This window comes from Eumetopias jubatus, unplaced genomic scaffold (genome assembly GCF_037043125.1).
Source record: "Eumetopias jubatus isolate StellerSeaLion01/CBP00866 unplaced genomic scaffold, mEumJub1_p1.0 scaffold_94, whole genome shotgun sequence".
Classification (NCBI taxonomy): domain Eukaryota; kingdom Metazoa; phylum Chordata; class Mammalia; order Carnivora; family Otariidae; genus Eumetopias; species Eumetopias jubatus.
This window is the reverse complement of record NW_028274900.1, coordinates 604,181-675,991: the sequence shown is the minus strand read 5'-3', so window position 1 is coordinate 675,991 and position 71,811 is coordinate 604,181. Positions and strand designations below refer to the sequence as shown.

Here is a 71,811-nt window from a genome sequence, read left to right as displayed (position 1 = left end):
ATTAAGTTTAGTTGAGGTCATGAGTGTGATGGGATTAGTACTTTATTAGAAGAGACCAGAGAACTTGCTCGTTTTCTCTTTCTTGCCATGTGAGGGTACAGCAGGAAGACAACTATCCACAAGCCAGGAAGAGGCCCCTGACCAGAGCTCTCCCATGCTGGCATTCTGTCTGATCTCAGACTTCCCAGCCCCCAGAACTGTGAGAAATAAATGTCCATTGTTTAAGCCCCTCAGTCTATGGTGTTTTGGTACAGCAGCCCAAGAAGACTAAGGCAGTTATATTTTCTAATTTCCAGTATGATTTTTTAAATTTATAGGTCGTTTAGAAGAATATTTAAAATTTTCCAAACATATGCATATTTTCTTATTCTTTTCCAGCACAATTTCATTGCCCCCAAATCTTGCTCTTTATGATTTTAATTCTTTGAAATTTGCTGATGTGCCTCATGGCCCAGAATATGGACTATAAGTTTTCTCACACATTCCTGTGTGCTTGAAAAGAATTAGGTTCAATGTTCTATACATTCCATTCAGCTAACTTATAACATACTATTCACATCTTCTGTTTTCTTAGTATTTTTTTTGTCTGGTGGTTATATCCATTACTAAGATAATTACCCAGTTTCATTATGATTATGGATTTGTCTTATTTCTCTTTGAAGTTCTGTCAATTTTTATCTATATACTTTGAGTCCCTGCTATTAGGGGCATGCAAATATAAAATTGTTATGTCTTCCTGAAGAACTGAGACTTTAATTATTAACAGTGGTTTTCTTTATCTCTAGTAATGAATCTTTGCCTATGGTATCATATGCCAGTATGAAAATGGCCATAACAGATTGCTTTAGGCTCATATTTGCATAATATCTTTGTTTTTTTATCATTTTACTTTCAAAACTGTTTTCTTAAGCTTTAAGTATGTATCTTGCAAAATAATCAAACAGTTAGATTGTTTTTCATCCAGTCTGATAATTTTTGTCTTTTAACTAGAACATTCAACTCATTTATGTTGAATATAATTAGTAATCTATTTAAGTCTATACTCTTATTATTTATTTCTCTTGTCCCACATGTTCTGTGTTTATTTTTCTATCTTATTTTAAAACAGTATTATGATTTTTAAAAATCATTCAACTTATACTCTCTTCACTTTTTTTGGAGGTTATATTTTATTTTTGTTTCTTTTCGTGGTTACTATGTAAATTAAATAATGTGTTATTAACTTATCCAGATAATGCAGTTATACCTGCCTTCTGGACCATGCAGAGATTATAGTGTCATAGAGCACTTGAACTCCATTCACCCTCTCCAGATTTATATGTGCTTATTATCGTGTGTCTTAATTCTGTAAGCTCTTTTTAAACTCTATGAAATACTAATATTAACAGTGTTGTTATTTAATGTACCATCAGTGTTCATTTACATTTATTCACAACTTTGTCCATTTTTTGCTTTTCATTGTTCTCTGACATTTCTGACCTTCATTCTGGGGTTGCTTCCCTTCTGCCTGAAGAGTGAGCCTTCTTTAGAAATTTCTTTATTGCAGGTCAGGTGGTAGTAGATACGCTCCCTGTTTTTTTCTTTCTAAAACTATTTTGATTTCACTTTTATTTAAAAAATTTTTTTAATTTATTTTTTTGTGGGGGGGGATATAATTTGCATGCTATAAAATTCACCCTTTTAAAGTTTCTGATTCGGGTGCCTGGGTGGCTCAGTTCGTTAAACAACTGCCTTCAGCTTGGGTCATGATCTCGGGTTCCTGGGATCAAGTCCCACATCTGGCTCCCCCTGCTCTGCGGGGAGCCTGCTTCTCCCTCTCCCTCTGCTGCTCCTCCTGCTTGTGTGCTCTCCCTCTCTCTCTCTGTCAAATAAATAAAATCTTAAAAAAATATAAAGTTTCTGATTCATTGGATTTTGGTATATTTACAAGGTTGTGCAACCACTAGTGCTACATAATTCCAGAACATTTTCATCACCTTAAAAAGAAACCTCATACCTGTTAACAGTAACTCCCCATTCTTCCCTGTCCCAGTCCCTGGCAACCATTAATCTACTTTCTGTCTCTAAGGATTTGCCTATTAGGAACATGTCATATAAATGGAATCATAAATATGTGGCCTTTCATGTCTGGTTTCTTTTACTTAGTATACTATTTTCAAGGTTCATCCATGTTCTATTGTGTATCAGTACTTCATTTTTATGGCTGAATGGTATCACATTGTATGGATATATCACATTTTAGTTCTCCATTCATCAGTACCGTACAGGTAGACATTTGGGTTCTTTCTACTTTTTTGGCTGTTAGGAATAATGTGCTATGAAAAGTCACGTGTAAGTTTTTGTATACATACATATTTTCAGTTCCTTTGTGTATATACTTAGGAGTGGAATTGCTGGGTCATATAGTAATTGTATGTTTAACTTTTTGAGTAATTGTCAAGCTGTTTTCCAAAGATGTTGCACCTTTTTATATTCTCACCAGCAATGTATGAGGGTCCCAATTTCTTCACACCTTCACTAACACTTGTCATTTTCCAGTTTTTTGATTATAGCCATCCTAGTGGGCGTGAAGTGGTATCTCATTGTGGTATTGATTAGCATTTCCTTAATCACGGATGCTGTTGGTAACCTTTTTGTGTGCTTACTGGCTGTTTGCATGTCTTCTTTGGAGAAATGTCTGTTCAAATCTTTTGACCATTTTTTTATTGGATTGTTTGTCTTATTGTTGAATTGTAAGTTTTGAAATTGGGAAGTGTGAGTCCTCCAACTTTGTTCTTCTGTTGTTTTAGCTGTTCCTGGTTCCTTGCATTTCCATATGATTTTTAGGATTAGCTTGTCAATTTCTGCATGAAAGGCAGCTAGAATTTTTATAGGGATTGCATTGAATGTGTAGAAAAATTTGAGAGTATTGCCATCTTAACAATATAAGTCTTCCAGTCCATAAGTATGGAATTTATTAGCTATAATAGTTTCTTAGTGGATTCCTGAGGAGTTTCTATATATGAGATTATATAATATGCATGTATAGATAATTTTACCTCTTCCTTTCTAATCTGGATGCCTTTTATTTCTGTTTCTTTTATAATTGCCTTGGTTATAGTACAGTGTTGCATTGTCCTGGGGAGGGTGAACATCTTAATCTTGTTCCTGATCTTAGGGGGAGAGCTTTCAGTATTTCACCATTCAGTATGTTGTCAGCTGTGGGCTTTTGAGATGTCCCTTGTTAGTTTGGGAGGTTTCCTTCTATTTTTATTCTGTTAAGTGTTTTTGTCATAAAAGAGTGGTATTGTTGTCAGATGCTTTTTCTGCATCTAAGATGATCATACTTTTTTTGTCCTTCATTTTCTTAATTTTGTGCATTATACCAATTGATATTTGTATGTTGAACCAACCTTGCATTTCCTGGATAAATTCCAGTTGGTCATGGTAGATAATCCTTTTTATATATTGCTGGATTCAGTTTGTTAGTATTTTGTTGAGGATTTTTACATTTAAAATTTTTAAAGAAGTTTTTATTTAAATTCTGGTTACCTTACATACAGTATAATATCAGTTTCAGGTGTACTGTGTGGCAATTCAATACTTCCATACCTCACCTGGTAGTCACCACCACAAGTGCACTCCTAATCTCCATCACCCACCCACCTCCCCTCTGGTCACTATCAGTTTGTTCTCTATAGTTAAGAGTCTGTTTCTTGGTTTGCCTCTCTCTCTCTTTTTTTGTCCCTTTGCTTGTTTTGTTTCTTAAATTCCACATGAGTGAAGTCATATGGTATTTGTTTTTCTCTGACTTATTTTGCTTAGTATTATACTCTTTAGCTCCATCTGTGTCATTGCAAATGGCAAGATTTCATTCTTTTTTATGGCTGAGTAATATTCCATTGTATATATATCACATCTTCTTGATGCATCATCAGTCAGTGGCCACGTGAGCAGTTTCCATAATTTGTCTATTGTAGATAACGCTGCTGTAAACATTGGTGTGCATCTACCCCTTTGAATTAGTATTTTTTTTTATTCTTTGGGTAAATACCTAGTAGTGCTATTGCTGGATCATAAGGTAGTTCTATTTTTAACTTTTTGAGGAACTTCCATCATACTGTGTTTTCCACAGTGGCTGCACATTTTCATTCTCATCAACAGTGTAACAGGGTTCCCCTTTCGCCACATCTTGCCAACACCTGTTTCTTGTGTTGTTGATTTTATGCATTCTGACAGGTGTGAGGTGATATCTCATTGTAGTTTTGATTTGCATTTCCCTTATGATGAGTGATGTTGATCATTTTTTGATGTGTCTGTTGGCCGTCTGTATGTCTTCTTTATCCAAAGCAGTTTACACATTTAATGCAGTCCCTATAAAAATACCAATAGCATTTTTACAGAGCTAGAACAAACAATCCTAAAATTTGTATAGAACCCACAGAAGAACAGACACTTCTCCAAAGAAGACATACGAATGGCTAACAGACACATGAAAAAATGTTCAACATCATTAGCTGTCAGGGAAATTCAAATCAAAACCACATTGAGATAGAACCTTATACCAGTTAAAATGGCAAAAATTAACAAGGCAGGAAACAACAAATGTTGGAGAGGTTGTGGAGAAAGGGGAACCCTCTTACACTGTTGGTGGGAATGCAAGTTTGTACAGCCACTTTGGAAAACAGTATGGAGGTTCCTCAAAAAGTTAAAAATAGAGCTACCCTATGACCCAGCAATTGTATTACTGGGTATTTACCCCAAAGATACAGAGGTAGTGAAAAGAAGGGACACCTGCACCCCAGTGTTCATAGCAGCAACGTCCACAATAGCCAAACTGTGGAAAGAGCCGAGATGCCCTTCAACAGATGAATGGATAAGGAAGATGTGGTCCATATATACAATGGAATATTACTCAGCCATCAGAAAGGATGAATACCCAACTTGTACATCCACATGGATGGGACTGGAGGAGATTATGCCAAGTGAAATAAGCAGAGAAAGTCAATTATCATATGGTTTTATTCATGGTTTCAGGGATTGGTGTTAATTCTTCTTAAATGTTTGGTAGAATTCACTGTTGGAACCATCTGGTCCTGCACTTTTCTTTATGGGAAGTTTCCAATTACTAACTCAACGTCTTTACTTGTTTAGGTCTATTCAGATTTTCTGTTTCTTGTTGAATCAGTTTTGATAGTTTGTGTCTTTTCAGGAATTTGTCCACTTTACCTGGGTTATCTAATTTGATAGCAAATAATTATTCATAATATTTCTCTGTAATCCATTTTTATTTCTGTAAGGTTGGTAGTTTCATTTCTGATTTTTGCTAATTTAAGTCTTCTCTTTCTTTTCCTTAATTCAGATAAAGATTTGTCAGTTTCATTGATCTTTTTGAAGAATCATCTTTTGGTTTCATTATTTTTTCTCCATTGCTTTGTATTTTCTATTTCATTTCTTTTTGTTCTAATCTTTGTTTTTTCCTTTCTTCTGTTTGCTTTGGGTTTAGTTTGCTCTAATTCCTTAAGGTGGAAGGTTAAGTTATTGATTTGAGATAGTTCTTCCTTTTTAACATAGGTGTTCATGGCTATACACTCCTAATCATTGCTTTTACTGCCTCTCATAAGTTTTGAATATGTTGTGTTTTAATTTTCAGTCAACTCAATGTATTTCCCATTTCCCTTGTGATTTCTTCTTTGATTCCTTGCTTATTTAGAAGTATGTTCTTTAATTTCCACAAATTCGTGAATTTCTTAAGTTTCTACTATTGGCTTCTAATTTCTTTTCCTTGCTGTCAGACAACATACTTATATAGATTTCAATTCTTTTAAATTTTGATGTGATTAAACATCTGATCTGTCCTAAATAATGTTCCATGTGTAGTTTAAAATAATGTATCTTCTGGTTTTTTAATGGAGTGCCTTATAGCTATCTGTTAGATCTAATTGTTTTATAGTGCTGTTAAAATCTTCTCTTTCCTTGCTAATCTTCTGTCTTGTTGTTCCATCCTGTATTGAACATGGGATATTGAAATCTCCAACCATTATTGTGAATTGTATAATTCTCCTTCAGTTTCTATTAATTTTTTGTTGCATACATTCTGGGGCTCAGTTTTTAGATACATATATATATATAATTGTTATACTTCTTGATAAATCAACCCTTTTGTCATTATAAAATGTCCTTTGTCTCTAGTCACAATTTTTGTCTTAAAGACCATTTTGTCTGATGTTAGTATAGTCACCCCATCTCTCTTTTGGTTATTGTTTAGATGGTATACATGTTTTCATCCTTTCACTTTTAACTTGTTTGTGTCTTTGAATTTAAGAGTGTCTCTTGTATACTGCCTATGTATAACTGGATCATGTTTTTGTTTTTGTTTTAAGCAGCATAATAGCCAAAGTATGGGAAACATCTCAAGTGACCATTGACTGATGAATAGATAAAGAAGATGTGATATATATATATATATATATATACAATGGAATATTACTCAGCCATAAAAAAGAATGACATTGGGGCACCTGGGTGGCTCAGTCGTTTAAGCTTCTGCCTTTGGCTCAGGTCATGGTCTCAGGGTCCTGGGATAGAGCCCCACATTGGGCTCCCTGCTCAGTGGGGAGCCTGCTTCTCCCTCTGCCACTCCCCCTGCTTGTGCTCTCTCTCTGTCAAATAAATAAATAAAATCTAAAAAAAAAGAAATTAAAAAAAAAAGAATGACATCTGGCATTTGCAACAATATGGATGGAGCTAGAGAGTATTATGCTAATGAAATAACTCAGTCAGGAAAGACAAATACTCTATGATTTCACTCATATGTGGAATTTAATAAACAAAACAAATGAGCAAACCAAGAAATGGACTCTTAACTATAGAGAATAAACTGATGGTGACCGGAGGGGAGAGGGGTGGGGGTATGGGAGAAATAGGTGATGGGGATTAAGGAGGGTACTTGTGATGAATTCCGGGTATTGTAAGGAAGTGTTGAATCACTACATTGTACACCTGAAACTAATATTATACTATATGTTGACTAACTGGAATTCAAATAAAAACTTAAAAAAACCCATCAGTACAATTTCTGCCTTTAAGTTGGAATGTTTAATCCATTTACATTTAATGCAATTCTGATAGGATTTATTCCTGCCATTTTGCTATTTTTTTCTATATGTCATGTCTCTTTGTTTTCTGTCCTTCATTACTACTTTTTGTATTAAATAGATATTTTTTTAGTGTGCAATTTTAATTTGTTATTTATTTTGCTATTTTTTGTTAGTTATTTTCTTTGGGGTTACATGGGGCTTCTTAGTATTAGCAACTTGTAACAGTTTAGTTTGGATTCATACTGATTTAATATCAGTGGTACATCAAAACTTTGCTTCTGTATATCTCCATTCCTCCCCCACTTTGTGCTATATTTGTGTTGTCATACAAAGTATATCTTTATACATTCTGTGCACATCAACACAGATTTATAATTATTGCCCTGTGTAGTTTTCTTTTGTTTAAGATAGGAGAAAACTTACAAATATTATATTTATGCTGTCTTTTCTACTTACTTCTGTATTTACCTTTACTGGTGTTCTTTATTTCTTCACCTGGATTTGAGGTACTGTCTAGGATCCTGTCATGTTAGCCTGGAGTCCATTTCGTATTTCCTGTAGGGCAGATTTTCTAGAAGCTTATTCTGTCAGTTTTTGTTGTCTGAAGATGTCTTAATTTCTCCTTTGCTCTTGAAGGGTAATTTTGCTGGATGTAGAATTCTTGTTTGACAGTCTTTGTCTTTTATAATTTTGAATATGTCATCCCACAACCTTCTAGTTACCACAGTTTCTGATGAGAAATCAGCTATTACTTTTATTGAGGATTTCTTTCAAATGATGAGCTGCTTTTCTTGCTGCTGTCAAGATTTTCTCTTTGTCTCTGTGTTTGAATAGCTTGATTATGATGTGTCTAGGTATGGTCATCTTGGAGTTTATTCTTAGAGTTCATTGAGTTTCTTGGATGTGTAATTTTTTTTCCCCCCAAAATCTGGGAAGTTTTTTTTAGCTGTTATCTCTTCAAATATATCTCCTTCTCTCTCTTTTCTCCTTCTGAAATTTATACCCCTTTCTTTTTTCTCCTTCTGAAACTTTTGTTATACAAATTTAGTATGCTTGATGGTGTCCCACAGGTCTCTGAGGCTCTGTTCTTTTCTCCTTTTTGTAAGGAAGACTTTATTCACTTTATACAATGGGCTGTATTATAGGGGAGAGATATTGGGCTCAATACCTGCTCTGTTCATTTTTCTTCTTACTTTTTACTTTCTGTTCCTTAGACTGGAAAATTTCAGTTGACCTATCTTCAAGTTCTCCAGTTTGTTCTTGACTGCTCAAATATGCTGTTTAATATTTCCAGTGAATTTGTCATTTCAGTTACTATACTTTTTAGTTTGGAATTTTTATTTAGCTCCTTTTTATATCCTGTCTCTTTATTAGTAGTCTCTACTTGATGAGACACCATTGTCATACTTAATCTTTTAGATGTGGTTTCCTTTAATTCTTTGAACATATTTAAAATAGGTTATATATAGTCTTTCTCTTGTAAGTCCAATGTCAGTGCTTCCTTAGGGGCAGTTTCTATTGATTGCTTTTTCCCTGTTTATGGGCCATATTGCCTGTCTCTTTCTCTGTCTCTCTGTCTCTGTCTGTCTGTCTCTGTCTTGTGTGTCTCATAATGACTTGTCAAAAACTAAACATTTTAAATAATACATGTGGCAACTCTGAAAATTTGATTCTCCTTTCTCCCCTGGGATTTTTGGTGCCTCTGCTTGTTGTAGTAGTTTTTGTTGTTTTGTTTAGTGACTTTCCTGAACTAACTCTGCAAAGTCTGTATTCTGTGACATGTATTTCCACTCATTTGTGATCAGCTAAGGATTGGACAGAGATTTCCTTAAATGCCAGGAATCAGTAAGTCTCCTGGACTTTCCCAAGGAGCTCTGTGTGTATATTGGGGTATGCTTCAACATTTAATCAGGCACTTTACAGCTCTGCCTGAGTCTTTTACTTCCCACTTGTACAGAGCCTCAAAGTCAGCCCAGTGTGTGTGCTTATAGTTGTCTCAGGTCTTTCCTGGGCATTCATATAACCTTGAGTATGTGCACAGCTCTACGTATACATGTGACCTTCTAGATTTCCAGGAATATGTTGGAGTTCTTCAAATTCCCTATAGACATCTCATTTTCCACCTTTTTCTATTATGCTCTGGGTTTATGTATTATTTGCCGCACCTGTTGTCTACTGTCTCAGGTAGTTATAAAATGAAACAATTGATTCTAATTGTTTTAACATACACCTCTGAGGAAAATGCTTTTCACACTGGTCTTACTCTGATTCAGGTCAAATAAAGACGTCCTTGCAAGTGGAACTTAATAGCCATGTCAAGTAATGACAGTTCTCCAGGAATAAGGCTTTTGAAAGAGTTCTAGTCCTGTTCCGGCCCTTTCTGTGACTGCCAGACTGCTGGTTTTCACTATAATTGCAAGCTGTTGGGTTTTAAGACAACTATAGAACTGAGGTGGCATTGGGGGAAAATGAGAATAGGGAAAGTTAAAACACTATAAATGTGCTGTTCCTATGGAGATTCAACCGTTTTCCTTTAACAAATGCTCCCCAGATTGCTGTAAGCCTTTGGTTAAATTCCCAGATTTCTGACAAAGTTGAATCTGACAATTTTTGCTATTTTTTTTTCATTGCTTTTATGGAAGAGGGGATTTTTGGAGGTCCTTACTTTGCTGTTGTCACTGACATCACCCTCTCACCTTTATTCTTGAAAGACTAATTCCTGTATATTGAATTTCCTGTTGGCGTTATTTTCTTTCAGCCTGTTGGAGTGTCTAGCTTTTGTTTTTTCTGTTCAGATGTCAGTAGTCATTATAACTGCTGTGCCTCTGGGGTAATTTGTGCATTTCCTATTGCTTCTTTAGGATTTTCTTACAGACCTTAGGTTTCTGTAGTTTCACTGAGTTCCATATATTCCTGCCTATGGTATGTTGGCTTCTTGTATCTGTGGTATGAGGTCTTTCATAAGTCTAGAAAATTCACTGTCATTCTCTTCAGATAATTATTTCCGCTCATCTTCTCTATTCTTTCCTGCTAGGACTCTAATGAAATGTTTATTAGATTTTTCATGATGTATTCTCATGCCCTCTCTTTTGTGTTTCCCAGATTTTGATCTCTCCATGCTTTAGTTTGAGTATTTTCTTCTGACCTAGTTTCCAGTTCATCAGTTCTCCCTTCAGTAGCACCTACTCTGCTAAAAAACCCATTCGGGATTTTTTTACTTTTTAGTTCTAGATTTTCCTTAACAAATTTAAAACTGTGTTACTTTTTGTAGCTTCTTAGCTCTCATTTATGTTTTTGGCCATAGTAAGTGTCATTTTTTTTGCTTATTTGTTGTTTTTTCCAATTTTTTAATTGTAGTAAAATATGCATAACAAAATTTAACATCTTAACCATTTTTGAATGTACAGTTTAGTGGCAATGGTATTACATATATTCATAATGTTCATCCATCACCACCATCTATCTCTTTTCTTCTTGTAAAACTCAAATTCTATTCCTATTAAATACTAACTCCCCATTCTCTCCTCCCCCTTGGCACCCACCACTCTACTTTCTGTCCCTATGATTTTGACTGAGTACTTCATATAAGTGAAATCATATAATATTTGTCTTTTTGTGACTGGCTTATTTCATTTAGTATAATGTCATCAAGGTTCATACATGTCATAACATGTGTTAGAATTTCTTCCCTTTTTAATTCTGAATAATATTCCATTTATGTGTATACCACAATTTTCTTATTCATTCATCTGTCAGTGGACACTGGGGTTGCTTCCATGCTTTAGCCATTTTGAAATAATGCTGTTATAAATATGGGTGTACAAATATCTCTTTGAGACCCTGTTTTTAAATCTTTTGAGTTATAACCAGAAGCAGAATTGCTGGATGATATGGTAATCCTATGTTTAATTTTTTGAGGAACCACCATGGTGTTGTCTACGGTAGTGGCACCATTTTACTTACCCATCAACAGTGCACAAGGGAACCAACTTTCTCTACACCCTCGTCAGCACTTGCTAATTTCTGTTTCTTTGATACCAGCCATCCTAATGGGTATGAAGTGATATTCATTATCGTTTGGATTAGCATTTCCTTTATGATTAGTAATGTTGAGCATCTCTGTATGTACTTATTGTCCATTGATATATTTTCTTGAGAGAAACATCTATTAACGTCTTTTGCCCATTTTTTAAAGGGGTTGTTTGTTTTTGTGTTATTGCAGGTGTAGTTTTTTTAATAGTCTATATTAGGTAATTCTAACTTCTCATGTCTTTGTGGATCTGTTTTTTCTTTTTTTATTTTTTCTGTGACTTCTTTTATTTCTTACTTGTGGTGTCTTACTTCTTTGCGTGTGCTAGACATTGTATTTGCAGAGTTATTTTGAGGGATAATTTGAGACCTAGGATGATTGTATCATTTTTGGGGAGCTTTTAACTTGTTACCTCTAGGGTTCTTCAGTCTTAAAGGAGCCATCTTAATTCTAAGGCCAACCTTAGATCAGTCTGTGGTTCTTGGGAGGGCTGGTTTGCTTTTCAGGACATCTTACCATTAGGGTTTAGATCTTTGTGGTTCTAACACAAGTTGAGGGCTGGTTTCTGAGAGTCCAATTCATGCTTTTACTCTGTGCCTTTAGCCCCCAATTTCTGGATTATTAAGGGTAATTTCAGCATCTCCCAAATGTTGGGACTTTGCACAGAAAATTTATTTCTCTTTAAAGTAGCAGCCCATTGTGGATGTTCCTCATCAGTGATCAGCTTTCCTCTGCATGATGATTCGGCTCTGGCTCCATATAGTTCTGGTTCTGCCATCCGCTAGGTTGGTAGCATCCTCTAGGGCCTGAACTTCCTTTGTCCAGCTGGCAGATGGGGAGTACAGCGTGGAGGAGACACACAGTTCTTACCCATGTTAGCCTGGACATGATATGTATCATAACTGTGTATATTCCACTGGTGAGATCTGGTCACATGGCCCCACCTAAATGCAAGTGTGAAATTGGCCAAGTGTAGTCAATGGCTGGCAGCTGTTTGGTGGACAGTCATTTTTGTCTCAGTCTTCTCCTTGGCCACGAAAACACCCATGCACATCCTACTTTTGTAACCATTATACACTCTCCCAGGGAGACAGTCAAGTCCAGATGTGACTCATGAGGTTTGGTGACTGAACTAACACACATATTACCTGCTGCTAACCCTGTACAGTAGTGGAGCTGAGCTGGAACAAGTGCAATTAAAACAACCTTCCATTTTGACAGGGAGGGAATAGAAGATAAATTAGTCCTTAGTCCAGAGCAAGAGTGACACCCCGTGAGCAAGTATTATGAAAGTGTCTGTCATGGGACACCTGGGTGGCTTTAGTCAGTTAAGCATCTGCTTTTGGCTCAGGTTGTGATCTCAGGGTCCTAGGAGTGAGCCCTGCGTCGGGCTCCCTGCTCAGCGGGAGTCTGCTTCTCCCTCTCCCTCTGCTCCTCCCTGCAGCTTGTGCTCTCTCTCTCTCTCTCTCTCTCTCTCGCTATCTCAAATAAATAAAATCTTAAAAAGAAAGAAAGGAAGAAAGGAAGAAAGGAAAGAAAGAAAGAAAGAAAGAGAGGAGAGAGAGAGAGAGAGAGAGAGAGAGAGAAAGAAAGAAAGAAAGAAAGAAAGAAAGAAAGAAAGAAAGAAAGAAAAGAAAGAAAGAAAAGAAGAAAGAAAGAAAAGAAAGAAAGAAAGTGCTTGTCAGTGACTGGTAATCAAAGGCCACCAGGAACTCACCTTGAGCCTATGATGGGGCAGGTTGGGACCACACACCACGGGGAACCATGGGGCTTTGAGGTCAGACAGTGCTAGAAAGAACCTGTTACGGACTTTGGGTTTTGGTTGAGTGATTTGAGGGAAGGGCCAAGAAAGGTCAGTAAGTGGGAGCATTTTATGAGTATCTCAATGACTCTTATCTAGGGAGGTTGGGCTAGAATGCGGATAATTGTGATTGGTAAGAAAGCAGCTGTCACTCACACTAGCCAAGAGAGGGCCATGCCTGGTGTTTTTCGGCTTGGACAACGTTCATGCTTCGTCTGTGTTCTAATGTGATGATGGCAAGGTCTTGTCATGATCCATCTTGGTCCCACTATGTTCTGTGTCAGATTCACTCACTTCTGCTCTGGGAGTGTGGCAGGAAGAACTTCTGGCTGTTGTGTCCTTGTATTTGTCCTCCATGGACACATCTGCTGGGGCCTTGGGGAGAATGTCTAACTTGGGGGTTGGGGGCTGCACAGTAATCATAGCTTGCTTTCTGCTTGTGGAAGTTTGGAGACCTGAGGTTTGACAGTCATTGACTTTATTTTAGGCTCAATTTTCTTTGGCAGTACAATTCCCCCCAAATTCTCTTCTGTGCTTCTGAGAGTTCCATGTGTTAATAACTAGATCCAGAGTTCTGTTCAAGTCTTGATCCTCCAGCCTATTTCATATGTTTGTTTTCTTGTACCTGTGTCTCTTTCTACTTAGGGTTGTCTTGAAGGCATGGCTATGGGTGGGAAAGAAGCCCTGTAATCTGATCTGTGTATACAGCTGAGTCCTCTTTTAATTGAGGAGTCTTTGTGGGCCTTTGATTTTCAGGACATTTTCCACATTTTATCTTACACTTGGGGTGCAGAAAGGGTGGCTTTTCCCACTAAGTGACCCCATGTTTTTGGACTGTCTCTAGATGCTTTCCTGTCTCTCTCAAGTTGGCCAGTTTTTGCCTATGGTCATCTCTTTCTCCAATGTGACATTATGACATTATGTTACCCGTAAAGTGGGTAACAGTCACTCCAACTGCTGGCACCCTCTTTTTTCTTCTCCCTGAGCTGTGATCTGCTTTCAGGTGATCATAGGAAATGCTCTGCAATCCATGAAACAGGGCTTCTTTGTTACCAGCTGCCTGACAATGGTTTTTATTATGGTATCACCCCTCTTAAGAGAACCCATTTTGGTCTTAATTCATTTCTGTTGAAATATGTATTTAATGATAGAGAATTTAAAAGAGGAAGATTTCTGATCTAAACTCTTAGTTTGGGAATTATTTGACCCCTTTTCTATTTCTCTGTTTCTTGACCGCTTGGAAATAAAGCTGTACACTTTTGGCAGCTTTCTAGGCCGACATCCTCACAAGGGCATAGTGTGGTGGTCCATCTTTCCCATGTTTAACTGTATTCACGTTGGAAAATCAAGACTTTTCTGATTTCTTACAAGATGGAAAAATAGGACATTTCAATTTTGGGGGGAATAAGGTGGTATATAAATAAGGTAAATAAAATTGATGAAGGAATGATTTTGAATCCAAGTTGCAATGATGTGGAAGACTCACAAGGGCACCGCTCTTTGCCATGTGGTAGCTGGCACCCTGGGGCCCTCCTCTTGCTCTGAGTCTGTTTTTGCTTTGAAAGAAGGGGGATGTGAGGACCTGGCCTATATTTATTTTTCTTGGGGCCACTGTGGAAGTGAAATGAGATGATTGACATGCAGGCACATTTAATAGTAAAACTCTCTGGGTGGATAAGGCATTATTATTCTGAAGTACTTTGATGGGATTAATAATTTATGTAGCACACTAAGTTCATCCTTTGAGGCCAAGTGCTCCTAATATAACGTACCTAAGCCAACCTTGAAAATTTACAGCATTGCAGAGAGAAGAGGGTCAGTGAGCATGTTGCTGTGTGATTTTTACTGAGTTGGGTTTTTCCAGAGAGTTCTGAGCTCTTCATAATTATCCTTAAGTGATTAAGAAACAGTCCAAAGGTGCCATACTTCATAGAGAGTGCAGTTTATAGTTATCTGTAGTATGACACAGGTAATAATCATCCATAATACAATTAACTCTGAACAGCATGGGAGTTAGGGGCGCTGACTGACCTCCCTAGCAGTTGAAAATCTCTGTATAACTTTTGACTCCCCCAAAACTTAACTCCTAATAGCTCACTGGTGGCTGGAAGCCTGACCAATAACATTGCAGTCGATTTTTTTAAAAAGATTTTATTTATTTATTTGTCAGAGAGAGAGCACACAAGCAGGGAGAGGGGCAGAGGCAGAAGGAGAAGCAGGCTCCCTGCTGAACAAGGAGCCCAATATGGGACTCGATCCCAGGACACTGGGATCATGACCTGAGCCAAAGGCAGATACTTAACTGACTGAGCCACCCAGGCACTCCCAACATAGCAGTTGATTAACACATATTTTGTGTGTTATATGTATTATATGCTGCATTCTTACAGTAAGGTAATGTAGAGGAAAAAAATTATAAGATTAAGAAAATCATAAGGAAAAAGATCATAAAGAAGAGAAAATACATTTACAGTACTATATTGTATTTATAGAGAAAAATTATGTGTAAGTGGACCTGCGCAATTCAAATCCATGTTCAAGGAAAGGGTCAATAGTATTTAGTGTCCCAGACAGTTGTTTGAGTTTTCATGGAATTTTAAACATAGGATATTAAAAAAATAGGAGATTTTATAACAGAACTATGTTTCTTACCAATGTCTTTCATAACTCCTTTTGATTAAACTGTTGCTGCATTTTCTAGACTTTATTACCTCATTAATTACACAGATAATACTGAAGCAGATTGTTGTGCTAATTAAAAAATTGTTAATCTTGAGGTAGCCACACTTCTCTAGGTCCACTTAGGAATCTGAAAGTTTCGGTTTAATGGTCTTTTCAAATGCGGGTGTTAATCCATGTGGGTTAGCATGGAGGCTGATATTGAGAGAAGGTGTGTAAAGCTGCTTTTCATCTCAGGGCCTAGGAATGAGCGTCCATGTGAGCATCTGTGACCTTGTTTTGGCCACCTCCCTTCCCTACCTCCTGAAGCTCCCAAACCTGGGCTCCAGCCCCCATATGGCACTCCCCCTTTCCCCTGACACAGGTGGATCCCCAGGGGCCTCTTGCTCTTAGACACGTCCCACATGGCACCCATCATTTATTTCTCCTCCTCTGGACATGTATTTCTGGGCCAGCTTCTCCTAGGCCAACAGTGATGCCCTAGAGTTGGTAGAGTGTCCCTACTGCCTGGTGCTCTGTGCAGGGTCCCAAGAGATTCTCCCATGTTGACAACAGAGCATGGTTGAGGCGAGGCTCTATGCTTTACTGGATTTTGTGAGGCTAGCCTGGCTCTCAGGCCTCCCTTCCTTTAGGCTCAGAAGTAAGTGTGTGGGAGGAGTGGGATGTGGGGTCCGGTCAGTGGGCAGGCACTGTGGTGCCTCAGAATTCCCCCCACCTCCTCTCTGATGCTGGGGCTGAGGTGCTCGGTGGGGCCTGTCTGCCCAGTGTCAGATCGGATTCAGGTGGGCATAACCCCTCAGACAGGCCCCTGCTCTGCACTGTTCCTGCAGCACCCTCTAGACAGAACATCAGTTGGAATGTCCAGCTGTGAGGGAGTCACAGTCCCTGCTGAACAGAGGATTGAATTTTGCCCTGAAAGGGCAGGACTCTCTGATGAGTAGGCCTGGGGCTCTCGGTGATGAAGCCCCAGAATGGTCAGGCTCAGGGCCAGGTGTGGTAGATGCATTGCTTTGCCCCTGAAGGCCTGCCTGGGACTCCAGCTCAGGAATGTGTTATCCATGTAGCTCTGGAGCACTATGGGATGCCCCTGAGAGCTCTGTTCTGTGGGCCTTCGAGATGCTTGGAAGCCCTTTGAGGGGGTTGGTGAGGTCAAAACTGTTTTCATAAGGGTACTGAGCCATTATTTCCTTTCTCATTGTGTTGACATTTGAGCTGATGACACAAAGCATTAGAGGGTACAACTGCTGGCGCCTAAGCGCCATCGCGGCGGGGCTGCAAACTCTGCCAATAGTCCTAGTGTCCTTTACTGCCGCCACTAGCTCTAAAAAGCCAGCGTCATTTAACACTGTCCTGAGATCATGACCTGAGCTGAAACCAAGAGTTGGACACTTAACTGATGCTTAACTACCCCACCTAGGCGCCCCTGAAATGCAGCTGATATTTGTATGTTGACTGTGTGGCCTGCTGCTTTGCTGAATTCATTTGTTAGGTCAATCTTCTTGTGGAATCTTCAGTGTTTTTTACATACAAGATCATATCTGCAAACAAGTAATTTTACTTATTCCTTCCCAATAACGTGGCTTTTATTTCTTTTTCTTTCATAATTGCTGTAGCTAGAACTTCCAGTACTATGTTCTAAGCTGAATAGACATAGTGAAAGTGGGCATCCTGACCAAAAAAAAGGTTTCAGTCTTTCACCATCTGGTATGGTGCTCACTGTGGGCTTCTCATGTATGGCTTGTATTATGTTGATGTAGCTTCCCCCCCCCGCTTTTGTTTTTAAGGTTTTATTTAAATTATTTGACAGAGCGAGCATAAGCAGGGGGGAGGGGCAGTGGGAGAGGGAGCAGCAGGCTCCCCGCTGAGCAGGGAGCCCAATGTAGGACTCGATCCCAGGACCCTGGGATCATGACCTGAGCTGAAGGCAGGCGCTTAACCTACTGAGCCACCCAGGCATCCCTGCCTTCCACCTGTTCATCTGGTCTTTTTTAGCCTGGTTATAGCTTTCTTATGAATATTTTGACACAACCGCTACATGCTTAATTTGGGGTCTTATACACCTTTGCCATTCCTTTATTCTTAGACTACCAGAGACATTTCATTTTAAGGTGTATCAAATTGCATTTAATTAGTACTCTTATTTATGAACTACAGGAAGTGCTGGCCCTTTAATAGGAATATTTATCTCTTTCACGTATTGACACAAAATATTTGGCCTCACTCCTGCAGAAATATCTTTATGCTGTTGCTGTATGGTGTGTTTTACCTGTCAGTACACACACACACACACACACACACACACACACACACACACACACACACACACACACACCCTCTCTCGGCTCCAGCTGGCGCATAGTGTAGTTCATGTGGTCCCCCCACGTAAACACTGAAACAACTCTGAATGGTTGGGAAGGCTAAATTACCTGTTGCCATTCACCCTGATAATCTGAGCCTATGATTAATATTTGATTGTGGGGGATGTTGAGGAGCTGGGGCTGACATCACTCTGAACAGAAGGCGAAAAGGCGAGTCTCCCTGAAGACCGTCCTTACTGTGCCCCTGTCTCCCTAAGTGTGGCACGGAGCAAGGGTGTGTTCTCGGAGCCCTCCGGGGGGCCCCAGGTCCTGGCACACTCCCGGGCATCCCGCTGCCTCGTGTGCAGCTTCTGACTCTCCTTGTGGCTCTGGCATTTTTTGCTTCACTTGATCTGGAACCTCGATGCTCCGTTTATTTCTCCTATTTCATTTCCAATCTCTAATCTTCCCACACCCATTCAACAACTTAATAATGTGATGTAGAATTTGCATATGCCAATTTAAACTACTTTCATACCTTACCAGATTTTTTGTTTCTTAGGGCTGAAGGCTGTACGTTCTTTGTGTCTGTGTGTGTAGTTGATGCGGTTCAGGTGGACTCTCGGTGGATTTAGGTGTGTACCCACCTTTGTTCCACTTACGTGCCATCGGTACCTTCCAAGCTCAGGAGGTTTGCTGACGACCCGCCTTCCCCTAGTGGTGCGCAACATGCTGCCCGCCCGGGTCCGTTCCATTTTAGCTCAGGGCTCATCTTTTCTATAAAACCTTCTCCCGACTGTTGAGACAGTGATATTCTGCTCCAGTAACATAATTCAGTAACCTGCTTTTATGCATTAGTGCCGATACCGACAGTGACCTTCCCTGTAGATGGCATTTTAGAGGTACTATGACAGGCTCAGAAAGATCAAGTGTGTCATTTGTCCAAGATCATAGAACTGGTAAATTTGGAAATTAAAAAATCAGTACAAGTCGTACCTAGCCTTAACCCTGTAAAATTCAGTTGGCCATGCCTCTTCCTGATGGAGCATAGAAAGAGGGTTCGGAGAATTGGGGAGGTTGAGTGGGCCAGAGTTGATTATTGAGATAAGGGAAATGAAAGGGAAAAGGAACCTGGAGTCCTTCGGCAGTTCTGGCTCAGGTGACAGGTGGTCCCAAGGAGTGTTTCCTCCTCCTTGAGAAAGAGTAGATTTCTCTGTTTTGTTTTGTCTGGCACCGGAAGACGAGGAAGGGGGAATGTTACCCTCCCTTGTATATATTCATGTAGAGGGGATCTGTGATGAGTCTGAGGTAGGATCGTCTGCAGGCAACAGAATACACTGGTCTCAAGCCCAGGACAGAGGTCCAGATTCCTAGAAGAGACTTGAATGTTCCCCTCCACGTGCCCAGCGTTGGGAGAGTGCAGCCAGTGAGGATCTTGGTGCCATCCCTTGCCATCCACGGTGTGTCAGGAAGAGGTGGATGGGGCGCCTGGATGGCTTCCTCAGTGGGCATCCGACTCTTTGTCTCAGCTCGGGTCTTGATTTTGGGGTCATGGGTTTAGACCCCACATTGGGCTCCGCACCCCAAAAAAGAGGTTAAAGATGTCCCAAAATGAAAAATTTGCGGGGAGATTCAGATAAAACGGTATCTGTGCCATTTCCCACAGATGACAATTTACAGGAAAAAGCTTTGATTACTTTTGATAGAACTTCTCATTAAAATGACTTTTCTTTTGCTCAGATTAAGATCTACACATACGCCTCAGTCAGGCAGGAGTGTGTGAGCCCTTTTGGGCGGCTGCGTTCCCTGGGGAGCGCTGCAGGCGCAGGGCCTGGCTCAGCCGGGAGCCCGAGTGCCGCCCAGCGCCACTGCACCGTCGTATCACAGGACAGTCTGAATGCAGCAGGCAGCGGGTGGGCTGAGTGGGGTCCTGGCCCCACCGTGGCACTGAGGGAAATAGGCCTCCTGTTTCTCCAGGGCTCGGGTTCCCTCCTCCGACATTTCCCGGTGGTGAGGTGAGGCCAGGTGGGACTGTTTGGTCAGGAAGGAGCCCCCAGGAGGCGCCTGCTCCCCGGTCAGCCTTGTGCTCGGCTGCGGCGCCCCTTCTTGACACTCCTGACGCTGCGCAGAGTCCAGGGGCTCCGTTTCGGTGTGTGTGACAGCGAGGGCCACCGTGGCCTTCTTGTTCACGTGACTGTCTAAAATGGCAGACAGCTTTTCCACTTCATTTGAAATGGATCTCTTGATCACAAAATCACAGTTGGTCAGTTAGCAATAAAATGAGCTTAAGAGAACTGGTATCCATTACCTTTTGATCTATCTCTGTAATTCTCAAAATGGTAGGCTTAATGTTTTCTTGTTCATAGGTCATGTTACTGTAAAGTACTTTACTAGACGTGCGGAGGTCTAAATTTTAAAATTCTATAAATTAGCACATTACTAAGTATAGTGATGATAATTATACTTACTCTGTCAACTTAGTGTTTGAGGTTTGAGCTTCTAGAGATTTTTAACATTAAAAAGCAAACTATACGAACATTTGACCAAAATATACAATGCGTGTAAACTCAAGCTTCTGCTTCCTGTGTGGTATTTCAGTTTTAGTTGAAGATACATTTTCTATGATAGTTTTCACCTGTAAAGTGAACTTGTGTTTTATTTTTCCTTGAAGATTATCCGCATTCTCTGTTCACTGGCCTTGAGGGTGTGTGCCGTCAGCCAAAAATAGTCCACTGACGTTTATTTGTGACTCAGTATTTCGTGAAATAACAAATTCTTACAGCTATGTGACAATAGCAGTGGTTTTATTAAGCCCTAACCGTTCATGATTTGAAGAGAGCACCGCAGATGAACCCAGAAGGTGCTCCTTGGGTTTCCACTCCGCCCCAAGCCCAGCAGCACCCTGTGAACTCTTGAAAACTTCCCGCCTGCCTGTGGAAGTCTGTGTACTTGTCAATTAAAACTCTTCTTTCTGACCCTCAGAGTTCTTAGGATTTTTAAGATGTGAGCTTTATGGACAAATAGCTCATTATGATTATTTTAATTTTCTTTAACTTACCTACAAATTGGACTCTCTCCACTGACTCTGAGTCCTCCACGTTGCTTCTCAAGGGTGTGTTTCTTAGTAGGTAGATCTGTATGAATTGCCGTGTTGGTCATAATGAGTGACTGTCAACAGCTTCCCTGCATTGTGTAGGTATATCACATACCACATCTGCTCTTTTCTTGACAAAATCCAATCAGGCACAGATTTTTTTCTAGAATTGGAAGCATATCTGAATGGTCTTGAGTCTGAATGTGAACGAGAGCAAAGCTGGTTGTGTGTGAAGTTGGGAGCAGAGTGAGCACGTCAGTAAGCCCCGCAGGGAGCTGAGTGCCGCTGGGGTCACAGAGGAGCCCTTCATCCGTTGCCCTGACTGTGAAACCCACACTCTGCACCATGGTCTGGCCCCTGCCACGTCTGATCCCACCTCCTGCCACTCTCCCCCGCTGTGCTTCTGCTCAGGCCACACCACCGCCCCAGTCCTCAGGGAGGTCCCTGCTCGGGAGCCTGGTATTGTGAGGGGCCTAGTCTTCCCAGGATGTGTTCGGTCCGGCATTCATCGTCCCAGGAGAGCATCCTGTTTGTTCTTGTAAAATGAGCGGATCAAGGTCATGATGCATTTTGAATATCTGTTCCGAGTGGGATGCTGCCTAAACCCCTTACACACGCACCATCTCTCCTTTGTGTCTGAGCGGGGGTACTTAACGCACATCCACCTTCTCCTCCCACATCTGCCTCCGCACGCCCCACTGGAGGACCAGGATGAGGAGCCTGTTTACTGTCGCCTACAAACATGATAAGGGGCCTCAAAAGGTTTGTTGGCTTAAGTGTCAACAAATTCATTTATTTTAAAGTCTGAAATACAGTATTACCTACTTAGTTCCCGTGAGGTTAAAGATAATACGCCTGTATGGAAAACGTGAGTTTGAACATATCGTGTAGGTTTGGACCCTGCTAACGATTGTAATGAACCGGTTTTGTTTGGCAGTTTGCGTGTGAACTTGGACATGGGCAAAGCCGCATATGGATGGAAGATCATGAAGGACGAGAGCATCCCCGGCACGGTTGTGCGGACCAGCACCATCCCAGAGGAGCTGGGGCGCCTGGTGTACTTGCTCACGGACAAAACAGGTACTGCTCCTGGTTCATGTTTGCCTTTGCGTGCTCGCCGGCGTCCAGGGCAGGGTGACGATGGTGTGCATGTGCCTGTGTGCGCTCACCGGCATCCAGTGCAGGGTGACCCTGGCGCGTCTGTGTGTGCATGCATGTGTGCGTGCGTGCATGTGTAGCGGCGTATTGAAGTCATTCAAATTTAGGATTTTCCAGACTCCGCTGAACACTGGCACACAACTAACCTTCACCTTTGAATAAACACAGTATCATTAGAATTAGCAAAATGTTAAATCCTTAGAGATTTAAATGACATGTTTATATATTTTTGATTCTCTGCTGCCATAGCGTTCTTTGTTTTATTAGTGCGGCTTCTGGAGAGGAAATACTGCTTGCCTGTTTATTACAGGATGATACTTGTGAGCTGTTGGAAGAATGTAACACGATGTGTGTGGGTTTGGTCTTTTGACAGTAATGTTCTCCTGAAGAGCCTTCCAAGTGACTATCCCACCCTCAGGTCCCTGCCCCAAATTTTATTTGCCCTTATTCCATCAAAGAATCCTTGTCAATCCTTAACATAATAAATAAAACATAAACTGAATCCAGTGAAAATCCTAGCAACAGGTGAAATCCCTTCCTGATTTCTTCATTCATAGTTTAAATTCCTGGTAACTCTTGGGGCGCCTGGTGGCTCAGTCCCTTGCCCATTGACTCTTGATCTCAGCTCCGGTCATGGTCTTAGGGTCGTGAGATCAAGCCCCGTGTTGGGCTCTGTGCTCAGTGGGGGAATCTGCTTGAGATTCTCCCTCCCTCCGCCTCTCTCCTCAGTCACATATGCTCTCTCTTTAAAATAAATAAGTCTTAAAAAATATCTCATAGTAATTCTTAGTGAACTAGAACTAAGGATACTTGTATAATATGATAAAATGTGTCTCAAGTAAAATTCAACATTATTTTTAATAAAATACTAGAAAAAGCTTAGTCTGGAAAGAGAGAAATCTAACCGCCCTATTAACATGTTTCATTCTGGCCGTTGCAGTAAGACAAGAACTAGAAATAAGCTCTCTGCCTGAAAGATGGAGCAAATATTTGTAGATGAAATAATGAACCAAGGGAATCAACTGCTAAGAGTACGAACCAATGAAGTGTCAGGTCACAGGTCAGAATAATAAAGTAGCTCCCTGCGTGTCAAGCGGACGGAAGAGGGAAGGCCCCACTCGTGGTAGCGCAAGCACGTGTGAAACACGTGGGCATACCGACGTGAGGGGAGTGAAGGGCGTGTGTGAGGATGATCAGACCTTACAGAGAAACGTGAAGGAAGACGTAAACCAGTGAAGGGACAGACTGCAGTCTCCAGCGCAAGGTCCCCAGCGCGAAGATACGGGATTGCGTAGAGCCTGCCTTCACGATGAAGTGATAGGTTTACTGCAGTTCCAGTCAAAATCCAGTTGCCTGTGGCACGTGGTTTTGTTTTGTTTTTTAATTTAGAGTGGGTTTTTTTGTTTTTATTTAAGTAATCTCTATCCCCAGCGTGGGGCTCGAACCCACAACCCTGAGATCAGGCGTCACACACTCCACTGACTGAGCCAGCCGGGCACCCCAGCGGCATTTGGTTGTGGTCAGGGTTGGTCATTATGGCACGTCGGGGGCTGTCCCGTCAGGTGATGCTCGTAAGTCCGAAGAACTCCAAAGTAACGAGGAGCTCAGACTCAAGAAGGTAGGCAGCGAAAATGCCATCAGATTTCTCCCTTCCCATCCTCACTGAGCCGACAGGAAAAGATCCAGAGAATAAAGTGTGGGAGACACGCAGGCGTGCCTCCGCAGAGGTTGAGTTATTTCTGGGAGACAGGTGGGACTATTTTGATGGAGAAGCTGGAGTGAAGCAAACCCAAACTCAAAAAGATTCCTGAAGTGACCCCACAGAAGAGCGTCCTGGGGAATCTGTGAGTTTACAGCACACAGGTCTGTGGGGGGCAGCACGGGAGGCTGTCAGGCTGCCCACCGGCGGCAGGAAAAGCCCAGCTATGCTCAGCCCTGCACTCAGCAGCCTGGACCTTGTGCATAAATACAATCGGAAACCAGGAACAGCAGCATGCACTCGGAGTCCCGCACAAACAGGCACGCTGTGCCCCAAGTGCACAGATCTGTGCGTGTTCACAGAGAAGCCCAACGGAGCCCTGAGGCAAGGGTGCCGCATGACAGAAGGACTTAGTCACACCTGCAAATTCAGTGTCAGAATTAAACTACATTTCCACATACCAGCAACAGTGGGGGCACTTAATTCCAAAAAGGCCAATTAGAATAGCAGCAAAATGTATAAAGTAATTAGAAATAAATCCAAGCAGAACTTGTGTAAAGCCTGCATGGATATAAGTTTGAAGACCTGAGCAGGAGCTAAGCGAGAGGGTGGGCATCTCAGTGCCACACCCCGTGTGGAAAAGTCCGACCTGTCTGAGGCGCACACTGCCCCAGGACCTTGTCTGCACCATTGGTGGGAGCGTTACCTGGTGGCCACCGCTCTGTCCGAACGGACGAGCCCCGACAGCCTGCGCACCGCGGTGCCCCTCTGGCTCCTGCTCCCCAAGGAGACACGTGCGCACGCGCAGCAGGAGACAAGCCCAGGGATGTCCATGGCATCATCTTGGACAACAAAACCAGACTGAACATAACAAAAGCGGTTATCAGTACAATGCATAAATTGTGGAGTGTTTGCAGTTGAATGCTAACTAGCAATGACGGTGTCACGGTTTAATGTTGAACCCAGAAAGGTCTGGGGCCTTCCCCTCTCGGAATTCTGTGCTCCCCTCCTGCCCTGTGTGTGAGGTGCGCGGCGTGCTTATCCGGGGAGCAGGTGCGGGCTGGGCTGTCCTGTCTGCAGCCCACCTGCTCTCGTGGCCACTGAAATCTGCATGTAACACAGCTAAGTGTGGTGCCTGTGATTTCACGTCGGTTCGCAAACGAGAAGCATGTGTCAGCACACAGTATGCTTGAGAGTGACTGGTTCTCTCTCCTCTTCCCGTGTCTCTGGATGTGTGATATCAGCAAGGGAAGAAGGATTTTGTGACATCATTTCTTCTTAAAATGCTAACTTTTTAGTATGCATTTTAAATGGTGATGGGGTCATCATTCTCCTTTGTTTCATCATAGCTCCTCCATTTGTCTTTGAATTCTGAGTTCCATCCAGGATAAGGAAGAGTGGTTTTGCCCAGAGTCATAAAGTAAAACCCCATTTTCCTCATGTCTCACTCTGCTGCTTTCACAAAGCAAAAATAAATAATCTGGGCTTCTGAGATTTAAAAAGAATTACAGAACATTATATAAAATATGTGAGTGAGAGAATCTTACACATTTCATTTTCCAAAAGGCCTTTTTGTTCCAGAAGTCACTGAAGGGACCCTCTGTCACCACTTCCTAGTGTTGGAGCCACATGGAGTTTTAAACATTTTTAGTGTTTTTAAAAATTTTTGGTCTTGAGCTTTTTCAGACCCTTTCTCCGTAATCGGAAGGTGAACGCCACCCACGGCACATCAGGCGAGCCACACGCTGTGCCAGCCCTGTGCCTGTCCTCGCCCTGGGGCCATGGGGCCGCGGGCACTTGCCCTTCACGGGTCCTCCTCCCTGAGGGCACTCAGGAGGGAGTGTTGCCTTGGCTGCTTCTAAAGGCCACACGGACCAAATCGCAGGAGAAGGACATTGAGGACGAGTTGTGTAATTGTCACCACACTGCCAGCACATAGTAGGACTAGTCTAGAAACCAGCTTCTCACACAGATGGAGGCCGCCGGCACACGGGGGTTGGGCCCTCACCTCTGGGCAGCGTGCGGCCTCCGGGGACCCCCAAGCCTCCGAGCAGAGCCATGTGTTGTCTGCCGGGAGGGCTGCATGGCTCGAACTTGCGCTCACCTGCCCTGCCGGGGGGTCCGGCGCAGCTGCGTATCTGTTGTTACTGGGAAGCGTCGTCCGGCAGGGACTGAAGTAACTGTGCTCTGTGTTGTAGTAGTCTCGTCGTGTGACTGATTCAGGTCCTCTGCAGTTGGCCGGGGCCCAGTGGTCACTATGGTGGGCTCCACCATCGCAGAGGATCTGACGGGGGTGGTGGTTTGGCAGAGGGTAGAGAACTTGGGGTGTAAGACCGTATGCAGACATCATCTGCTTAATCGAATGAGCTGCTGTGTGAGGAGCCTTTCGCTGCTGACCTGCCCATAAGGCGGTCCTCGGTGTGATCGTGATCGGGCTTGTGCCTCATCAATACGCTTTCTGACAAGAAGCGTCCATCACGCGGCCTCTCGTTTGCCCCAGCAGAACAGAGAACGAAGTGTCCCGCAATTGCATTACAGTTTCCTTCTTGTGGACAAGAAAGCGGTGTGGTGTAATTAGGTTTGATTGGGGTGCACGTTTCCGGTAAGATCTGAAATGAATGATGTTGCCATAGTGACGCGTGTGGCCAGCAGTGCGTGAAACATGAAGCAGTTCATTCGACAAGAGCGGACATCTGTTAGCTGCCAGGGTGCAGAGCATGTTGACACTGCCCAGAAATGGTGGACGTGCCGTGATAAATGAGCAGACGGCGCTGGCATGCTAGGGCAGGTCGTCTGCACCGAGTCCGCTGGGGAGCCCCCATCTCTACGCCGGCTGCTCCTGAGAGCGGTGCTGCGGAGGGCTCGGAAATCCTAAAACTTCGCTCCGGCTGCAGCCTGTTAGAGCGAGCCGCGAATTCCTTTGTTGGGAATCTTTATGCTCCTGTATGACAGAGCATTCCCAAACCACGCCCTGAGACAGGTCATTTAGGATGCGCACCGTGTCGATAGCACCCGTTACCTGGCTTGGCCGTGCGGTTTGCACCCGGCTCGTGTCAGCTCCCAAGGCCGCATCCTCTGCAGCGGGAAGCGCCGTGTCCACAGTGGCAGGGGCAGGGGACCATGGCGTGCGTGCCTCGCCGGGGAGACCTGGAGCTGGGGGTTATGTCCCGTAAGCCAGGGGCCCTGTAAGCTGGGGCCAGGCACAGGCTCTCTGGCCTGCAGATGACAGCTGGGGCCTCTGGCGCCAACACACCTGCAGGGTCTGGCACTGTGCATGACCGGAGCGCGCACTTGTGTGTGTGCTGGGCTGTTCACCCCAGGTGAGGCACTTGATGCAGGCAGTGGTTGAACAGAGGCCTATTGTACTGGGAACCGCGGTCTTCTGAGAAAGCCTCATTTACAGCAAATACAGATTAACAAAGAATATGGCCACAGTCTGCAGGGTATTAGAAGTTGTGTTTCCATCCCTCATTGCTTCGTCGTAAAGTCTGAGTAGCTTTGTGTTGATCTCACGTGATCATTGCTCACGGCCTGGATCCTGCGCTGGAAGTCCATGGGGTTGGGTGGGTGGCCTGTCCCCAGTGTGCCGCGGGCAGACTTTCCTTTGTTTCTGTGTGGTTGCCACGCCCTGGCTGTCCCACGCACGAGCTGCGGTGTGGCCGCGCCACCCGCCAAACACTGGGTCAGAACACTTTGCAGCTGCGTCTCCAGCAACGTGTCCTCTGCCTGCCTGTGAATCATCTCCGTCGCTGCCCTGAGACGTGTGCCTGCAGGACTTTGTCCTTAGAAATTGAGTTCCCCTCTACCTGCTTTGCTGCTCGTCCTCCAGAGCCCTCTGCCTTATTAAGGAGCTACAGCATTTTCCTTCTTCAGGAATCACAAAACATGCCTTTTGTCCAAAGACATTTTCCGTCCCTGGCGCTCTCCTAACGGCCAGGTCGCGGGGAAGCCTTCTGGTGGCGTCTGCCCATCCCTATCATGAAGCTTCAGACTTGGGACATACTAACAGTTGAATTAAGATGACAAAAATTGTATGACCTATCAATTGATTGAAATCATGAAAATTGTTTAAGATTTGAAAAGCGGTTTTGCATTACTGACTCTTTTAGTAACTGGCTTAACCTTAGACGCCCCTGCTGTACAAGAGGGTGTAGAAAGTCTCAAACTCGCCCTGACTTTCCTGCTCAGCGTTTTACAGGGTCTGCTGTGAAATAGAAACATCATTGAAAGTTAAAAAGATCCTTCCAGGATTCACCTTAGTATGTTAGAAGATACGCGCCCCTACATAAAGGAGCGTCTGCATCCATAACCCAGTCTCTCACCCAGCGAGATGCAGATGCATTCATCCAAATGGCAAAATAACTGAGCCAAAAATTTCATTGTTTATTTGATGAAATGATAGTCATTTGTTTGAATATGTCTGTTATAACCTCCATAAAACGTGATTTATCAGCAACTAGGACGAGGGTACCAGATGCAGCGTTTGACTCGGACGGCAGGCCACTGGGGCAGGTCGCGCCAGCGTTGGGCACAACCACCATGTGCTGTCAGTGCGGTCCGAGCTCCCTCACAAGGCCACCTGGTGCACAGCAGCAACCCCCTTGCTTCCCTGCCCTCGCTCAGCCCTCGGTGACCCCTGGTCGACCGTATGCCTCAGCCGGTCTGCCTGTGCTGGACTTCTCCCAGGAGTGGAAGCTCACACCGTGTGGCCTTCTGTGTTTGGCTTCATTTGCTCAGCAGACACTTTCCAGGTTCACCCGCACTGTCGCGTGTCTCAGTACCTGACTGCTTTCTATTGCAGGCGATACTCCGTCGTGTGGATAGACCACATTTCATTTCCATCTCAGTTGAGGGACATTAGTGTAGGTTTTCCTGTTTCTGTTTGGAAGAATGCTGCTATGAGCAAGGTTCTAGCCAGGGCGGGTAGGCAAGAAGAGAAAGGCATCCATGCTATAAAGGGGAGTGAAGCTAGTTGTGTGTGACATGGTCTTCAAACAGAAAATCATAAGGAGGGGTGCCTGGGTGACTCAGTCGTTAAATGTCTGCCTTTGGCTCAGGTCATGGTCCCGGGGTCCTGGGATCAAGCCCCTGCTCCCCAGGAAGCCTGCTTCTCCCTCTTCCGCTCCCCCTGCTTGTGTTACCTCTCTCACTGTGTCTCTCTCTGTCAAATAAATAAAATCTTTAAAAAAAGAAAATCATAAGGAATCCCCTAAAATCTGTTAGAAGCAATAAATGAATTTAGTAAGGTTTGAGATACAAGATGAATATACAAAAATGAATTGTATTTCTATACGCTAGCAACGAACTATCCAAAAATAGAATTAAGAACACAATTCTGTTTATGATGGCATCAAAAAAATGAAATCAGTATTTTATAGTGTTAAGATGGCAATAGGATTCCCCAAATTGATTTACAGATTCTACACGATTCCTCTCAACATCCCAGCTGCCTTCTTTGGAGAAATTGACAAGCTGATCCTAGAATTCCTGTGGAAATGCAGGGAGGGTGGGCGCCCAGAGTGGTGTAAACAATCTTGGGACAAGAGCAAATGGAAGGACTCCACAGTTCCTCATCCCAGAGCCTGCCACCAGGCTGCAGGGATCAAGACAGGATGGTGCTGGTGTGAGGACAGACCTTGAGATCGAGGGGGTGGCATCCACAGTCCGGACATCAGTCCCTAGCTGGACACTCAGACGACTTCCAATAAGGCTGCCAGGACGGTGTGCCGGGAGGAACTAAAGCCTGACGCTGCCGGTCGACTGGATTCCAGCACGGGTGCCGCCATCCTCACTGGGGAGGACCAGCCCCTTCAACTGACAGGCAGGGAGAGCAGGACGTCCACATACAGAAGAATGAAGGGGGACCCCTACCTCACACCACACACAAAAACTAGCTCCAGATGGATCACAGACCTACATTTAAGACCTAAAATGATCATGTTTTTAAACTGCTGAGTTTTCAGAAACTACTCTAAACTTGTCTTTTGTTTCATTCTCTTTGGCTCCATTAAGCACCAGAATAAAGAACTTCTAGGTATCTATCTTAATAGAAAGCTTTATAGGGCACCTGGGTGGCTCAGTTGGTTAAGCGACTGCCTTCAGCTCAGGTCATGATCCTGGAGTCCCGGGATCGAGTCCCACATCGGGCTCCCTGCTCAGCGGGGAGTCTGCTTCTCCCTCTGACCTTCCTTCCTCTCGTGCTCTCTCTCTACCATTCGCTCTCAATAAATAAATAAATAAATAAATAATCTTTATAAAAAAATAAAATAAAAATCTTTATAAACATAACCCAAAAAATAAAAAATAAATGTAAACAAAGCCCAAAAGAAGAAAGAAATAGTTTAAATCTGGATATGTTATCTTTTAATTATTTTAAACTAAATTTTTAAATGCAACAGTGTATTTACTATTTTAGTATGTGCTTGTATGTGTCTATGGGAACTCTGTGGCCTCCCATAATTTCAAGGGGTCTTTGTGCATTACTCTAGAGAGTTCTCCAAACGGCAGCAGGAAGCAAACGTAACTGCGTAGTTGGAGTTTTCATCTCAGAACTTAAAATGCTATCACCAGGCTGACTGAGGACAGTGAGCTAAAGCAGTGTATTAAGGTAGCAGTCACTCGGGGCACCTGGGTGGCTCAGTTGGTTAAGCGACTGCCTTCGGCTCAGGTCATGATCCTGGAGTCCTGGGATCGAGTCCCGCATCGGGCTCCCTGCTCAGCGAGGAGCCTGCTTCTCCCTCTAACCCTCCCCCCTCTCATGTACTCTCTCTCTCTCATTCTTGCTCTCTCAAATAAATAAATCTTTAAAAATAAATAAATAAAAAATAAAATAAAATAGCAGTCACTCTACAGCTCCAGATTTGCTGTCTAGAAACAGTCTGTGATCGGAGCAGTAATCATGATGTGCCTTTGGTTTTGGAAAATACTTGCTGTCCACATGGAGTATTGCATTTGGGAATGCCAGAATGCTCGTCTTCAGTAGTCTCGGGAGCAAGATGCTCTGAGTAAACCATCTACCATGTGACTCAGAGAGATGCCACCCTCAAGCTGTGGTGGGTTAATGGGCATAGGACCTGATCGTTGGCACAGGAAGAGGCGGGCGGATGTGCCTCTGACAGAGGGGCTCTGCCTCTGCACAGAGTGTCTGCAGAGCCCAGAGGCCCATCAGCACCCAAGTCCAGACCGTAGGGAACACACTGGAGCAAGTTCATTTACAAGGAAGAACGAGAGAGCAGAGAAGACTGTGGCCTTGGGCTCAGGAGGCTTCACCTGGACCCACACTCAAGCAAACAGTGTAGAAACACAACGGGAACCAGGCCTGGCCTTGGTATTTGATGCTGAGGAGCTCCTGCTGTTTGTTGCTGTGATAACATGGGGGTTACATTTATTGTAGCAGCCCCTTCTGTTGTTAATAGCTGACACGCTCAGGCAGGAAGTGGCAGGTCCCAGGAGCGTGGCCCTGAGGTGGTCCTTGCTGATGTGAGGCCTCCATTCGCCACTTTACATGATGCCATTCTGTCCGCTTTGGGGTACGTTGGACATTTCCCTTAAGAAACGCAGACGGGTTGGGACAGAAAACACATTGCCGGAAGTCAGTTCCTGGCACTTCTTGTTCTCACATTTGTAGTTGAAATTTCTTGCATGTTCTGCTTTATCCCCGCAGTCGGTACACCTGTGTACACGCATGTGCACATGCACACGTACGCACACACAGCACTGTGAGAGCGATGCTCCAGCACGCGCCCCGAGGGTGTCCCGGGTGCGTTTGCACACAGTCGGGCGTCTGGCCATAAGACATTCTAAGTCAGCGTTGTTCTCCTGAGGTCAGCTCCCATACTAGAGCAGCATACGTGTGCCGGCGCCTGGTTATCCTCGGGACCGCCCAGCGGGACCAGCTCCTCGTCAGCCCCTCCAGGGAAGCCGCATGAGCATGGAAGTCTGTAGACCCTCCTCTCCACAAACTCGCCCAGGTTCCCCTTGCTTCTCTCCGGCCCACCGAGGCAGAGGCGCAGAGGGGCTCACACCTGAGGGCAGGATGAGGTACGTGTCTGAAGAACCGTCAGCCGCACCTCCCACACACAACCCCGTCGTGTCTCAGGTGCGCTTCCCGCCGCAGCGCGGCTTCCTGCTCGCACTCCGAGGCTGCCTCGTGGCGTTGACCGCCAGCCGTTAATAACTCCGTGCGTGGCTCCAAAAACCAGTTCAGGGGGACACGTGGTTTTTCTCTAAACATATTGTCATCTGCTTTTAAAAATATTCGCGTATTCCTAAATCCGTGTTAAGTACCACAAGTAACAATAGTCTGCAAAGTCAGGAAATTAAAAAAAGAAAAAAAAAACAGTTTTTCCAACAGATCCAGTTTTCAGGACAGGAGGGTATTACGTAACAAAGCGTCTTCTGCTTTTTTGTTCAGTGCTTTCCAGCCTTGGGCTCTAGCTAGAAAACTTTTTCATCTGGTTGAGAAACAGTAATGTAATTGTTTCCGTTTCTGTCCTTTGGTGTCAGCATCCTGTATCTTTCTGCCAAACCTCCCCTTCCTCTTTATTTATTCATTTATAATTAAAATCAGTTAGCATATAACATTAGTTTCAGAAGTACAGGTCAGTGATCTGTCAGTCTCATATTACACCCAGTGCACGTTACATCACGTGCCCTCCTTACTGCCCATCACCCAGTTACCCCATCCCCCACTTACCCATCTCCCCTCCAGCAACCCTCAACTTGTTTCCTAGAGGTAAGAGGTTTGTCTTATGGTTTGTCTCCCTCTCTGGTTTCATCTTGTTTGATTTTTTCCCTCTCTTCCCCTATGATTCTCTGCCTTGTTTCTTAAGTTCCTTGTTTCAGTGAGATCATATGATAACTGTCTTTCTCTGATTGACTTATTTCACTCAGTATAATGCCCTCTAGTTCCAACCACATTGATGTAAATGTTCAGTATTCATCCTTTCTGATGGCTGAGTCATATTCCATTGTGTATATGGACCACGTCTTCTTTATCCATTCGTCTGTCGATGGACATTTGGGCTCTGTCTACAGTTTGGCTATTGTGGACATTGCTGCTATAAACATTGAGGGTCAGGTGCCCCTTCTTTTCACTACATCTGTATCTTTGGGGTAAATACCCCAAAGTATTTGGGGTATTTAGTAATTGGGTAAATACCCAATTGCTGGGTTGTAAGGTAGCTCTATTTTCAACATCTTGAACCTCCATACTGTTTTCCAGAGTGACTGCCCCAGCTTTGCATTCTCACCAACAGTGTAGGAGGGTTCCCCTTTCTCCACATCCTTGCCAACATTTGGGACGTTAAAATATGTGATATTACACTTAGCTTAATGAAGGACGAGATGTAGCTAAATCAGGTGCTTAGGCATATTTTGCCTTGATAAAACTAAACTGTCATTCAATCATTATACTTAGTACTATATTTAATTCCATGAACCTTAGAATTACTTCCTAATCTTGCCGTTGGGAAGCAGAGGTTGATGACCTGACAGAGTCAGCACGTGCATGAAGAGCAGAGGCATCCCCAGTGTCAGGTGCCCGAGCTTACAGACGCCAGAGGCCATGCGTGCTGCCGTGCTCCACGTATCAATGTCTCCTCCGGCGTGAGGAGGAGGTCTCCTGCAGTACTGCTTTAGGAGAATCTTTGGTGCTGGAGAGGCCAGTGTGACCCCGGGTCCTGGAGAAGACGCAGGAGAACGCAGTCCGACCTGTGCCCTCTGCGCACGTCCTGTTCATTCCTGTGTCTTCGGTGAAGTGTCGTAGCAGGTTTCTTCCAGTGGCTGGTTGTCTGCTGCGTGCGGTACTGATGCAGCCAAGGGGTCTGGGTTTCTTTGTCATACTTTTTACTTCGATGCACTTTTGTATTCCTTACGTCGTGCGGACTGTGAACTCGTGGTAAGCGTGTGTTCGCCCCCGCCTTTGTTCACATGCTGTCTGGGTTTGTGAGTTGGGCGTGCCCACACCCTCTCCCAGACAGGCTGGCTGTGACTTGGGACGGCTCGCTCACGCTGGGTCATGGGGACGTGCTTGTTGGACAGCAGTATCATGTCACCGCCTTGGCAATGGAGGCAATCGTGTGTTTCAATTCCTTTTTCCATGATGAGTGGAGAGTGTGGGAGGAGGACACGCTGATACCAAGCGTGAAATAAACATAGTTCTCATACACACGGTACAGTTGAGGTGATCATGGAAGTGCGTTTGAAAGGGAGCGAGGTCAAGCAGCCATCACTGAGCTTTGTCTCTTCGGTGTCTTGGCCCTGATCCAGTTGACAGCATACTCAATGGTGAAGGGAAAGAATCAACGTGAGGGGGACCGATTGCTGGAAGCGTGGTGTCTTAACACCGAGGCACAGGAGTGTGGGGTTTACGTTCCTCTTAATTCTCTGAAGCTGATCCTTCCTTTTCCCACACTCCAGATATTGCGTGGAACCACCATTGCCTTGTGTAGAGACCAGCTCTCTCCCCGGGCACTCTGGTCCAGGTGATAAGGGGCTGTGACTTGGGTATCAGGATTTAAAATCTCCCAGGTGGTGAGTGGGCAGCAGTGCTCAGGGTCTGCTGGGATGCACACAGTCAGACACAGAGCCACTGCCCAGCCTGAACGCAGCATCCCCACCCTGTTGATCTGAGGCCGTGGAGCAGGAGACCTAATCTCATGGGCACCTTGGAGGTCCTACCCACTCTGCTGCCTTGATGTAAAATACATGCAATCTTCAAAGAAAAACTATTCATTTAAAACCAAAATGTTTTATTATAACAGTGTGTAGTCTCAAGACTTCTTAAGAACGTGAGCATTTGCAAGGTATATATGGATAGGGGCACCTGGGTGGCTCAGTTGGTTAAGCGACTGCCTTCGGCTCGGGTCATGATCGTGGAGTCCCGGGATCGAGTCCCGCATCGGGCTCCCTGCTCGGCGAGGGGACTGCTTCTCCCTCTACCCTCCCCACTCTCCTGTACTCTCTCTCTCTCTCATTCTCACTCTCTCAAAATAAATAAGTAAATCTTTTTTAAAAAAAAGGTATATATGGATAGTAGAATTTACATAAGGAGACCAGTATAAATGTAAATTTATCACTAGGTAAGTAAATGTGTAACTGTCAAATCTTAACATAATTTAGGGCGAGTGCCTCTGAACAGTTCTGTGATTCTGAGCTGATGCCAGTCGACGGCCTTGCTGAGCACCCAATGTGGGCGGAAGGCATCCTGGTCAGTATAACGTGTGGGTCACTGGCATGGCCCTATATGTAAATTCAAACTGTACTCTCCGAAATCTCATCTTTAAGAATCTACCCCACATAAATAATGGTTTTGTAGCTGCATTTTTTGGTGATAACAAAAAATTTTAAACCATCTGAGTATCCGTGTTTGGGAGGAAGATCCAGCAGAACCTTGTGTACCATACTGGGTTTATGGTATACCCCCTAAAAATAACGTGGAATACCCCTGTGTGTAGTCATGTGAAAAAATAGTTTATAAATGCATACTTGTCTCTACCAGTGGAAAAGTTGGAAGAGGTTATATACCTAAACTAGGTGATCCCAGGGTGTGAGAAGGTACAACAAGTATTTACAACTTTTAATATAAATGAAGGCCTCCAATTCCAGAACGATGGAGTGGATGTTCTTCTCCCTGTCTGTCCTGCTGAGCACACCGTGCACCTGACGTGCTACGTGCAGCGCACACAAGAAGACTGTGAGCGGGGAGGGAGGAAGGCAGGCTCGCCCCATCAGGAGGACCAGCAGTCAGTTCCCTGGTGTTCCGCTTCATGCCCAGACTGGGGCCTGGAGAAGCCAGCGATGCAGAAATGCCAGTGGGCACAGACAGGCCGAGAAGAGCTGCTCTCTGTGACCGAAGGAGCAGCCTGGCAAGACAGGAACACTCACGCTTCCATTCCAGCCGTTGGAGAAAGCACAGCACACGTGGCCCCGTGATGATGTGACGGACGGAGGAGTTACCACGGCGGTGGCCATCCCATGGCCACATGTAAGTGTGTCCAGTCAGCGCATGGTGCAGCAGCAGCTTGCACAGTGTTCCCTGTCCATTTGTGCTCAGCAAAGGCCCCACCCTCTGTCTCCGAAGACCAAGTGGGGACCCTAGACTTCCAACCTCTCCTGGCTGTCCAGATGACCCAGCTCCCAGGCCAGCATGGAGTCCAAGAAGGCTAAGGGTCGGACTTTCATGTCTGCTGGGCGGGCAGCCTGGACGGCCATTGTCACAAACAGAATCAGCGCGGTGAAGAACTGATGGGTCGTGCCAGACTAGGGGTGGGCGAGGGCATGGATGTGGCCACGGATGCAGGCGAGGACCATGTTGGTGCAGATGGGACGCCTCTGCATCTTGATGGCCATGCTGGCCGTGCAGATCCACACATGACGGTGACGTGAAGCTGATATGCTGCGCGGTGCCGGGCACTGGTCTGATCCTGCGCCACTCAACACAGGGACGGCCAGTGGGGTGCCAGGCGGGGGATGCGGGCAGCCCCCTGTGCCGCTGTGGAATCCAGAATTGCTGCAGGAGAAGTCAGAAGAGAGGCCAGCAGCCCTTACTCAGGAGGCTGGCGGACACGAGAAAGGCCTGTGGTAGGCATGCCACCCAGGGGGAGGAATCACACATTTCCTTGTGAGGTAGCAGTTTTTTCTTTAAACTAGAGTTGTTTCTTATGAAATGCATATGTTTCTTATTTTTTCCTATCATTTCATTGAGATTCCTGGTAGTTGCTATTTTCTAAACTGGAGAGCTCTAATTCTGTAATCGTCTAGCATTTCAGGGGCCTGGCAGGTCCCAGCAGCCGTGAAGTGCACTGCCCAGCTGACATTTCATGTAGACGGTGGACATTGCTGGTTGTGTTTGAGGGAGGGAGGAGAATGAAGGGTCCTTATTCTAGGAAGGTGGCACCAGTCAGGAGGTCAGAAGCCATTCCCGAGTCTCGCAAGTCGGGATGAGCGGTGAGGGCCCCAGAGTACATGTAGCCGCGGCAGAGCCCCCGCACCACACCTGTGCGGCTGGTGTGAGGAGGTCTGAGGGTTGGCAGAAAGGACGGAGCATGATGAGGGCGGCGTGTGGGGCAGCTCCGTCACCCGCCTCCGCCTGCGTGCCTGTGGACCCCCTCGCCAGCCTCAGCCGGTGTTTCACGGTGAGGGGGTGGGCGGCAGGGGGGCGGCAGTGCCCGCAGTCAGGCGCTCAGGGGGCGCTCCGGCAGGGGCGGGTGCTGCTGGTCAGGGGGCGTGCGGGCCAGGTGGCGGAAGGGGAGGCCAAGGCTGTGCGTCCACAGGGTAGAACAACCATCCTAGAGGAAGAGTGGGTGGAGCTGGGCACCATGAGATCTGGGAATGGTGACACCTTAGACCCTAGAATGTCTGCAAAGCCAGAGAATCCTAACAGTGTGGCCCCAGCACGACACACACACAGACCAGGGGAACAGAAAAAAACCGCACCCGTAAATGGGCAACGAAGGCAGGACGAGGAGGGCAAGAGCGGACAGTGTCCTCGCACGTGGTGCCACAAGAGCTGGACAGCAGCGTGCAGAAGAAGGAAACCGGCCCTTTGTCCCGCACCACACAAGATGAACCCAGGACTGAAGACCAGAAACCACAGAGGTTCCAGAGGAGAACACAGGCAGTAATCTGTTTGACATCGGCCTTATCAACATTTATTTGGAACTGTCTCTCCAGGGAAGAGCAACAAAAGCTAAAAGAAACAGACAGGATTCCATCAAATGGGATTTCATCAGACTACAAAGCCTCTTCAGAGCCAAGGAAACCCATCAACAAAATGAAAAAGGAACCTATTGAATGGGAGCAGATATTTTCAAGTCATCCATCCTGTAAGGGGTTAATATCCAAAAACATATGAAGAACTTAGACAACTTAGTATCAAACAATTAAAACGCCCCAGTTTAAAAATAGGCAGAGGATCTGAAAGGACATTTTTTCAAAGAATACCTGTAGACACATGAAAAGATGCACAACATCACTAATCGTGGGAGAAATACAAATCAAAACTACGATGATACATCTCCTTCACACAGGTCACAGTGGCTAAAATCAACAGGTGTCGGCAAGGATGCAGAGAAAGGGGAACCGCCGTGCACGGCTGGTGGGAACGCAAGCGGGCGCAGCCCCTCTGGAAAACGGTGTGGAGGTTCCTCAAGACATTAAAAGGAATCACCATGTGATCCAGCAATTGCACTTCTGGGTGTTTATCCAAACAAAATGAACACTAATTCACAAAGATACACACCACCCCTATGTTTGCAGCAGCATTATTTACAATATCTGAGATCTGGAAACATCCCAAGCATCCATCCGTAGATGAATGGATACGGGAGAGGTGGTAGAGACCTATGTTACTCAGCCATAAAAATGAAATCTTGCCATTTTTGACAAAAAGGATGGACCTAGAGGGTATGGTGCTCAGTGAAATGAGTCCGAGAAAGCCAAAGTTGCAGAATCTAAATAACCAAACACAAGAGAAACAGACTCAAAGACATGGAGACAAATGGGTGGTTGCCAGAGGGGAGGGGGCGGAGGAGGGTGGAGAGCCGCAAACCTCCGGTTATCAAATGAGTCCCGGGGATGTACAGTACCGCATGGGGAGTGTGGCTGGTGATACTGTACTAGGGCCGTGCGGTGACAGATGGCGACCGCACTCAGACGGGGAGCATTTTGTATAAAAATAGCGAACCGCTGCCGTGTACACCTGAAACAGATAGTGTATGTCAGCCTTCAGTTTTCACAAAAAAGAAACACGGAAGTGATCCACCCAGTTCCAGCAACAGCACTGTGAGACGGTGGGTCTTCGCACTGGGTGAACTGGGCGCATCCCCGTTCCATCCCCGCGGATCCCGCGGTGTGAGCCAGTGAGCAGGGCAGAGCACCCTTCGCTTAGGGTCTTTTGCCACTTGCGTTCAGTGGTTTACAAACCTAAAGAAATAGTAGTTTATTCTTGGTAGGAACTGTGCAGGCGTAGTATTCTTATTTTTGCCATACGTGTAAAATTCTTAGTAATAAAAAGGTTGAAAAGTATTATTTATTGTCATCGTATTTATAAACTGCCTCATACCACAGCCCACCGTAGATTCGAAGCCTCACATTCAGTGTATGTCAGAGGAAAAAGTGTCTACAGGAAATTCTTTAATTATGTCAATCTGATGAGTAAAATATTTTTTTTTAAATAATAAATTTTCAGGGAACTGCTCATTTGGGCACACGTAACAGAGGTGAGCTTGGTGCTTATTCTAATAGGAATTAATGTACAATTTCATTAGCTTTTGATGATAGGTAACTATTGTCTTCATCTCAAATCTGTGATGTAAATAATTTCTAGAACTTCCTTATTTCATTTGGAAGCTGAATTGTTTTTAATTACATTCTTTAAACTATTTTAATTAATTCTGCTTTACTTAATGAGGATGACATAACCAGGAAACCCTTTTAAACTGTACTTCTCACATAATTTTGATTTCAGGAAACTTAGGTGCCATTTAATTGAGGTACTAAACGGGCTAAATAGAATTTTGAAAAAGCAAAATTTCTAAAACTGATCAGCATCCCTGAGAAGAGCTGCTCTTTGAAATTTATGAGACCCTAATGTATGTATTCTATCCATTCTTGTAAGAAGGTTATTCAAAACAGTCTCTGAAACAGTGTTATGAAATACGGATTTTCCTTCATGTTAACGTAGCCTTCCTGTCCTGTAGTGGGAGTTCTGAGCTATTTTGTTTTGAACACCAATGTGTATGGAGTCATGGATAGATGTGAAAACACTTTTTATTATATCTTCCACATCACATGTGCCAAAGAAAACAGAAGTTAGTTAATATTTTATGGGTGCCTTGTAACCGTGTGGAAAGCCCAGCTTCTAACTGAGTGGGGATAGGATTGTTCATATCCACATTGATAATTACATCAGTCAGTGGGTGATCCTTCTGTGAGCTGTGAGGTAAGTGCAGAAAAGCCCGGGGGCCTACATGACCGCACTTTTCGTTACTGTACCTGACGCCCCTGCTCACAGGTGTTCACACTTCCCCAGGTTGCTTTACTTCTAGAAAACCCAGTAAGCAAAAATCATATGTGTGTATTGTGTGTGCATTTTTATATTAAGTGATACACATACACAATGTTTAGGGTTTTCAGAGTCATGAAGATGTGTAACATTGTGAATTTATGTGTCACTTTTAATGAAAATTCACCGTTTTTGAAATAATGTTAACGTCTCGCTGCCTTTCATGATGTTACTTCACTGCATTTGGCAGACCCAAGACATCTCATAAAATTGACCTGTGCGTGCTCCTCTCTTAACTGACTTCCTTACACACCAGGGGTGAAGCACTTCCTCATGCTCAAGCACACATGAGTGCCTGGCCTACATGGACTGGCTGTCCCCAGGAGTGAGCCCTGGCCATCTGGAGGGACGTGAGCACCTCCAGGCAGCTCACCGGGCAGAAGCCCAGCTAAAGAGAACATGCCTCCCTGCTCACTGACCTTTCTGTTGCTCCACATGATGCAAGTGGTGCTAAGGGTTAAATGCATCTGTTTCTGTTCAATGAAAAATACTTAATTTTTCAAAATTGGGTGTTTTTTTTAAAAAACTGGTAGGCACGCTAATTTGGGACTAGTTGATGTCTTTCTCAGGCAGTGTTCTAGAGTATAATTACAAAGGTAGTGACTCTGTTTTCCAGTTTCACGCCTGTCTCTTTCAGAACAGGCAGAAGTTATATTTGTACCAAACAATGCATCTGAACTGAAAGACAGAGGCCACACTTTCTTCAGGTAGTTAGAGCCCTTCATGTTATCGCGCTCTTCCGGAGGGATCTGGGAGGGACACTTGTCCTCAGTGGGGAAGGACATTCCTAGCTGCTGGAATTACAGAGCAGAGCATTCTCACTGCCGAGGGGCGCCCAGCTATGAGAGCTCGGCCCGTGGAGGTCCACGTACGGGATGGGGAGTCCTGGTCCCGTTGATGAGCTTTCCTCTGTGACCTGGTCTTTGTTGCAGGAACCCTCACCCAGAACGAGATGGTGTTTAAGAGGCTGCACCTGGGGACTGTGTCTTATGGAGCAGACACGATGGAGGAGATCCAGAGCCACCTCAGGAATCCATACTCACAGGTAAGCTCATTGGCATCCGCACGGGAGCTGCCTGCAAAAGTGCCTGGCTCTGTCGAACCAGCCGGAACCCACTGTATCCGCTGATCTGGAAATCGGCAAACATCTTTGAATGTCCTAAAACACTCAGTTTTAATTTATAAATCAAGAAGCAGTTTTTGAACCAATTTTATTTTATTTTTTTTATTCTTTGTAAAGATTTTATTTATTTATTTGTTTGTTTGTTTGTTTGTTTGTTTGATAGAGATAGAGGGAGAGCACAAGCAGGGGGAGGGAGAAGCAGGCTCCCCGCCGAGGAAGGAGCCCGATGTAGGGCTCGCTCCCAGGACCCTGGGATCATGACCTGAGCCGAAGGCAGCCACTTAACCGACTGAGCCACTGAACAATTTTGAATGAGCATTTCTATATTGTAAAATAATAGAAAGGATATAATGACCTTAAACCATTTATTCATATTAAATAATTTTCTTAGTGAAATATTCCAAAAGATTACTCAGGATAGGTAGTATTTTTAAGACTATTAAGTAGAATACTGCATCACAGGTGTTTCTTACCAGTTCCTCTGGGTTTCTTCATAATTAGTAAGACTTTCTCATATTTTTTTGCCTTTTCCATAAACAGAAGTAGACACACGGGATCGTGAGCCCTATGTCCCTGTCATTCGGCCTCAGCAGCTGTCCATGCACCACAGACCTGGTTCCCTCCGTAGCCCTGCTCCTCCTTCACCATATCACTGTGAAGTGAAACTCAAATGTCATGTTATTTCATCTGCAAATACCTCGTCTGTGTCTGGATCAGATAAGGACTCCTTGGGTGGAGGCAGGGGGCGTATATCCTAAGTCTTGGCCTTTCCCTGGAGCTTCAGGAGCTCTCTGAAGTTGCAGGAACAGGAAATACACAGCCTAGTAGCCACAGTGTTTGCCAGAGACTTGGTAGGCCGTGCGCTCTGCAAGTGCGTCTGTGGCCCGGGAAGGTCCTGACACGCCAGATCCTGACATGGGGCCCACAGGGCCACGTGTTCCCACAGATGACAGGGTGTGGGGCAGGCAGACACAGGCCACTCTGCAAAGGTCAGTTTAGGCCGCAGAGGTCCCCTAGCCTGTTCTCAGGTAGCGTTCGTGTTGCACTCATTTGAATTCACTGATTCTGAGTAACCAAACCTTGCAAGCCCAGGGTGTCTAAGATGCTGCACACACAAGGCTGTGGTTTGAACCCAGAGCCAGCCATCACTTCCCTAGGCTGCTTTTCTGCCTCTCTGCTGGCCTCTTGTGAGGTTCGGGCACCCCCGTTGTAACAGGCCAGCATATATCAGGTGCAAACGTGCCATCACCCGCCCCCCAGGGAAGCGGGGCCTCGCATGTACACAGACCACTGCCGCCTCGAGGCTCCCACGGGCCGTCTGGCAGCGGCGCCCCCAGAGGCTGTAGGCCCTGTGTATTGATGGTCATACTTCTGACTTGACTTCCACAGACGGGGCTGAGCCACACACGCCCTGAGCAGTTTCTGCTCTGACCGAATTCAGGTGTCCTGTCTGCCTTACATTCAGTTTGTGAAAACCTTCTCTTTCTTCTGTAATGTTTACCAGAACGGCGTATACTTTACTTTTCAAGACGCTGTCAAAAGAAAAGTATCTAATGCATATGTGTTTATTGGATGTAATGATCACTTACACAAGCACACATATACTGAAAACCAAGCCCTTTCTTCAGTTGGATGTCACTCAGTGCAATACAGAGCATTTTGTAACCTAGAACATTTATTAACAGAAGGAAAATCTAAAAAGGAGAAGGAATAGGTCTTCCCTTCTCCTGGTAATCTAGGTCTAGGTCGAAACAGTACCAGGTAAAATCTGTTTTTAAAAAATAAATTTACATTATGCATGAATATGATTTTAATAGCTCCAAATAAGCTGTTTTCTAGAAAATTTAGAAACAGAAAGGATGAGTCAGTGTATAAAAATAGCAGATATTTAATACTTATTTCCATGGAGGAGGTCTTTTAAAAATCTTTTTTCGAAGCTGTCTGTTGGTTGGCTGGTTAGATAGTACTCTTTTGTAAAATTGATTTTATTCCTGAGATTCTGTCTTTTTATTAAGATGATAATAGTCTACCAGGTCCACTGCAATGTAACATGAATCTTTCATAATCTGATTATATTTCCCCTCCGGAAGCATTTGGTGATGGAGGGCATAATCTTTAATGGCATTTGTGTGAAATGAAATTCTACAGCCATCGATAAACAGAGTCCTAAGGGGAGTCAGCCGTGTTGCGTGCCGCTCTCCCTTTGCCGTGCAAGCAGCAGGCGGGTGGGAGGCGAGCGCAGGGGAGAGGCAGTGCCAGCTGCTGAGCTGCACGAGCAAACCCTTCATTAGACAGCACTGTGACTTCACGGGCAGAGTAGTCACGGCTCGGTGGCTCTGCATGCCCCGTCCAAAAGCGAGAGCCTGGCTTTCTCGGGAGGGCCGTCACAAGTGGCCATGAAGGTAACCGAGGAGCCTCTGTGGTCCTGCTCCACCTCCCCCCGGGAGCGGGGGGGAATGGCCACTCTACTGGCCGAGGCGAGCGCCCTCGAATGCAGCCTGGTGCGGGGGGGAGCCAAATGGAGGGAGCGGGGAGTCACGTCTGGAGCGCAAGAGTCTGAAATAGGAGGTGAGGATCAGTTTTCGTCAGATGCCGGGGTTACTGTCATGCACAAAACTAGCTCTTAATACAGAGGCTGTGACAGGCTGGATTCCTTTATTGTATTAAAGGAAGATTCGTAAGTATTTTTTCCTGCTTTTAGCTTTAGTCCACTTCAGGTACAGCACTTTTTAACGAAACATGAAAGCAGTTAGGAGTATATGGCTCTGGTTTGCTCTTTAACTCACCCCATCTTTACAAGGAGAACAAACATGACTTATTACGGACTTAGCAAGCCAATGCTATGGATCAAGTGAATGTAGAAAAGGAAAACCCTCCGACTCTAAGTACTGCAACAGTTTGGTAGCCGTGCCGACCAGGAGACGCGAGTGCTTACAGCGCTAGCACGGACACGTCACGTGAGCGAGCCCGTTCCCTAAGAGCTGCTTGTCTCATCCCTCACTGATGCACTCATAAAAATCACACGTGCTGGTAACTCCAGTATCAACTACGTTGTCTCTTTAATTTTGTGACGTTCGTATTTTATCAGATGCAGTCTCAAGCTAGCGGGAATGCTACCAGTTCAACACCACCAAGAAAGGCCCAGTCCTCAGCTCCCAAAGTGAGAAAAAGTATTAGCAGTCGAGTCCACGAAGCTGTGAAGGCCATTGCGCTGTGCCACAACGTGACCCCCGTGTATGAGCCTCGAGCCGGCGTGATCGCGGAGGCCGAGTACGCAGAGGCGGACCAGGACTTCAGCGACGGGAACCGCACCTACCAGGCCGCCAGCCCTGACGAGGTCAGTTGGGGCCTCTTAGAGGATCTCAGATACAAACCTGCCTCAGAGGCACAAGAATTCGTTCTTCCAGGGGCATGAATGCAAGGGGAGCTTTATTATCGTGTCTAATGGTGCCTTAGCTCCAGGCCTGAAGGCCACATGGCTCTCTGGGATTCGTGCATTTGGTCCTGGTGTGTCCACTTACCCCAGAAAGCCTAAGAGTTGAGTTACTGGAAAACACATGAGAAAAATCAGAGTTTTACTGATTTGTAAACTGATTTGTGACCGAGTCAGATCTTAATAAAGCTGCTGGCGCCTGGACTGTTCCTCCCTCATCATCCCATCTTCTTACTTCCACATGAATTGTCAGGCTTACGTGTTAAATTTCCAGGTTTGTTCGTTTGTTTTGCCAGAATTTAGCTATAGCATATCTATTTCAAAAGAGAATTGGGCTATAAATCATTTCAAAAATCTTCAGAAGACAGAAACAGTAAAATCTTCAATGTGGCAAATTAGTCATTTCTGACCTTACATCATTTTTTTACTTTTTTTTTTTAAAGATTTTATTTATTTGTTTTTGTCAGAGAGAGACAGAGCACAAGCAGGGGGAGCAGCAGAGAGGAGAAGCAGACTCCCTGCTGAGCGGAGAGCTCGATCCCAGGACCCTGGGATCATGATCTGAGCCAAAGTCAGACACTTAACCGACTGAGCCACCCAGACGCCCCCATTTTTTTTATTTTTAGATTGATAAAAGTCATTGTTAAATTAATTTGCCCAATTCCTGTTCAGCCAGTATATTTTAAATAACGTTTTCTTATGCCCTCCCTTTTAGTCAAGGTTCTTGAGATGATTCTGTAATCAAACCAACCATGGAAGCAATATAAGCAAACAACCTTCTTTTTTTTTTTTTTAAATACTGTAGGAAATTGGATCGTGTAATAACTCCCAAAAAGTACCATCCATCACAGTTTAAAAAAGAAAAATCTGATCTAATGTTTTTTTTTTTTTAAAGATTTTATTTATTTATTTGAGAGAATGAGAGAGAGAGAGAGCATATGAGAGGAGGGAGGGTCAGAGGGAGAAGCAGACTCCCTGCTGAGCAGGGAGCCCGATGCGGGACTCGATCCCGGGACTCCAGGATCATGACCTGAGCCGAAGGCAGTCACTTAACCAACTGAGCCACCCAGGCGCCCCTGATCTAATGTTTTAAAGAGAGGAGCCCAGTGATTCTCGTAAACGAGTATTTCAGAAGAGCGAGGTCCTTCTGTAATGACATCACAGCAAGGAACTTGCGCGCCGCTTTCCCCTGAGATATCTGTGTTGGGGAGGCTGAAGGGCTGGGGCCTTAGGCTGCCGCTGGGAACCACAGCATGAAACCAAGAGCGCCAAGGTGCTGGGGTGTAACGTGTACTGCAGAGTCTGGAGCGCTGACAAGAGCGTCCCTGTTGTGCTGAATAAAATTAATTAAGAGGTCAGAAGATAAATCTGTGAGTTTCCCGTGTTAGGAAAGGCGTTCTGTGAGTCATAGCTAGAGCCGGCTTGGGACCTGGGCCAGAGAGGACTGTGTAGTTGTGTGTTGTGGGTGCCGGCTTGCAGGGGCTCGTGTCCTGCTTCCCTGCAGCTGGGAGCAGCCAGTCCTGCCTGTTTATTCCTCGAAAGCTGCTTGCGACCATCCTGATGGGTTTCGTTCCCAGAGGCGCCCTCAGTCCATGTCTGCCGTCTCCTGGGAGCCACAGGGGACACACCGGCACCCTTCATCCTGTCTGCGTGGCACGGGGACTGACAATTTTGTTTTCTTCAGTCTTTTTTGTGTATCTGCCTTTTTCTGTACCTGTGCATGGTTCCAGAAGTGCTGATTGCTGGGCCTGGTGTGGAGCCAGTGCTTCTCCATTCTAGGGACGCACTAAGTGGCCCCCATAGCTGAGAACCACTGAGTCTCGTGAGTCTTCCTGGGCGCTCCCTATGGTGTGCGGGAAGCACCTCGGCGGAGCAGGTGGGGAGTGCCGGTGTGCGTGGTCCCTCCACAGTGCCCCCCACAGGCCGCACGGTGGAGACAGACACTTGGGACCCCTTTACCTTGTTCTGACTTCATAATGACGAAGAACAGTAGCAAGAAACCCGAAGTGCACCAGCAAACGCTTGGTGTTTTACTAAGCTTTATGCACCGCTGTATGATTTGAAAACCAAATTTATTTTTGAAGAGGTAGTTACATAGGCACTGCCTTATTTATTTAGTCAGGAAATTATCCCACGGTAACCAAAACAAGCTACTTTAGAAATTATGACATGTCATTACTCAGGGGAAAAACAGCCAAAAAGATGAAAGTTCAGTTTTTCTTTAAACGTGGAAAGCTGAGACCGGTTTCACTAGCTCCAGCCTCCCCTCAGTGCTCGCTCACATGGAGACACCTCCCTGTCTCCCCCCCCCCAGCCCCCGCAGCTGCCTGCCACACCCCTGCGGCCCTGGGCCCCCTCCACTGCGGAGGGTCAGCTCAGGGGTGATTTAGCTGGAGCAGACCTGCTGATGCACCCCCAGTGTCCCAGGCACACTGCGGGTCACACAGCTTGCGTGGGGCTCAGAGTGCCTCCCAGACATGAAGCGTTCAGGGAGCTGTGCTCAAATCATTCCCATGCACCCCAACTTCTCCCCATGCCTCTGCCTGCACCCCACCCAGGATGCTCTTGTTGGTTCACAACCAGCTGACGGTGGGCTCGTCAGGGCTGGGGTAAAGGGAACTTCCACTCTTAAACACTGTTGTATTCCTATTAGACATTTTTACAGTAACTTTATTATTCCTATAATTAGTTTTTAAATTAAACTGAAAAGAATGAAAGAGGCTGAAGACAAAGAAGGATCTCAAAGCCTGTTTGATCCTGAACCATCACCTTCATAGCAGCTTGTGTGGGTCGACCTGGCACGTTTTGGGTGTGGTGTGGTGCCACAGGTGTTTGAGGGGAGGGGTAGTGCTCTTTCTCAACCTCCTCAGACTCTTGTCTTCTTTTGTGCCCTGTGAGGGTCTCACCCGGACCGCCCCCCACACGGTGTGCAGGTCTCAGCCACCGCCCCCCCCTCCCCGCAGGTGAGCTGGTCTCACCCGGACCGCCCCCCACACGGTGTGCAGGTCTCAGCCACCGCCCCCCCCTCCCCGCAGGTGAGCTGGTCTCACCCGGACCACCCCCCACACGGGTGTCCGGGTCTCAGCCACCGCCCCCCCTCCCCGCAGGTGAGCTGGTCTCACCCGGACCACCCCCCACACGGGTGTCCGGGTCTCAGCCACCGCCCTCCGCCACCCCACCCCCCCACCCCCCGGCGCGTGTGTGCAGGTCTCAGCGGGACCCTTGAGGCCCAGGCTGCAGGGAGGTGCTGGGATTGCCCTGCCTAGGGTAGAAAGGAGGGAGCTGTCCGTGGTATTTATCTAGAAACCAGTTTCCTGGGAGTATCAGGCCTTGATGTTCAAGCAGGAGCCAGAGCCCTGGAGTCCATAGCCAGGCCGAGTCTCAAGTCTCGCAGTAAAAGGTCTTTCCCCGTTCTGCTGCCTGATGACCTTGTGATGGCGAACCCCCATCACTGTGGAGTGCCAGCGTCACCCAGCTCTTCTCAGGATCACCGGCACGGCCTGTGAACACGGGGACTGGCCGCGGTGTGGCAGGTGGTTGAGGAACTGCGCAGCGCAGCCGGCTCATCACGGGGAGGCGGGCTTGGGGCACGTGGGGAGGCCCAGTTCCGCCATCTCTCCCGCTCTCCTCCTCGGTGTGCTTGGTCTGGAGTCTGCTGGTCAGGGGATGGGACTTCATTAGCACCACTGGTACACCCTGTAGATTGTGTTGACCACTAAATATGGAGACATCTGTTGTGGCCAAACTGCATGCGGCTTTGGGAATCGTGTATATAGCACATATGTTTATTTGGTAATAGGAAATCTAGGAGAAACTGCTAAGAGGAAGAGCTAAGATTCAGATGATGTATAAATTGCCATCTTAGCATTCCATTATATGCTTTGAAACAGATGTGGGCCCCTGGTCACGGCCCTTTAAAGGAAAGGGGCCATGTTCCTTTTCATACAAAGAAAGGATTGAACACATTTTTTTCTGTATTATATAACAGTCTAGAAATTCTCAAAAATTGCATGTGATTATATATTGAAAAAGGACTATTTCCCAGTCTTAAGCATAGGAAACTGAGACCACAGATGTTTCTCAAGAAAAATCTTATTAGAAGTTGTAAAAATACTATATTCCATGTTTACCTTGTTACCTGCCAAAAGTAAATATAAATTTTATTGAAAATACATGGAATTTTTCATCTTTAGGTTTTTATATAATTCATAACACTTTTTAAATCTTAGGTATGCACAATAGAGAGGGGTCTTATCAATTCCAAGATTACCGGAATCAAATAGAAACTGCCAATCTTATAATTGAATTTGTTCCTTGTTTAAAAATTCTTTCTACTTTGGAGATTGGACAATGATTAAAAGTAGCAGCCCTTTTAAATAACCTTAAAAAAAATCCCTAACACATAGTCTAAATCTGAAAATGAAGAAAATAGAGTTCATCATAATTTTTAAAGAGCTCTATTGATGCAACGTTTGCAAATCCCTAAGGCCCAAGGAAAATAATCTAAATGGTTCATTATTTAGCTTATTGAACTTTGCTGCAGTTAGGTTGACGGATGATGGCAATGCTTCCCAATCACCAAAGCACCGTTTTAAAAGCATTTTTTATTGAATAAAGTGCTTAGAATATTGCACCCTGGAGCTTTATTCAGGGAAATGGCTCAGTTGATGTTTTCTGTTTGACCTCAGCTTTGACCTATCACAACATGGATGGTTAATAAGCAACATTATCATTTCAGAGATGTCACTGGTTTTGTCCATTCTGCATCAACACTCTGCTCTTACAATCCCTACGTGTTTATGGCTCTTGTGTTCTCTTCGTCTTTAGAAAGAATGTAATTTAAGTAGAATGTTCTTGTTTCTGAGTCCCTGGTATCACAGTTGCAATTCTTCACAACATAAGTGGCCTTCATTTTCATTTTCCTGAAAACAGAAAGGATCTCTTACCTTACCTACAGATGTGCACAAAGGAATGTTTTATACAAATAATGAAATTCTGGGGGAGTTAATGTTAAATCCTTAAAGGCTCTGTGAGGTACAGTCATGAAATACTTGCTGGGACGTGTCATCGGGGAACATCGGTGATACTTTAAGGTGTAGCAAGCGGTGGTAATAGTCGAGTGTCAGTAACTCATCTTGTATTCACCACGTGGAGCCCACTGATGCCCTGTCCCTGTTTCTTATGATAAGTGATCAATATTTCATTTTCTCTGAGAGAGTAGGAAGTTTCACTTGCCTGTCGCTTTATCTCTAGAGCCTGAGCATAGCAAACTGCAGCTTAGTAAACATTAGATGTTCCCTGGAAATTCCTAGACAGAATTAAGACCCATCCTCCTTCAGTTGTGGTGTGTCCCGTGCGAGACCCCGAATGTTGTGAGCCGTCAGAGCGGATATGCGCTCCGTGGGCAGAGCCTTGGTGCTCACAGTCCCTAGCTCCAGGGATCAGGGCACACGGTGACACAAACCCTAAAGGCCTCTGGCCTCTTTGGGCCCAAAAAGACTGATTGGCCATGATTTTTAATGACCGCTTCCTTCTGAAAACTAGCTGTTTACTGGTAATATTCTTCTCCGCACTGTGGCAAGAACATTCTGTGTTTACATGTTATTTTCAGGTATAGATATCAGCTCCTCACTTGGACATTTATTTGCAAGAATCAGCTAAAATTTATGCCAAACCGCAAGTGGATTATTTAAGTATGGAAGTCTATACCGTCCTTAATGGCCTTGCTTTGGGGTTTCCCAAAGCAAGCTGTCGTGCGTGGGGTGTGTCCCGTTGTATACTCGCTGTATTGTGCACACTCAGTGGCGTGGGGCTAACTGTGGTGTTGCATTAGTGCATGTGGGGGCGGGCCCCCGGCTGACGGATGCCCCCTCCCAGGAGCAGCGGACAGTGTGTGCACAGCCGACCGTGACTGCTGATCGGAAAGTTTTCCAGGTGATCAGACTGCATTTCATGTTCATAATCTGCCAAGTTATAACAATGATGGTAATACCACACTCAAGAATGAAGACAAGTCTGTGATCAGGTTATGATCTATCAAATGCCTGGTGAGACAGGCATCCCTGGCTTATACCTGGCAGGTATGTGTATGTCATTGCTAATATGATCAAAGAAAGTTCTCCCAAGCTTTTCAGTAATGGCACAGAAGCTTCTGAATAATGGAATTGTAGAGAAAGACTAACGTTAAGATCTTGCCTCATATTTTCTCTCCTACGGAAGGACCCTTGGGAACACCTTCCTATACTGGTTACTTAGCGTGGAAAAGTGTGATGTGTACATAAGTTGCCTGTGACAAAGATTGTGTGTTACTAAGTGGCCTGTGGATGAGATTTAGCCCAGGCTCCCTCTTACATATATTTTTCATATTCACATTTTAACTAATTTTACCTCTGTGTTATTGTCAGTAGTTACATTGTTAGAAATTTCTAAAAGCTCAGTAGTCATGGAAATAGTCATTTTGAAATGTATTAAGCCTTTAAGTTTAGAGTTATCTTTACATTTCAGAGAATGATCTCTCAGCATTACATGCTGTTAGAACGTCAGGCAGCAGCTTCCGGAGGAACATGGCAGCACACAAGGAGGATTTGATAAACCACTTTCCCCACGTTTTATTCCAGTACTGACAAAACTGCCAAAACAGATCAAATCAAGTAAAGAACCCATACCTGAGCACCAGGACAATTTTGTGTTCTGTGGGCCACGGATACAGGGCGAGGGGTGCTAGATGGCCCACCATCACAGAGAGCATCCCCCGGGAGCAAGAAAAGACGTGCACCCCACCTCTGCCCTCTGCCTGAGTTAGAGGGCCTCACTGATGGAGAAGGCAGGTGGCTGTGTGTTCCCTGCTCCTGAGATAATTCTGAGCCAAAGACCTGACCGTTTCTACCCAGCCCTCAGCAGCTTTGTATGTATGTCCTGTTAGTACAGAGAAGACAACCAAAGAGAAGCCCTGGTCAGGAGAGGCCAGAGATCCAAAGCGACGTCCGTGCAAACACTGAACAACTCCCGCTCGCGCTCCAGCTCCCAGGGCACGGCCAGCAGCATGGTGGGGGGCACGGCAGACGGACCTGCGTTCCCCTTGGAGGACGTACCCGGGAGCACCTTGCAGACCAGACGAGAATGCTCCCCAATAAGAAGAACAGTAAGTGAAGTCGCATCAACTAAAACATTCAGAAGGATAAAACAAAACCAGAGGAAAGTAGGAGAAAGAAAAGGTAAGGAGAACAAAAAGTCATGATTGAGAAGCCAATAAATTCAGAAATTGTTGGCAAAAATCAAAACAAAACTAATACAAACCAGTGAGTGCAAACTAAGTGCAAAATTAACCCAACACAAAACTTTTCTGGAACAAGGAAGGATATTCCAAAGGTTTCGAAATCATTTCATGAAGCCAACTTAATTCTAAATTCTAAAATCTGATCAAGATAACATAAATATACACACAGTAAGAAAGAGATTTACAGATGAATCTTATGACCATAGAGACAGAAATCCTGTAGTACCCACAAACCTACAGTATGTTGAAAGACCATGACCCAGGAGCATTTTTCCTAGGAATATGAGAATGATACAGGACATACATTAGCATGGCTCTGTCGGAGTCAGAAATCACTTGATAATCTCACTTCCATTAGTGAGTGCCTTAAAAAAGGCATTTAAGTTAAAATTCAGTACCCATTCCTGGATCAAAACAAACAAACTAGGCCCCTCTCCACATCTAGTAATAGTCAATGCAAAATAGAGAGGTCCTTTCCTAGCATGATTCATGATACCAGTCTTAAATCAATACTCACCATCACACCAGATAAACTCTACAACCGTCCCAAGTGAAGAATAAAACAAGGATGTCTGCTAACTGCAGTACCATTTCATACTGTCCCGGATGTTCTATCCAGACAGTGTGTCAGAAAAAAATCATTATCGTTATTACAAGGAAATAAAATTACCGCTTAGACATGACATGACTGTATATCTAGGCAACCGAAGAATCATCATTCAGGAGACCCCAATAAAAATACACAAACTCATAGTTTCTTATATATCAACAACCACCTGCTGCATTGAAGATGATGGCCCATTCACAAAGCTACAACAATAAAAATATTTAATCATGAACTTAAGTAGAAATACGTCCTATGGGGAAAAAAAACCAGCTAATTTTAAAGCTGTGCTTCAAAGCACTGTTATTAATGCTTTACCTACATCAGTCTTCTAACAGATTCTGAAAGAGGTGTCCTCATTGATTGTTCAGGTAATTGTCAGCCCTGGCTCCCATTCAGAAACACCTGAGGAGTTTTAAACCCTCCAATGTCTAGATTTCTTCCAAACCTACTGAAACTAAATCTGCAGAATGAAACATTCTTCACCAATTCCTTATATTATTCCTGATTGATGTGTTTTAAAAACAGTTAATTTCAGTAAATGTGAGGGTTGCGGTGTACGTTGCTTAATTAGTTAAGTAGGTACACATGTTCATATTAGACTGTTCTGCAAATCTACGTTTTACCAGCATGGAAGAACCTCCTGTGAAAAGCACTGTGCCGGGAGTCTGTAGTCTTGAGTCCTAGAAACCCCTCACCCCTGTTAGGCCTCCGTTACCCATCAAAGGAGAGCAGGGCTGTCTATTTATGCCTGTACCGGTGATACCCCACCTCTCCCTCCCCCCAGCTCCCTCACAGTTACTGGAATACCCAAAGCAGTCTCGGGCCTTATATCTAATTGAATGTGATTGCAATTGCATACCTTCCCACATCCAGCCCCAAGTGGCTTCAGGTGAATTCAACCAAACATTTAAGGGGAAATAATACCAATTCTATAGAAACTCTTCCCAAATACAGTAGGGAAGAAACACTTGTCTGTGCTAAACTGACACCAGTATCAGACAAAGGCATCACGGGAGAGCTACAAACCAAATCACTATGAGCATAGGTGCAGAAATCCCACAGAGTGGGGGCAGGTAAAGCCCAACAGGAGGTGAAAAAGATAACACATCCTGATTAAGTGACGCTTACCCCAGGAATGGAAGGTTGGTTTGACAGTTGTAAATCGATCGATGTAATTTCCTGCAGACTATAGGGGGAAATCCCTATGATCATTGCAGGAGCTTCATGGGGAAAAACACTTGGCAAAAATCCAGCGTCTGTTTCTGATAAAATCTCTCAGTAAACTAGGAGTAGAAGAGTTTGTGCAGCCTAATAAGGACATCTTTGAAAAATCCTGCTGTTAACATGATACTTCATAGGAAACAATGAGTAAGTTCCTTCTAATGTTTGGAGCAGGCAGAGGAGGTGTCCTCTCTTTCCACGCAGAACTAGCCAGGGCACTAACACAAGAAAAGAGAAATAAAAGGCATACAAGCTGGAGAAGAAGAAATAAAACTGTCTTTTTTGGTGGAGGATATGAGTATCTTCATAGAAAATCCCAAAGGCTCTACTAAAAAAAAAAAATAGTAATGTTTAAGAAGTGAATTTACCAAGATAGCACATCATAACGCCCATATACAAAAATTACTTGTATTTTTATATACTAGCAGTGAGCAATTACAAATTGAGATTTTTTTAATGTACCATTTAAAATGCACCAAAAGCACATGAAATACTTAAGGATGGATCTAACCAAACATGCATAGATCTGTGTACTGTCAGCACCGAGACAGTGGAGAGTTGAAGAGGGCCTGTGTGTGAGGGCGCATCGTGCTCACGGACCGGAAGACCTGTTGCCGAGGTGCCGACTGATTTCCTGCCAAGGAGGTGCAGTGCAGAGGGGGTGATGCTTGAAGAAGTGGTGCCCAGAACAACGGGACTGTCATACACAAAGCCTCAACTAGTATCTCTCCCCATGTACAAAAATTAAGTCAAGGGGCACCTGGCTGGCGCAGTCAGTTGAGCGTCTGCCTTCGGCTCAGGTCATCATCCTGGGGTCCTGGGATCGAGCCCCGAGTCAGGCTCCCTGCTCAGAGGGGAGCCTGCTTCTCCCTCTCCTCCCGCTCGTGCTCACTCTCTCTGTCACTCTCTCTCAAATAAAATCTTTAAAAGAATTAACTCAAATTGGTCACAGACATATGAAAAACCTAAAAGTATAAAATTTCTCGAAAAAAAGTCTATAGGCTTGAGTCAGACAGTGATTTCACGGGACACAAACAGCACAGTTTGTAAAAGAAGTTGATGAATTGGACTTGATGGTAAACATCACATTGTTCAGAGACACCATTAAGACAAGGACAAGCCACAGATCTGCAGAATATGTTTGTGAAATACATACCTGATCAATGAGTGGAAACCAAGATACATGAAGACTTCTCAGAACCCGCTAATGAGAGAACTCCCCCCACACAATTCAAGCGTTGGCAAGAGATCGAACGGCACCGCCAAAAAGAGATATTGACCATATAAAACCATAGGAATAGTGAGGCTTCGTGCATCTGTCAAGTGACTGGCGTTTTGTGGGCAAGAATTGGCTGAAAGGTAGACTGGCAACTTGAGGGGAAGAGAGACATTGCTTAGACCCCAGGCCAGTGACACTGGGCACCCGGGGGCATGCCGCTCACGAGCAGGTGCTCAGGACTGTCCCGTTTACGCTTAGGCGTGTGTCATAGGCGCCCGTCAGCCCTCCATTCCAGATAAGAGGTTGTTAGTTCTCTCTTATTGAAGGAATGTTTGTGCTGGCCCCGACCAGTGAGCTGGGGGAGAGTGAGCCCGGTAGAGCTCGGGGGCCTCAGGCATGGAGGTCCTCAAACCACCGCGGGTTTGGGTGTGGAAGGTGACACGCAAGCAGACCCGTCGACGTGTGTGTGTTGTAGTGAGTGCCACAGCGGAGGGAACAGGTGGATGAAGGGGAGAGTGGGAGGGGGCCAGGACAGGAGCCCCCCAGGCTGGACTAGGGATGCTGGACTCATATCTGACCCAGCCGCTCAGCTCAGGAGCAAGACAGCCCCCACGTGTTACTGTTCCTGCAAACCAACCACCCAGCATGGATCCTGGGGGGTGGCCGGTGGGGAGGAGTAGAAAAGAGCCACTTGAGAGCACTCCTGGTGCGTGGGTCTGGAGTCGGGGGCTCACCCAGCCTGCGGAGCGTGTGCACCCTGGGAGGCCGCCACGGATGCCCCACCCCAGGCAGTACAGTCAGCCACGGAGACCACCCTTCGCTCAGCAGCCTGCGGGGGGCGTGTCCACCCCTGCGGGGCTGTCCCATCGTCTGGTGCTGAGTGGGGACCTGAGAACATGTGAACACTCAGGCCCCTACGTCCTCACTGCCGTGGGAAGACCTGCCTGCCTTCAGTTCTGCCACATCTAATGCACAGTCTCCACTTGTGGCCCTGGTCACCCCGATTCAGACACGCAGATCCTTTCTAGGACCAGAGATGTTGCCTTTCTGGATGGCTTTCCTTAATTTTAAAAAGCAGTGAAAAATCCTGGCATCTCCATGCGGCTTTTCAGTTCTCTGCCCAACCTGGGAGTTCCCTCTCCTGACCCGGTCGGGTGGTCCTGGGGAGGCTCAGCTGGCGGGGGGGTGGGGGGGGCGCGTCGCTGGTGCTCGGTACACACGTATTCTGCATGTGGTCAGACACGCGCTGCAGTTTGGGGTCCGCAAGACCTTCCGCCGGCCTGGGTTCCCCAGCAGGACTGCGCAGCCGTCAGACTCACTTCCTGGCGGTGACCACAAGAGGACGAGTGGGAGCAGTGTAAGGGGTGCCCAGGCCGGAGTCCCTCCCCGGGGGTCCTGCGGACAGCGCTCACTCATCAAAGCAACGATGCGTGACACCATGCACGGAGCGCTGCCCACCAGGAAGCCCACCTGAGCCTTGGCGTCCAGGGTTTTCACTGGGGGTCATTCGTGTAGGTGCGGGTGACCCCCACATGGCTGACCTTCGTTTCCAGCCCCTGCAGGTCAAGGGGACACCACGAGACTGGCGCCCCTCCATAAAGCACAAGGATGGTGCCGACCACGTGTAGCTGGCCCCCCGTTCCCAGGGCTCGTTCCCGCGGCGTGGAGGTCACCCCCAGAAACACAGGCCCAGCAGGCCATAGAGTCAGGCAGTCACCCCTACGCAGGGGAGCGTTCTGACCTTGCATTCGCTCCCCGGCAGAGGTCAGGGGTCACAGCGTGCTCTCCTGACTCTGTGACCCCATCTGAGGCAGCTTTGGGCCTTCACTGTTTTCCGGCAAAACATTTCTAGACAGCAGTTTCTCACAGTATTTGACAAACATAAACATTCAAGTTGTTACTAGTTGTCTAATTTATCTAATGGAAAAAGGAGAACAGAGATCTTACTGAAACAGTTAATTAAAATAGATAAAAGTAAAAGTTTGCTCATTTCCTTTATTTCCCAGAAATAGGGGAGAGGCATCAATTACACATTGAGAGTGGGGCTTCACATTTATAAAGGTAAGGTGCTGGGTGTTCCTAGAACAGCGGGCTCCCGAAATGCAGCAGAGGAAATCCAGCATGTCAGACATGGTCTGACCATCCCGAATATTGTACAGATTCAGGGCTTTGGGCTTATTCTTGTTTCGAGTTTTGCCTTAGCTCTTTAAACTCAGTCTTCCAGCCTTTTGAGCACATTGTCTCTGGTCAGTGGTTTTGGGTGCTAGGCAGGTACCTCCTATCTAAGGACACCTGGTAGTGTCCAGGCTGCTCCAGGCACACAGAAGGTCAAGGTGGACACAGCAGAAAAGGCCCAATGTCAGAATTTTCCCTTCAGTGAGACCGTGGGAACACCCCCTGACTGGGGGTGTCTGTGCAGATGCCCTCGTGGGCGGACCTGGCCCAGCGCGTGTGGACGGCACTCTCCTAGATGCCAGAGCTGATTGCATGGCGTTGCTCACAGCAAAATGAGAATTCTGCACCATTAGATCTTACTGGTTGGCAATCTAATATGTAACATTTTGCTGTCTTGAATTTATAGTTCAGCTAATAGTATGATTTTATTAACTTAAATGAAACTTGTATCTTTAAAGGGAAAATTGGGGAGCAGAAATTGGCACACTGCACATAGCTGTTCCTACCTCACCAAGCAGACTTGTGCCCAGCAACAGGCGGGGGGCCAGGCGTGGGCAGTCGGGCCAGACACCGTTTCCGGTGTCCCGTGATAGTATTTGCCAGCAGGGCCCAGAATGATGTAGGGTCCAGAGAGGAAATCTCTGGGTGCCTGAGGACCCCGCCGGGTGGAGAGACGGGGTTTCCAGGACCTGCCTGTGAGCACCAGCCTGGGTCCCCAGTCCTGCGCCCCAAGCCAGGTCCCCTGCTCGGCCAGCCCAACGTCCGGACGGAACCCGGGCCCGGACAGATCCGCGCGCCCCGCCCGGAGCAGCAGGAGGCCCTGGCAGCCTGGCCATCCCGCCCAAGGTGGAACACCTCATTCACCGCCTTGGCCCCGGGGTCCCTTCGCCCCCTGCTGGAAGCTGGCTGAGCGCTCCTTGGTGCCACCAGGGCTGTGCCCTAGGATGGCTGGGCCGCCACACTGCCTCCCCGCCAGGGCGGCTGGAAGGGACATTCTGAGGGCCGGCGGGATGCCCGCGATAGCCCCCTCCTCTCCAGCTAGTACATGGCCGGCCACGTGGCAGAGGTTTCTTTCTAGTCAGGGCACCTGCGGTAGGTGCTAGGGTGCTCCTCCTTCCACGGGTGAGGAAGCTGAGACTCAGGGAGGGAAGCACCCCTGAGGGTGGACTCACCTGCCCTCCTGCCTCGCTCAGTCCTGGAATTCCTATTCCTTACTCCCCCCCCCCCCCACTCAGTTCACCCAGGTTCTTTCCGCTCAGAATGTCACCTCCCCTCCGCTCCATCAGGGAGCAGTGTCCCCCAGAAGCCCAGTATCCTCGGCTCGATGCTCCTCTTGCTCACTCTTAGGGTCCTCCATCAGCCCCTCACCCCTTCCCGTCTCCAGGCAGATGATGACATTTCCCCTGGCTTTGGCCCCGCTGACCTCAGGGTGGCACATCACTAAAGCGCTCAGATTCTGTAGAGACACCTGCACACAGCCTCAGCTGATCTGCGCTGTGTCCTCAGCCCCACCCCACCTTCCCAGGCTCCGAGGTGAGAAGGGGAAATACAAATGCAGCCCTCCAGCGGGGGCTCACGAGGGAAGCTGGGACACCAACATGACTCAGACGCAGTGGGACAGGCTCGCTGGTCATCTGGAGGGTGTGGTGGCAAGCAGAAGCTGAGGACACTGTGCTCCAAGACGGATGGCCGCCTTGCACACACCAGCCCAGGCTCGAGAAGACTGCTGAAGAGCTCGCTCAGCGTGGACACCTCAGAGGGAATTAAAGGACATTCCGCACCCGTGTCTCCGACGAGGATTTAAGAAGAGTCCACTACAATGAGGGCTCCTAGACGAGACGCTAAAATATCTGGACGACACCCAAGAGTGATCCCAGACCTGGAAACAAAGACCCCAAAGTCTCATTGCACGAGGAATAAACAAAGGAGTTTTCATCAGAATTGTGCTGAGCTGAACAGCGGTGCACAGTGGCTGCCGGAGGCGGCCACAGGAGTGCCGCTCCCGTCCACCCGAAGGCTCACGAGCCAGGGCTGGTTCTTCTGAGGCTAGGATGGAGACTGCCGCTTCCTCTGCCCCAGCACCTGGGGGTTTGCTGGTGGCCATGGGTGCTCCTCGAGGGCTGGTGCGTCCCCCAAAACTGCCCCCATCTCTGCAGGCCATCCTCCCTGTGTGCCCGTCTGGCCCTTCCTGAGCAGGTGAGAGATCCCAGAACACAACACACAAGATCGTGGAAGAGTGTCTGGAGAGAGTGCAAAACAACGGCAGGTCTGACTCACGCCGGGTGGAGCAGAAGGGGTCAGGGAGGGCTTCTCGGAGGAAGGGACATTCGGAAGAGAGCTGAGGCACAGAGGTAGTTAGCGAAGTTGGGTGCGCTTCCGCGGAAGAGGAGACCACTTGTGAAAAACCCCAGAGTGGTGGAAGCGGAGGGAAGGGTGAGGGGGGGGAGAGCACAGGCTGTGGAGGGAGGTTCAGTCCGAGGACAGGGAGCCCCGGGCAGGCTCGGGGGCTGAGCTTGGAGCCCAGGACCCCCAAACGGAGATGCCACGTGAGGGGCTGGAGTTCAGAGGACAGAGAGATGTGGGAGCCGGATACGTGGAGTCACCAGTATGTAGCTGGCGATGCAATTCGCTGGTGCGGTTAGGGCCACCCAAGGAGAACACAGTAGAACGGCATCAGTCAGCTACTGCCACGTAAGGACCACCCACAGGATCTCTGTGCTATGAACCGACACGAATGTACTTAGCTTTCCCGTCTGGGCAGCATGGGGTCAGGTGGTGCAGGCTGGCCCTACTGGGCGGCGGGGGTCTCCGCAGCTTGCGCCCGCCTTGGGGGGTGGCTGTCCGTGACTGGTTCGCGCCGGCTCTGCTGCCATTGTCCCCCCTCCCACCGAGGGCGGCCACGTCCTGCTCGTCTCACGGCCACGCCGAGGCCACAGCAGGCGAGGCCACAGCAGGCTGGGAGGAAGGGCTCAGCACAGGACTGCATTTCTGCCTCAGCGGCTAAGTGAAGCATGTCGAGGGGCCAAACCCCAAGTGCAGAAGGGCCTGCACAGGGTCTGTCGAGGGTCACAGCCCTGGGCACGCGCAGGAGCCCAGGGTGAACCCAGCTCTGTGTCCTCACACAAGGGCTGCACCCAGGCCTTGCGTGGGCTGTGGGTGGGGTGGGGTGGGAGGGTGTCACTGTATAGATGGGGCATGGGGGGGGTCAGCATTGAACAGCTGGGGGAGGGGCCCTCGCGGGTGGGGCTCTTGTCTGAGGAGGAAGTTGGGTGAGGGGACCCCGGCCATGGTGACCTCACTTCCCTGACAACAGAGCCCATCAGAATTTGGAACCCAGGTAACCAGGAACCCACATTCCAGAGACAGTCCCCGGCCCAGCTCATTACATTGCAGATAGTGAAACCAAGATGTTCACGTGCTGTGTTCCCAGATCCGGAGGTTGCCGACGGAAGAAAGCACGCCCAGCAAATGCTGTCTCAAGATGTCCTTTCAGGGCTCCCCACCGCCTCTGGCCGTTTGGTCGGAAAGACCACAAGGTGACACCAGGAGCCCCAGAGCCGGCCACCCAGCCCCACAGGGTCTAATCCACCTGTGCAGCCCCAGGTCCCCACCCGTGTGTGTGTGTGTGTGTGTGTGTGTGTGTGTGTGTGTGTGTGTGTGTGTGTGAAGAGGGGTCATGTAGGGTGGGCCAACCCCATTTAAGAGCAGGCTGATGAGGGGTCAGATACCCAGTGGGCAGGTCTTGTTCAAGGTCAAGGGTGGCTGGGTGGGACGGGGTGTGTGCGGATGCGAGCTTCTGCCCTGGGTTTATCCCAATTGCCCTGGAGCGGGGGTCACTGTACCGCGTGCAGGGCTGGGCACGCACAGGTATGTCTGATCTGGGAGCAGGAGGGGGACAGGGCAGGGGGACAGGGAGGCTGGCTGGGCAGGGCTGTGATGCCTCTGGGCCGGCTACCCGTCCCTGTCTTTGCAGACCACGGATGAAATCGGGAGGAGGCTGGCGGACAGCCGTGACGTTTCCGCGACCTGGGGCGTGACCCCACAGGGGTCCCCAGGAGCAGGTGCTGGGGATTGCGGGGGAAGGCCTCCGACACCACCCAGACCACTGTCCCTGGTGGTCATTGACTGGATTGTGCTCCAGGAATGGAGCCCACGGAGACCGAGCTCGAGGCTGAGAAGCCTGGGGCGGGGTGCCTGTGGGTGTGTGGGGACGGGTCGGGGCAGGCCCCACAGGGAGGAGCCCCGAGAGGCTGGTGTGGGGCCAGGAGCAAAGACTGTGTGCAGAGCACCCAGCGGGTGGACTGCAGTCGGGGAGACGTCCCGGGGAGGGCTCCTTCCTGGCTGCGGCTTCTCTGGGAGGCTCTGGGCTGGGCTCTGTCTTGCAAATACCCACGGAGAGCAGGCACGGGGGTGAGCTTTCCTCCTCTCACAGATGTTCCACGACCTAAGGAGCTAGAGCCGGCTCCAACTCCATCAGCAGCTCTGCAGGGAGGGGTGGTGCCTGCAGAGACTTCAGGAGGAGCCCAGGAGCCGGCAGTTGACCCGGCACCTGCCCACGGAGAGCCTGACGCCGACCAGGAAGGGCCTGCTCGAGAACCTGTGCCCGGAGAGCCTGCCCCTGTTCCTGCCACTGTTCCTGCCGGAGCCAGTGCCCCTGTGCCTGCCCCGAACTGTGGCCCTGCTCCTTGCCCAGACCCCGCTCCTGCCCTGGATCCTGACCCGTCCCTACCCCTGCCAGTGCCCCTGTCCCTGCCCCTGACCCAGATACTGCCTTGGTTCCTCTATGTGCCATTGCTGCAGACCCTGTCCCTCCCCTTGCACCTGCCCCTTCCCCTTCCCCTGCTTGTGCTCCTGTTCTGGCCCCTGACCCAAGTCCTGCCCCTTCCCCTGCCCATGCCTGTGTCCCTGTTTTCGCCTCTGACCCAAATCTTGCCCCCACTCATGTCCCTGCCCCTGCCCGTGCCCCTGCAGCTGCCACTTCCCCAGCACCTGCCTGTGCACCTGTTCTTGCCCCTGCTCCGGATCCTGACCCAGCCCCTGGCCTGGAGCCTGCCCCTTCCCTTGCCCCTGCCTGTGCTCCGATTCTTGCCCCTGTCCCGGCTTCTGCCCCTGCACCTGCCCCTTCCCCGACGTGTGCAACTGTTCTTGCCCCTGACCCAGCTCCTGCCCTGGATCCTGCCCCTTCCCCTGCCCCTGCCTGTATTCCTGTTCTTGCCCCTGTCCCGGGTTCTGCCCCTGCAACTGTCCCTTCCCCTGCTCCTCCCTGCGCTCCGGTGCTTGCCTCTGACCCAGCTCCTTCCCCTTTCCCTACCCGTTTCCCTGCCCCTGCATGTGCACCCATTCCTGACCATGACCCACCTCCTGCCCCTGCACCTGTCCGTTCCTCTACCTGTGTCCCTGTCCGTGCCCCTGCCAGAGCCGATGCCCCTTCCCCTGCCTGGGTCCCTGTTCCTGCCCCTGCCCCTGCCAGAGCCGATGCCCCTTCCCCTGCTTTCCAGGGCCGCGGGCCCTTCCCTTGGCCCTGCCTGTGCTCCTGTACTTGCCCATGACCCAGCTCCTGCTGTGCATCCGGCCCCTGTCCCTGCTCTTGTATCTGGCTCTGCTCTTGCATCTGGCCCTGCCCCTCCTCCTGTTCCTGCAGGGCTCCCAGAACCACAGCCAGAGCCCACATCCTCGTGGGGAGAGCCCCTTGTACAATTCCCCTTATTTCCATCACCCGACCCTGATGCCCCGCCAGATTGTTTCATCCCCTCCCCCTGTGTTCTTTCTCTCTGGTACATATTAACTGTTATATTATCTTTCCTCATCCTCTACGCTGTTTATTATTTATTTTAAATAAAATTAATTGTTTTCTGTTGGACAAGTCTGCCGCATTAATTATATTCCCAATGCTGTGCCACCGCACCCCAGAACATTGCTGCACAATATCTGCTTCCGCAAAGGACACCCTGAACCAGAAGGCCTCCCTGCCCATTTCTCCCCGAGCCCAGCCCCTGGCGACCCCTAAGCTGCTTTCTCTCTCTGTTCCTTTCCTGGGTGTTTCCTGTACGTGGAATCACGCAATAGGGGCTTTTGCGTCTGCCCCCCTATTTTCAAAGGGAACTCGTTTCCTTCTGTATTTATTGGACACAGAATTTCCCTTATTCGATATTGAAATGCCTGGGGGTTACAGATCAGATGTAATCAGAGAGGCCACTTTAGGAATTATGGGCACAATCTTGGGGCCGAGACCCCTGTTCCTGCTGGGCCACCTCAGCCTGACCCCAGACAGGACAGGGCTGGTTCCTCCTGTGGCCCACACAGAAACCAGGGAAATGCAGAAAGCTGGAAGACACACCCCAAAGGGCAATGCATTGCTCACAACCCCAGGCCAGAGAAAGGTTTCAGCGGACTCTGGTCCAAACCACGCTCCAAGTCACTGGGTTCCACAGGGAGAGACCACACGCATGCAAGTCCAAGTGGGGACAGGCACGGGGGGAGTCAGAGAAGCGGAGCTACCAGGGAAGGACTCTGGCAAAACAAAAAACTCTATGGAGGCAGCGCTGGTCACCCTCAGACCGGCAGGTGTCTGGTCTGGGGACCAGCAGCCCTGGGGAGAACGTGAGGAAGCGGAGGTCCCCTGGAGGAAAGGGTGACGGCACCCCTGTCTGGGAGGACGGTGCGCAGCACCCATCCCAGCCTGCAGGTGCACCCATCACCTACTGTGGGCAGCTCAATCCCAGCTTGTGGAGGGAAGACCCGTGTCCATAATCCCCTATTTGCAACAGAATCCATAAAGGGGAGTTTGTGGGTCAACACGTATACAGTGTTTAAGGTACAAGTCTCGAATTCCAACATCCATGGTCTGCTTGTCCACCTTGAGCCTTGTTTGGGAAGCAGGGGTGGGGACGCCCGGGGCTGTGACCTGTGGGAGGGGTGGGGAGGGGGAGCTCTGAATGGAGTGACCAAAGCACACGGGGTGACCTGCCCAGGAGGGACCCTCTCGGTCCCCAGCCCCTCTCCTGATCTCGTGCACGATGGCGAGGGTGTGATGATGAAGGTGCTGGCCCTTGGCTGGCGAGTTCCGTAGCTGGTGTCGAAGCTGCTCAGGCTGCACACCGGGCTCTGATCCCAGAGCTGGCGCGAGAGCTGAAGCTGCAGCTGCCCCAGTCTCGGGAGCTGCGGCTCGCATCGCTGTTGGACCTGCCTCGAGCTCTGGGGCAGGTGCTAGAGCTGAATCCCCCTCCAGAGATGATCTAGATCCGGTTCCGCACTTGGATAAGGCTCTTGAACCCACGAACGGCTTTCCTCCCCTGCCCATTTCATGGATGACAAAACTCGGGGAGGTGACGGGACCGGCTACCTGGGGGTAATGGCTACGGGGGGATTCAGCCCAAGGATCCTGCATGACCTTCACCTCGTGCCTCATACAGGTCGGTCCTGAGCTGCCCGAAAGGGGGAAGGGCCTGAACCGCTGCTCCCCGCACCTGATCCCACCTGATCAGAGACTCTCGCCAGGGACGTGAAGTCCTCGTTTGACCTCTGCTCCGGCCAGCCCCACGTGAGCAGGGACCGTGCTTCCTCACCGCTGGGTCCCCAACCCCAGAACAGTGCCTGGTAGTGGTATCAGTTCACATTGTAGTGAATCACAGGGATCCCCCAGCAGCCCCTTGATGTGGGGGATGTTGCTTACAGAAGAGAGATCTGGGCCACAGACTTGTGTTCACTCTTTCATCCACTCGTGCAGCATCCCCACCTGTGTCTGTTTGCTGGAATTCAGAGGGGACCCCCAGACACCCTCCCTGCCCTCGGAGCTCCCAGCCCAACCCGTAGGTCAGCATCTCACCTACAGTCCGCAAGGGGGCGATACAGAGCTAGAGCATCTCTAGCACCAGACCTTGCAGGAGGCATGGGGCTGGGCCCGCCCTGGTGGCAGCTAAGATCTAGAACCATCTGACGCACTAGAACCTGCCCCAGTGCTGACTCGAGCCAGCCGTGGAAGCAGCTCGAGAGCCTGAGCCAGTGCCCCCACAGACTAGAGCCCGTCCAGCTCCGACCCGATAATACTGGTATAATCAAAATCATTCTGTAGACAGAACCCGAGAGAAATATTATGCTTGTATATACCCCACCCACTACCATACCGTACAACACTAGTAAAAAACAAGAACCACTAATCAATCACCAATTACATAGGATATGTAATTGCACTATCTGCACTATCTTCACAACTGATAAAGGCTAAAATATGTTTAATTCTAGCTTTGTTAACATAGGTATCCTTCTTGAAATGATCCTAAATATCTTCCTAGCTCTGGGGAAAATCTGAAAGAAGCCCAGAGCTGATATATTTAATGTCATTCAAACCCAAACTACTTATTCCCAACAAAACAATCAATTGTGAGAAGTTGATGGACAAAGCAAAAGGGTAGAAACCCTATATATGTATATCCTTTCAGCTCCCTGATGAGGTACATTCATAAAAAGCAGTCTCAAAGCATGTAACTCCTATCAGGTATCAAATCTGCCTAATTTCTATAAAATTTATTTAGAGCAATCCAATAATTCCCAGTATTTCAACAAATATTGATAATCCCTTATTATCAACAGGTTTAACACTCACAGCAAAATAAAATAGTAAAATAAGAATAAATACCAACACACAAATAAATAAGTACAAAAGCTGACCGACCTAGGAGAAAAGGGTGGGGTGACCCACTTCAGCATGCCACCACTGAGGGTCTCCCCCAGGAGATGACCCTTGAGTCCTAAATGGGAAAGACTGGGCAGATGGACAGCACCGGTACAGGCAGCGGACTGGGCTAAATTAATCCAAGGCAGGCTCTGAGCCTACAGTAGGCAGGGGCCCTATCTTTGTGGGTCATGATATCAAGCTTCTTTCCCATCAATATTCTCAACATTTCTACCATTTGGATCACAATCCAGTTTTTACTTTTCCTAAGGTCTAGCCCATACAAAAAGATTTCCTCTTACGATGCAAACTATCCATCAGTGACTTACCACCATGGGTCTGTCTTCATGTGAGTGAGTGACAATGAATGGCACACCGATATTTGTGTTAAATGCTTGTGTGCCTCATCCCCTTGATTCTACAACAATCCAATGAAAAACAGACTGTTATCACCCCCATCTTATAATATGCCAAGAAACAAGGGTTTGGCAAAGAAAAGTTATCTTCCTTTTAAAGCCTATACTCTTAAACACTCTGAGCTGATGGGGACCTAAATATGAGTCAAACACAGTCCCTGACCTCAAACAGCTTACGTTCTAGTGTCCAGGAAAAACAGAATGAACTCAAAAAAATAATTATAGGGTGAAAATAACTGTCATAACTGAAGCAAAAATAAAATGTTACAAAAGTTCAGAGGAAGAAAGACCCCCAAATTCTAGGTGGGAAGAAAAAACTTTTGGCGAGTGTTTTTCATAATAGTAGCCTCTTAGCTGATAGCTTAGCTTACTAAAAAGGGGAAAGGCATTTGGATCAGAAAACACTGTAAGCAAAACACAGAGATGAAGAGGTATGAAGTACACTCAGCAATAAAGCGGTTCGAGTATTCTGGAGCTTATGGCAGAACAAAACAGTGGTCCAGAGCCCAGGGTCTGTAACCAGTCTCTGGGTTCAAATCCCACCCCATCATGACTGATCTGTAATCTCGTACAAGTGACTTAATCTCCCTGAACTACAGTTAATTCAGCCATAAAATAAGACCACCACCTAACTTATGGGTTTGTTAACACAATTAAATGAAATGTGTGTAAAATATAGTACTTATCACAAACATAGAGCCTACACTGAATTGAGTATCATTAATATTGGATGTTAGGAACAAGAAAAGAGGTGAAGATAATTAAAGTTTCGAGAATAATGTTAATAAAGAGACAAGTTTAGGACAAAAATCAGCTTTGGGAAGGGCACTAAGTAAGTAGTTTGGTTTTCTATAAGCTGAGCTTTCAGCTCCGTTGAGTATTCGGGTATAGCATTTACAATGTGGCGTAGTTTGTTTTCGGTGCCTTTTGCTCCCTAGAGCTACACATTTAGAAGTGTCATGAAAGTGGCAGAGGTGGTAAGGAGAACAGAGCAGAGCAACTTTAGACCAAGGACAGAACTTGGAACATTTGCCTATCTTAGGGGGCTAGGAAATAAAAACGGAAAAGGAGACCAAAAAACAAAAAGAAAAGCTCTGCCAGAGAATCAGGAAAAAATTAAGAATGCAGTGTCATGAAACCTCTTCAAGAGGGAAGTGAATTTCAAGATTTGATAGCATGTTTTGAGTGTGTATACATTTATGTAGCAAGTTAAATAATCCAATTTTATTTTTTTAAAAGACAGGAAAAAATTATTTGTCACTTATTTTTTTAAATCTTTCAAAATTAAGCAAGCATTACTAAAGGAATGTCTACTACAATATTTCCTCAAATTTTTTCTGATTAATCACCTCAATAGGAAAGACAAACATATAGCCAAAATAATTTAATAGGTACTAACAAAGGGGAATATGAAAAGTGCAGAGAAAGGAGCTTGATTATCTCAACTTAAAGAAGAGGTGAGGCAAGGTTCAAGAGTAGGCAGTGGGTGCAGCAACATCAGAGCCCGGCCTTGAGGAGGCGGTCGGGCGGCTGGAGCAGGCAGGGGGCACTGATAGGAGAAAGCCCCGGACACGCCTGCTAAGTGAAAGCATGCGGCCCGTTGGGAGCACAGCCCATTAGCAGCGACTGTGCAGTCCGAGCCGCGGGGGCAGGAGCACAGGCTGGAGGTCAGCGGACGAGGGAAGAGGCTGTGAGTCATTCAGACCTGAGTCTGTAGGCAGTGAGGACCCATGAAAAGAATGTAAATGGCAAGTTCCTTAAATGCAGCTAAGAATTACTACCAACTGAAAATCAAAAATGAATATATGGCAACTCTGAGATTCAAGTGAAAAGTATAATCAAAATGTAACATGCAGACAACTTCTCAGAGACATAACTGCTCTGTAAATCAAGGAATGTATGTGGTAAATTTTGAAACATAACAGAGTTACTACTGATACAACAGACACCTAAAATACCTGTAAGTATTTGTAAATTTTGTCTTAAAATTTGCCAGAAGACTTTCTACCTGAGTGTCTATAGTTAGTATTTTAAAAGCAAAAACAAATTTGTTTCCAAAGATGAAAAAGATTAAAATAAAAGCAACAATAACAAGGAGGTCACAAGCCCACAGAAATACACTAATGTTTCTGATTGCTAATTCACAACCTAAAAGATGTTCAAATGTAAACACATTTAACAAACAAGATGACACACTTACTGTTCGCTTCACCATAAACTGACCCATCACTGTGAACATGCGGCAAAGGCCAACAGGGGTACACACTGCAGGAGAGGTCACAGAGAGGAGGCTGATAAATGGCTAGTGCAAAATACAGAACAGACTCCAAGACGATCGTTGTAAGAAAAGTCTTGCCTCAAATTTAGATTCTCTCAGTGTTTTATCAGAGGAGTCTTCATCAATAAAGAAGCTAGAGAGGATGACAGGTGAAAGATGAAAGATACCCAAAGACTGAAGAAGGCTTAGCACGTGCAAGACTCTAGCAGTTGAATAATAGTATTTTCACTTAAAAAATTAAAAAAAAAAACTAAAGAACAGATTAAAATTTCAAGTACTGATGGAGTTGAGAACCAAACAACTATTATCTTAACTCCTTTTAACTACATTTATCTGCTTATAATATCCCTGAGATATGCTGTAATGCCTCAGGTAAAACTGAGTACATTTTAACTAAATTAAACCACAAATTCACCACACAGGGTCTATGTTACCACTCAAAAGTAGAATCTAATGCTTCAGTGAGTGTGGGCCTGTGTGTGTGTCTCTCCACAAGAGAGGCTTTCCTTAAAGAACAACACATGAGTATTATTTCATGGCTTCAGTTTATCAAAATTTATCTTAACATAAAAAAAGTTAAGGGCCAATTTTAAAAACATCTCCAAGCTGTTAAGTAATTTCATCAGGAAACCTTAGTATAATTTTCTAGAACAAAGAACTCCATTTTCCCATCAACATTAAGCCAGAAAAATACTTACAGAGAAGTAACAAACATCCCGTCCGAGATATACAGGAATATAAATAGGGTAGGTAGAACTCCCAGAGATCTGTAAAGAAACACAAATATATTTTAGTAAATCCAAAATATTGTACATTAAGATATAGGTTGACTATAATGTTTGATAAACATCATAATTGTCTATTTGAGTCTACTAAACCATATAATTTCTAAATTGTACAATAAAAAGATCTAAAACAGAAAAGGAAATACCCCTTTTGCAAAACCTGTTTGGAGGGAGAAAAAAAGTCTCCATGGAATTTTAAGAACAGAAACCAACTAAGAAACAAAGAAAAATCTTAAAAGCTGCTTGCTCGTTCTGAATACAGCAAACACAGGAACACTCATTTATGTTCTTAAACCTGTCTAAAGACTTGTTAACTCTGTAAATTAACAACAAGGGCTGACCACACAAAGAATCACTACAACGTTCACGACAGCGAACGTGTAGTCATAGGCCGGTTCGAGGTCCCGGAGAGAAGCCGACTGACCGTACAAAGACTCCATGCTCGCGGCGTCCTTGTCAACGAGCGCGGAGGCCACCCACACCATCCCCAGGATGAGGAGCGCAAGCAGGACAAGCATGACCAGAGTTTCTAAAATTCGGGCTCGGATTCCCTGAAAAAGATAATGGAGATCTAACTGTATTTCATTTCATCTCATGATTAATTAGGCTTCTATCTGTATGAAAGTACAAAAATTCTTTGGAAAGGGAAGAAATTTCTATTTATAAGGAAGACAGAAAACACTAGCTTTACAGTGTCATGTTTAGACTACCTTTGTTTTACCAAATTATGTAGAATACCATCAAGCTTTAAAAAACCAAAAAAATGTTTTAAGGGGCGCCTGGGAGGCTCAGCCCGTCAAGTGCCTGCCTGCCGCTCAGGTCATGGATCCAGCCCCACGCGGGGCTCCCTGCTCAGTGGGGACCTGCTTCTCCCTCTCCCTCCCGCTTGTACTCTCTCTTGCTATCTCTGTCACCGCCTCTCTCTCTCTCAGATAAATAAAATCTTAAAGAAAAAACAAAAACGGGTTTTAAAACACAGATTGATGAATTTTTGTCTGTGGCTCTAAGCAAGGGCCTCGAGGACGACCACGGTCCGGGGCCAAGCAGCCATGGGAGCGACGGACCCCACGAGCACACACAGCCCCCAGTCCCCGGGCGACAGCCACCTGCACCGCTCCCGCAGCCGTGGGTGCAGCTGCCAGCGCCCCCCTCCCCTCTCCCCCCGCCCTGCAGCGGCCAGTGCCCCCTCCCCGACTTCTGCCAGCGACCACCTCCAGCTCCCGAAGCCCGTGTCCCCCCTGCTCCCGCCAGCAGCCCAGGGACTCCCTGAGCAAAGCCCGCAGCAGAAACCAAGGCCAGGAGCAGTGCACGGTTATCGATTATGTACTACACTTCTTTCTTCACATTAGATAAAACCGCCATTACTTCATGTGCCTGGAATATAATAAACCATCTTTCTGCACAATTTTGTTTTAAATATAAAACAAATTCTGACCTCAGGGCCAAACCAGAGGCCAGGCTTCTAAACTTGAAACCTATTGGACAAGCCAAACAAACAAACGAATAAAAACAACTTTCTTATATTCCTGAAAAGTCACCAAATGATTGAATCCATACCTAAATTCAAAGATTCACATTGTTGTTTTATACTATAACGTACATGGAATACAACAAACAAAATTAGAAGTAAATCCATGTCTCTCGATAAAAGAGTTGGAGGGGCCTGCTCTTATAGCCCAGTCTTACACAGGACTGCCCTCGGCCGGTTAAAAGATGTCCCCAGGTGTGGAGTCAGCACACCTTAAGTGTTTCCAGTAGGGAGGTCGGTGGACCAGAGTAAATGACGCTTGTATTTTATTTAACACATCAGATCTAACAGTAGTTATGACTCAAGTAAGATGAAATATGAACAGTCCCCAAACATACTACTAAAAAACACACTCCAGCTTTCCGAAAGAACTCTCCAAACCCGCACTTCACAACTTTCAAACCACTTAGGAGACCAAAACATGACCACCACCCCCGTTTTTTCTTTTTTAATTGGCTCCACGCCCAGTGTGGGGCTTGAACTCACAACCCTGAGATGAAGAGTCACAGGCTCTACCAAGTGAGCCAGCCAGGTGGCCCAGACAGCCACCTTTTAATGGTAATTTCTTTTTCCTTCCTTCTCTCTTTCTGAGCAATAGTCTTTTTTTGTAAGCAAGAATCTTATTACACATCAAATATTACGTGGAAAGCTTGTAACAGATAAAAAGAACAGGTGCTTTAATGAGAATGTGTAACACCCTTTCAGCTTGTCTCTTCCTATCTCTGACTGGAGCCCAAATCCTGCCTGCCTCCAACCAGAACTTAGGAATACTAAGGGCTCCCAAAACACCTAACACATGTGTCTTAAGTGTTATGACATATGAGCTAAACACTGCAACCATGTTTGATACAAAACAGTAGTGATCCTTGGAACCATCTGAGACCCACTGTCCCAAAAAAGTGTTTTAATAATATAATTATTAAACAATTGTAATAACGTAATAAGTATATAACCATTACGATGATATTAAGTGTTGGGGAATCAATCTACCATAAGATTTACACACTTCCTCTGTTATTTTGGTAAGAAATATCTGTTGGCAATTAAATGTATTTTTCTTCAAATATGTTATTCTGCTTCGGGAGCTAATGCTCCATGGGCCTCTCTCATTTCTGTGCATCTCAGAGGCAGGGATAGACCTTGTTCTGGACTTTTTTTTTTAAGATTTATTTATTT

The 71,811-nt window shown here is 46.4% G+C and overlaps 1 protein-coding gene across 1 annotated transcript; it reads left to right on the top strand.

The window, feature by feature from the left end:
* Positions 1–21,929: 21,929 nt before the first annotated feature.
* LOC148161675 (putative phospholipid-transporting ATPase IIB) lies at positions 21,930–57,252 on the top strand. Its single transcript, XM_088020634.1, has 4 exons — positions 21,930–22,060; positions 40,836–40,948; positions 44,115–44,363; positions 57,202–57,252. Exons 1-4 carry the CDS (start codon positions 21,937–21,939, stop codon positions 57,250–57,252), a joined length of 537 nt encoding a protein of 178 aa, XP_087876760.1. The 5' UTR covers positions 21,930–21,936.
* The last annotated feature ends 14,559 nt before the right edge of the window (positions 57,253–71,811 follow it).

Bases quoted from the DNA above. Each gene is read 5' to 3' on its own strand.
- LOC148161675 (XM_088020634.1), top strand. From the start codon at position 21,937: ATGGGCAAAGCCGCATATGGATGGAAGATCATGAAGGACGAGAGCATC. The intron at 22,061-40,835 runs GTACTGCTCCTG...TCTTTGTTGCAG, and splicing joins CTTGCTCACGGACAAAACAG to GAACCCTCACCCAGAACGAG. The intron at 44,364-57,201 runs GTCAGTTGGGGC...GTGTCTGTGCAG, and splicing joins AGGCCGCCAGCCCTGACGAG to ATGCCCTCGTGGGCGGACCT.